A 72089-nucleotide genomic window follows, 5' to 3' on the forward strand; every position below is an offset into this window, starting at 1 on the left:
AAGAGATAGTTTGAATCTGTCCTATTAGAAACTTCCCTGAAAACTTTTGATCGAGTTAACTACATGGATAACCACACATACACATATAATTCAATAATATTTTCAAACTGTAAATAAGGGCTTTGGGGAAATTGTTTATGCAAGTGTGTGGCTATCTTATGCTCCATCGATAGCACCTAATCCCTAACTTTAGGATTTTATTTAATAAAGCATAAAATTTTGTCTTCATTTCTGGATTTCTTTTAGAAACATTTGTCTTTAATGATCCTAGAAATGCCAAAATGGAAACTATTGCTATAATTGCACTGGAATAGAAACAGAAATAAATGGCAGAACAACAAAAGAGTGATGGGGTAATATTAAGTATTTTCCTTTTTTTCTTATTGAAGGAAATGTGTTTTGTATTTTTCCAGATCTTCTCCTTGGATAACATCTGAGAGCCGGGCATTGGTGGCACACGCCTTTAATCCCAGAACTCGGGAAGCAGAGGCAGGTGGCGGATCTCTGTGAGTTTGAGGCCGGCCTGGTCTACAGAGCAAGTTCCAGGACAGCCTCCAAAGCAACACAGAGAAACCCTGTCTCGAAAAAGCAAAAAAACAAAACAAAACAAAACAAAATCTGAGAATTCATAGATTCCTGTTTGTGTACATGTTATATCAAATAAAATGTAACAATCATACTAATTCTTTGGACTCATAAAATACAACAGATCCTAAATGTTTTTTGTTGTTGTTGTTGTTTTTGTTTCTTTTTCCAACTAGGATATTCTCAGTGAGAGAATTTTTCATTTAGTCACTAAGGTTGCCAGGCATGGTGGTTCACACCCTCAATCCCAGCCTTGGGGAAGCAGGGGAGACAGCTTGTTAATGGCTTAGTTTATAGGTTTATAGGTGTTACAGGAGCATGGGTGGTAAGTTAGCTGCATCCATGACAATCCCACCCTAATCTGGCTGACCACCTAGAGTCCCATCACTGGAATTCCCAGTGCACAGCATGAGATGTACTTTTGGAACTGTGAGACTGGGCCAAATTGTATGAAGTCATAAACGATACAACCATTGCAACACGACTTGTGCAAATGAAATCTGACACTCCTGAGAGAAATGAGCTGAACTGGGGAGAAAGCTGCATTACACAATCCAACCTGACACTTAAAAAAGGTTCAAAATGTGACAAGGGAAAAATTAGTAATCCTTAAGTTCTCTTTACTAATGCTCACTTTTTCAATATATAAGAAAATTTCTAGGTGCTTCAGAGCAAAACATGTGATTTCATTTAGCATTCATAGTCACAACAATGCAGCTCCCAACACGTGTGCATGTGTGTGTGTGTGTGTGTGTGCATGTGTGTGTGTGTGCATGTGTGTGTGTGTGCATGTGTGTGTGTGTGCATGTGTGTGTTTGTGTGTGTGTGTGTGTGTGTGTGTGTGTGGTATGGTGGGTTTTTTTTGCAACAGGGTCTTGCTATATAACCCCAGCTGCCAGAAATCTCCCTATGTAGACCATTGTGGCCTTGAACATAAAGTGATCCACCTGCTTCTGCCGCCTGACTTCTGGGATTATAGGTATACATCACCATGCCCAGCTATTACTTCAAACTAAGTATGAACATTTTAATGAATTTTTGAAGTTTGTTCAGCCTAACTAGCTGATAAGCAAAGAAGTCAGCAGTGTATATGAACTGCATAGCTCACTCTTAAGACATCCATCCAGTTTTTCTCTGTCCATCCATCTTCCTGATACAGCTCCTATCTTGCCATCCTTGTAAGTAGTCTCTAATCAAACTGGCTTTTTTGCTGGCCTAGAGCTGGCATTTTCCCCACTCAACTCTTGATGCTCTGCCGCCTGTGATTCTCTCTCCTGGGAGGTGGAACTGGCCTCCTTCTCCCGTGTTTTCAATGGGGACTTGTTCATTCATATTTTCAAGGAGGTGTTATGTTAGCTTTCCCAGTCTCTGACCAACATGATGCTGATTGTTTTCGAGAATTATTGTGCATTGATTGATGACTTGCTGCCTGGCTCTGTGGCATCCTTTTGATGATAAGGCCCTTGAGGGCTGCCAGAGAGTGTCTATATTTTAATCCAGTATCTGTTTGAATGCCAGACAAAAGGTAGACATTTAAGAAATACTTGAGGACGTGATGGTGAGGGACATAGAGAGCACTTTGCTGGAAGCTTGACTTAAGGGCATATCCCTAAGCTGACAAGCCATGCCCCCTTCTGCTGTCCACAATTATCATCAATCATATCTTCATACTCTTTCCATCTAACACAGCTCACTGCCGTGTTGTGCAAACTAGTGAAACGTGTAAGGCATGTGTCCCAAACACAGAGGGCATCAAAGTGGACTGTGAGCCCTTTACCTCCCCCTTCTTGCATAGGCTCTTCAGTTTGTTCCCTTTCCTGTCTTCTAACTCCAATTAATTTGATAAAGTAGTTGTTTGGTTTTCTAGGCGTGGGGCCATTCATTTCTTGACCTTTCTTTCCCCTTTCTTTTGGGCATTTTCTTCATATCACTTACTTGACATTTCCGTTCCATTCCTTTGATCCTTAACTGCTGTGTACATTTCTAACTTTTTTCTAGGTAGATATTTCCATGATGCAAGCTTAACAATTCTATGTACCACTGATAGCAGGAAGTATATGATGAGTAGATGAATTAATTCAAATATGGAGGGTGAAAAGTTATGACAGGAGTTGGGAGAGTAGATAAAACATCAGTGCGTGCTGATCAAGTAGGCAACAAGACTTATGTAACACACGACATCCCTCTGCACCAGAAAAGGTGTGCTGTGTGTAGCATGTGTGGCAAGATGATCATGGAAAAGGGAGTACATATAACATTTCCCTACATTTGAGTTTGATAGTTCTCTGTTAACTTAATTGGCTTTTACTGACAATTCTTTAATCCCCCCTCAAATCTCAAATACAAAAGCATCACATAGAAGTTTACATGAATCACCTATTAATTAATCAGGTAACGCTCTTTTGTGTGTCTATGAAGCACATATCCATGCTTGCTTTTCGACTTCATCCGTAGCACTGAAGGGTCAGAACCACATTTATAATACCTCACTGTCTTTGGCAAGCTCTGGATTCATCTCTCTCCACACATGTTCTGTGGGAAGGAGTGAGTGTAGGTATTGACTGGCTCAGAGAAGGACACAGAAAGCAGGTAATACACTTGACCGGTAAGAAAAAATATCATAGTGCAGTCCACCGATATATCAAGAGCAAAGAGTTGAGGACATTCGTGCCAATGCTCAGGAAATGTAACTTTTCATAGAAATGATACCCTGCCTCTGAAAAGTTATGATATTCTTGCAATATTGCTCACTGTTTTTAAATCTTAAAAACAGTGCCTGTGATAAACTGCATGAGTACAAACCTTTCATGCAAGGCCGGGAAGGCAGAACCCACAGTGAGCAACCATGCTGGTAGCTTACTGCGCCGATGGCGTGCCAGACACAACCGGCCGTGACCAGAACCGGCTCTTACAGTTGAAACCAGTGTTTCTCACACTTTGAAATTTACATTCTGGCTCTTATTAATTTATTTTTACTGTCTCCTGATGGTTTTGGTGAGTTGTTGCAGATTCTGGCCACTCTGGGTTATTATCTATTTTATTTGCTTCTTGAGAGCTCTTGCCCCGTTGCTGACATCTGTTTGCTCTTAGTGCTATTGTTTCTTTCTGAGCCTGCCAAATTTGTCAGTTTAAACATGACATTTGAAGTAGTCTTTTAATGAGACAGCCCAAGTACATTTAGTGATAAAAAGCAATACCCCAAGCTACGTTAAGTTAAAATAATACTTGAGAATAAGAAAGCAAGTCAAAATACAATTTGTCTTTGAGTTCTTGTATTTTCTCCCAATGTATTGCTCACTTTTTTCTCACTGAACAAGAACTGACAAAAAGCAGCTTGTGTGTGTGGGGGTTATTTTGACTCACAGTTTAGAGGATTACAGTGTGTCATGTGGCTCGGCTCCACTCATTACAGAAAGGGAGGGACATGGTGGTAGTCACCTGTCTTTCTCCTAGTGTAGCACCATAGGTGATGGCTGCTGATGCTCACACTTGGGGCTGGTCTTCCCTCCTCAGATGAACCTCTCCAGAACAAAGCACCACCGACACAGTGTGTTCTATGGAATCTCTTCTTTTCTTTTTTCAATTAATTAATTTTTTTTTCATTTTACATGCCAACCAATTTCACCTCCTACCTTTCCTCCTGTTGCTCCTCCCTGCAGATCTCTGCATCTGCTTCCATCAGGTATGGCATGAAGGCTCTTTGACGACAGTTAGGGTATTCACCCATATGCTTACAGGAGATGGCCAGATCAGGAACCCTCTCCACTTTTGCTAGGGGCCTTAGCACCAGGTTTCTCCCCTCCAACAAGATATCTCTTTCATTACTCTTTCCTTCTGTCTTGCCTCCAGCCCGCCCAACCTTATCCCTCATGTTCCCATCCCCTTACCCCTCCCCTGCCCACCCTCTTCTATTTCCCCTTCACAGAAACACCTATGCATCCCTCTTTGGGTCCTCCTTGTTACTTAGCCTGTCTGGGGCTGTTTATTGGAGTCTGGTTATTCTTTGCTTTACATCTAATATCTACTTATGAGTGAGTACATACCATGTTTTTCTTTCTGGGTCTGAGATGCCTCACTCAGGAAGATTTTTTTTCTAGCTTCATCCATTTGCCTGCCAATTTCACAATGTCATTGCTATTTTACTGCTGAGTAATACTCCATTTTGTAGATATACTTTATTTTCTTTATCCATTCCTCAGTTGAGGGCCATCTAGGCTGTTTTCAAGATTCTGCCTATTAAGAATAATGCTTCTATGAATATAGATGAGCAAGTGTCCTTGTGGTATGACTGAGCTCCTTTGGGTATAAGCCCAAGAGTGGTATTATCAGGTCCTGAGACAGACTGATTCCGAATTTTCTGAGAAATTGCCGTACTGATTTCCAAAGTGGATGTACAAGTTTGCACTCCCAGCAGCAGTGGAGAAGTGTTCCCCTTATTCCACATCCTCTCCAAAATAGGCTGTTATTAGTGTTTTTTTTATCTTAGCCATTCTAGCAGGTGTAAGGTGGTATCTCATACTTGTTTTGATTTGCATTTTCCTTATAACTAAGGATGTTGAACAACTCTTTAAGTGTATCTTGGCTATTTGAGATTCTTCTGTTGAGAATTCTGTTTAAGTCTGTACCTCATTTTTAATTGAATTATTTGGCGTTTCTTGAGTTCTTTATATATTTTGGAAATCAGTCCTCTGGGTTGGTGAAGATCTTTTCCCATTCTGTAGGCTGCCATTTTGTTCTCTTGATAGTGTTATTTGCATTATAGAAGCTTTCAGGTTCAGAAGGTCCAATTTATTGATTATTGGTCTCAATGTCTGTGCTACTGTTGTTATATTGAGGAAGTAGCCTCCTGTACCAAAGCATTCAAGGCTACTGCCCATTTCTCTTCTATCAGGGTCAGTGTAACTGGATTACTGGATTTATGTTGAGATCTTTGGCATACTTGGACTTGACTTTGTGAAGGGCAATATATATGGAACAATTTACATTCTTCTATATATTCACATCCAGTTATATGCCAGCACCATTTGTTGATGATACATTCTTTCTTCCATTGTATTGTTTTGACTTCATTGTCAAAAATTAGGAGTTCATAGGTGTGTGGATTAATACCAGGGTCCTTGATTTGAGTCCATTGATCTGCCTGACTGTTTTTATGCCAATAACAAGCTGTGCTTATTACTATAGCTCTATAATAGAGCTCAAAGTCAGGGATGGGGATATATCCAGAAGTCCCTTTATTGTACACGGTTGTTTTAGCTATCCCGGGTTTTTTGTTTTTCCTTATAATGTTGAGTATTGATCTATGGAAATCTGTAAAGAATTGTGGTGGGCATTTTGATGGGGATTGCATTGAATCTGTAGATTGCTTTTGGTGTGATGGACATTTTACTATAATGCTAATATAGAAATGTGAGCATGGCCAGCTACCACAGCTTCAGGTAAGCCTGGGTCTCCGTGGGACCACTCCCCAACCCCCCCGCCCAACACCCATCCCCTCAATCTTCTAGGGGCCCTGCTCCTGGCATCCAGAAAAACCACCCACACAGGAAAGGCATCACCCCTTCCAGGCCCAAACCTCCAGCGACCCCAGCTTCAGGTGAGCCTGGGCCTCCCTGGGGTCTCTCCCTATACCTTGCCCAACACCCATCCCATCAATCTTCTACCCCCCTCCCCCCCCCCCGCTCCTGGCATCCAGAAAACCCGCCCACACAGGAAAGGCATCAGCCCTTCCAGGTCCCAACATCCAGCAACCCCAGCTTCATCTTCATCTTCAGTGTCAACGTCCCCAGCTAGAGCTTCAGGAAAGAAGTAGACCAGTGGAGATGGAAAGAACCCACATGCACCCACTGGAAGAAGAGATGGGAAGAAGACAGAATAAGAGCACATTCAGCAATAGAAAGACCAACATGACTCCACCAGAATCTAGAGAACCAATGCCAGCAAGACCTGAAAAGCACTACATAGATGAAGCAGAGGAGACAGACCTTAAAAATTATTTTATGAAGATGATAGAGACAAAAGAATCCATGAAATGGGGGGGAAATTTTCAAGAAATAAACTAATCTCTCAAGGAATCTAAAGAGTACCAAGAAAAAACAACCAAAGAAATGAAGGAAACAACTCAAACAATTGAAGGATTGAAAGGTGAAATAGAAACAATAAAGAAAACTCAGAATGAGGGGATACTGGAAATAGAAAAGCCGGGTAAACGATCAGGAACTACAGATGCAAGTATCACCAATAGAATACAAGAGATAGAAGACAGAATCTCAGGTGTTGAAGACTCATTAGAGGATATACTGTTGTCAAGCAAGGAAAATCTCAAAACCAACAAATTCCTAACACAAAATATACAGGAAATATGGGACACCATGAAGAAACCAAACCTGAGAATAATAGGTATAGAATCAGGTGAAGAAATACAGCTCAAAGGTACAGAAAACATATTCAACAACCCTAACCTAAAGAAGGATATGCCTATGAAAATACAAGAATGTTAAAAGAAGCTTTTCCTTTGCTAGCTTCTTTGGTTTATCCCCGCCAGTTGCCTGGGCTCTGCTGCTTTGTAGTCCCCAAATAAACACACAGGAGGCTATATTAGTTATGAAGCTGTTGGCCTTGCTTGTTTCTTACTGGCTAGTTCTGACTTAAGTAATTACCCCATAATTGTTAATCTAAATATGTCTCTTACCGGAGAATAGTTCCGGGCTCCTACCCCATGATGTTACATGTTGACTCTCTTGTGTTTCTCCTTCCCAGAATCCTCCTGGACTCCTAGTCCCACCCATCTAGATTCCTATTGGCTCAACAGTACTTTATTGACAAATAACAGGCAAATAATAGGACTTCCCCAACACAAGAATCTTACAGAACACCAAATACGCTGGACCATAAAAAGAAGTCCCCGTGCCATGTAATAATCAAAACATCAAACCTACAGAATAAAGAGAAAATATTAAGAGCAGCAAAGAAAAAAGCCAAGTAACATATAAAGGCAGACCTATCCGAATTACACCTGACTTCTCAATGGAAACGATGAAAGCCAGAAGATCCTGGACAGATGTTCTACAAACGCTAAGGGAACAAGGATGCCAGCCCAGACTACTATATCCAGCAAAGCTCTCAATTACCATAGATGGAGAAAACAAAATATTCCATGACAAAGCCAGATGTAAACAATACATATCCATGAATCCGGCTCTACAGAAAGTGATAGAAGGAAAACCTAGACCCAATGAAGGTAACTATACTCAGAAAGACATAGGCAATAGATAATCCCACTTTACCAAACACCAAAAGAAAAAGGGAGGAGAAACTACACACAATAACACCACTACCAATAAATCAAAAACAAACAAGAATCATCAATCAATGGTCATTAATATCCCTCAATGTCAGTGGTCTCAACTTGCCTATCAAAAGATACAGACTAGCAGAATAGATAAGAAGACAGAACCCATCCTTCTGCTGCATACAAGAAACACATCTCAACGTCAAAGACAGACGTTACGTCAGAGTAAAGGGTTGGGAAAAGATTTTCCAATCAAACGGACCCAAGAAACAAGCTGGTGTAGCAATCCTAATATCTAACAAACTAGACTTCAAATTAAAATCAATCAAAAGAGATGAAGAAGGACATTTCATATTCATCAAAGGAAAAGTCCATCAAGATGAAGACTCAATTTTGAACATCTATGCTCCAAATACAAAGGCACCCACATTCGTGAAAGTAACATTACTAAAGCTCAAATCAAACATAAAAGCTCACACACTATTGGGAGGAGACGTCAACACTCCACTCTCACCACTACACAGGACCTCCAGACAGAAACTTAACAAAGAAACAAAAGAACTAGTAGAAGTTATGACCCAACTGGGTTTAACAGACATCTATAGAACATTCCACCCAAACACAAAGGGATATACCTTCTTCTTGGCGCCACATAGAACCTTCTCTAAAATTGACAACATATTCGGAAACATAGCAAACCTCCTCAGATACAAAAAATTGGAATAACCCCCTGTATCTTATCAGACCACCATGCATTAAAATTAGAAATCAGCAATAACACAAATCGCAGAAACCCCACAAACTCATGGAAATTGCACAATTCACAATTGCACCATCCCTGAGTAAAGGAAGAAATTAAAGACTTCCTGGAATTCAATGAGAATGAAGACACAACATACCCAAACTTATGGGACACTCTGAAAGCAGTGCTGAGAGGAAAGTTCATAGCACTAAGTGCCCACATGAAGAAACTGGAGAACAGTCACACAAGAGAATTAATAGCACAACTGAATGCTCTAGAACAAAAAGAAGCAAACTCACCCAGGAGTAGCAGATGCCAGGAACTAATCAAATTGAGTGCTGAAATCAATCAAGTGGAAATCAGGAAAGCATTGTAAAGAATCGATGAAACAAAGAGTTGGTTCTTTGAGAAAATCAACAAGATAGACAAGGCTTTGTCCAAATTAACCAAAAAGCTGAGAGAGCATAATAATGAACAAGATCAGAAATGAAAAGGGGGACATAACAACAAACTCTGAGGAAATCCAGAGAATCATCAGGGCATACTTTGAAAATCTATACTCCACAAAATTTGAAAATTTAAAGGAAATGGACAATTTCCTGGATAGATATCACTTGCCAAAACTAAATCAAGAACAGATAAACAATCTAAACAGACCTAATACCCTTAATAAAATAGAAGCAGTCATCAAAAGTCTCCCAACCAAAAAAAGCCCAGGCCCAGATGGCTTCAGTGCAGAATTCTACCAGACTTTCAAAGACGAGCTAATTACAATACTCCTCAAAGTATTCCACACAATAGAAGCAGGAGGCTCACTACCAAACTCTTTTTACGAGGCTACAATTATATTGATATCCAAGCCACATAAAGACACAACTAAGAAAGAGAATTATCAACCAATTTCCCTCATGAACATCAATCAACGCAAAAATACTCAATAAAATACTAGCAAACCGGATTCAAGAACACATCAGAAAAATCATCCACCATGATCAAGAAGGCTTCATCCCAGGAATGCAGGGATGGTTCAACATTAGAAAATCTATCAATGTAATCCATCATATAAACAAACTGCGAAAGAAAAACCACATGATTATCTCACTAGACACTGAAAAAGCCTTTGACAAAATCCAGCACCCCTTCATGATAAAGGTCCTAGAGAGATCAGTGATAACAGGAACATACCTGAACATAATAAAAGCAATATACAGTAAACCAACAGCCAACATCAAACTAAATGGAGAGAAACTCAATGCAATTCCTCTAAAATCAGGAACAAGACAAGGCTGTCCACTCTCTCCATATCTCCTCAATATTGTACTTGAAGTTCTAGCTAGAGCAATAGGACAACAAAAGGAGATCAAGGGGATCCAAATAGGAAAAGAAGGAGTCAAGCTTTGACTATTTGTAGATGATATGATAGTTTACATAAGTGACCCAAAAAAAACTCCACAAGGGAACTCCTAGAGCTGATAAACACCTTAAGCAAAGTGGCAGGGTACAAGGTTAACTCAAAAAAATCAGTGGCCCTATTATATACAGATGATGAAGTGGCTGAGAAAGAAATCAGAGAAACATCAGCCTTTACAATAGCCATAAACAGCATCAAATATCTGGGGATAATGTTAACCAAGGAAGTGAAAGACCTGTATATCAAGAACTTTGAGTCTTTAAAGAAAGAAATCAAAGAGGATACCAGAAAATGGAAAGATCTCCCATGCTCTTGAATAATAAAAATAAACATAATAAAAATGGCAATCTTGCCAAAAGCAGTCTACAGATTCAATGCAATCCCTATCAAAATTCTGGCACAATTCTTTAGACTTTGAAAGAACAATAATCAACTTTATATGGAAAAACGAAAGGCCCAGGATAGCCAAAACAACCCTACACAACAAAGGAACTTCAGGAGGCATCACCATCCCTGACTTCAAGCTCTATTATAGAGCTATAGTCCTGAAAACAGCTTGGTATTGGCACAAAAATAGACAGGTAGACCAATGGAACCAAATTGAAAACCCTGATTTTAACCCACACACCTATGAACACTTGATTTTTGACAAAGAACCTAAAACTATACAATGGAAAAAATAAAGCATCTTCAACAAATGGTGCTGGCAAAACTGGGTACTAGTATGCAGAAGACTGCAGATAGATATGTCTATTGCCTTGTACAAAACTTAAGTCCAAATGGATCAAAGATCTCAACATAAATCCAACCACACTGAACCTGTTAGAAGAGAAATTGGGTGGTACTCTTGAACAAATTGGTACAGGAGACAGCTTCCTGAACATAACACCAGTGGCACAGACACTGAGATAGACAAATAACAAATGGGACCTCCTGAAGCTAAGTAGCTTCTGTAAGGCAAAGGACACAGTCAACAAGACAAAAAGGCAGTCCACAGAATGGGAAAAGATATTCACTAACCCCACATCTGACAGAGGGCTTATCTCCAAAATTTACAAAGAACTCAAAAAGCAAGTCTCCAAAACACCAAAGGATCCAATTAAAAGGTGGGGGTACAGAATTAAATAGAGAATTCTCAATAGAGGAGGCTAAAATGGCCAAGAGACACTTAGGAAAGTGCTCAACATCCTTAGACATCAGGGAAATGCAAATCAAAACAACTCTGAGATAACATCTTTCTCCTGTCAGAATGGCTAAAATCAAAACACCGAAGACAATTTGTGCTGGAGAGGATGAGGAGAGAGGTGAACACTCCTCCACCGCTGGTGGAAGTGCCAACTCGTATAGCCACTTTGGAAATCAGTATGGAGATTTCTCAGGAAAATGGGAATCAATCTACCACAAGACCCAGCAATATATCCAAAAGATGTAAATTCACACAACAAGGCATATATCCACAAGATGCAAATTCATACAGCAAGGACATCTAGTCCACTATGTTCATAGGAGCATTATTTGTAATAGCCAGAACCTGGAAGCAACCTAGATGCCCCTCAACTGAAGAGTGTTGCAGGAACTGACTTTTTTACCCAGAGAAAAGAGTGAGTCACTAGTGACAGAAGGTCAGCAGTGCTCTCCAGGCAATATCATGTTTGATTTTTTTCTCCTGTCAATGTTGATGTTCACAGTTCCTTAATGTAGGTACATGATCCAATGGTCATTACGATATGTTTTTGAACTTACTTAGTAATTTTATTTATAAACCATTTTAAAACCAAAAAAATCCATTCCAAATTACAAGAAATTTATAAAAATGGATGTTAGGTTTCTTCCTGCCTTTGAATTTTCTAGACAAATACACCTCGAGTTTGACTTTGTCTCCTGGCCCCTGGGAGCTGTCTTTGCTTAACTCAGATGGCTCTGCCCACTTCCCCTTCTTAGGGCAAATTTCAGATCTTTAAGAAATGGGAAGAAAATAACCGACTGACTTAAAGTGAAACTCATAGCTCCAGTAACAGGTTAAGACTGACTTACTTTCCTTAGATGGCAGTCAGTTTTTCATTCACAAAACAAGTAGGATTTAACTCTCCCTGCCTCACCTTAGGGGCAAATGCAGCTATAAGGAAATATCCACCAATTGTAGCAGATGAGAAAAATCCCATACTAACCAGAGGCTGAGACAGTCAAGTCGCTCCCTAGGCTGGGGGCTCTCCCTCTAAAGTGGCTTTGGCAGCTTGTACCTAGAGAAGCAAATGCAGGACATTTCTTTCTCAAAGTTGCAATGTTTTTAAATTTTCCTTTCATTTATTCTTTAAATCTTCCACGTCATGCATCTCGATCCCATTTTGTAGCAACCCCCCCAATAAAATAAAATTTAAGAGAAAAAAGGAAGAATAAAGAAAAAGGGAAAATTTGATCATGGAAGATGTAGTTTGACACAGTAAATCATGCAGCAAGGTCTGATTTGAGGCCTCTGATTTTTCTGCTGCACTCTGTATGCTGGGCCCTCACCGGTCCTCCTCTTGGATATCCCATTGTTGCCCTGTGTCATGGAGATCCTGCAGCTTTGGGTCTACGCAAGACCAACCTCTTCACATGATCCAGCAGAGCATAGATGGGGTAGACACTGGGGTTAGGCCAACTGGTAGCCCTGGCTCAGACAGGATCAGTCAGTCCTGGGTGGTCTCAGGGTTGGTCAGCAACCCTCTCCTGCATGTACCCCACCAGGGTGAGCTCTCCAGCATTGCCTTGGCTAGTTCACCCCTTGCAGTAACGAGCAAGGGGCCAGTCACACCCACATCTTCAGGGAAAGCTCTACTGTCTTCCCCGGGAGATGCAGGGGCCGTTCTCCTGAGAGCTGAGCTGGTGAGGGGCAGGGACGGCTCTCCTGCTCTTACCACCTCAGGTCCAGTTCTCCCACCGGCTACGAATGGCACGGGTCTGGGGGGGGCATTTCTAGCCAGCACACACCTCCTTATGGCAGATGAGGGCAGGGTCAGCTCTTCCATGCTCAAGTTCTGGGGACTGGCTCACTCCCCCTCCCCGCCCCACACCCCATCAATCCGTCCAGCTCTTGTGCTGCCAAGACATTTTTACAGGGTCCATGTTCATGAGTCCTGCAGCTGGGAGGGGAGAGGGCCAGCTCCCTCACCCAGCACAGGTGTCAGGGTCAAGAATGGAGGAGCGTTTTTCCCTTGTCCTCACCTCCACGTGGCAGACAAAGAGGTGGGGCCAGCTCTCCTGCGCTCACACTGTCAGGGCCAGCTCACCTGTACCTCTGCCAACAGGGCCAGCTCTACTGTGCTGCCCAGTGAGGAACTAGACCCACGTTCCCGAGTACTCCAGTTCCCTCATCTGTCACAGGCAGTGAGGGGTGAATGGTAAGGAGGGGCGTGTCTCTTCCACCCACTCATGACAGACGAGTAGTGGGGACAGCCTCCCAGTCTCACGGTTTTGGGGGGGCTCACCCACACCTCCATCTACAGGGCCGGTTATAGTGTGCCGCCCAGGTGAGGTGCAGGGCCTGTTCTCCAAAGCGCTGCATCTGGTGAGGGGTTGGTTCAGGCCCAGAACCTGCTGCAGGAGATGAGGGGCTAGGGGAGGAGGACATCTTTCCCTTACCAAAGCCGCCGTGCAGACGAGAGGGGCAACACTACCTGGTCGCCCTTTGTCACACCCTCAAGGCCAGGTCTACCATGCCCGTGCAAGCAGTGTCAGCCCTACCGGGCTGCCCGGTGAGATGTGAGACCCTCTCTCCTGAGTGCTTCCGCGGGAAAGAGGTGGGACCAGTTCTCTCTAGTGTGACAGCCACTGGGGGCCGCGGCCTACTCTCGGCCTTCAGTGGGTCAGCAGCCAGAGACATCAGCACATACTATGGCTTCATCAGGTCCACGGATGCAGACATGAGTCCCAGCAGCAGCTCATGCCCAGACATCAGCATGGTCCTGGGTGGCAACCAAGCCACCCATCTCAGCCTGCTCCTCCCTGCTTTCTCCTCTTCAGATAGCCTCTCTCCACAGGAAACAAACCTCTCTCTCTCTCTCTCTCTCTCTCTCTCTCTCTCTCTCTCTCTCTCTCTCTCTCTCTCTCCCTCTCTCTCTCTCTCTCTGTCTCTCTGTCTCTGTCTCTGTCTCTGTCTCTCTGTCTCTCTCTGTCTCTCTCTGTCTCTCTGTCTCTCTGTCTCTCTGTCTCTCTGTCTCTCTCTCTCTCTCTCTCTCTCTCTCTCTCTCCACACCATACATTTGTTCACCATAACAGTGCCCCTCTACTTGGCACCAGAAGGCGCCATGTGGGTCCTTGCTTGTTTTCTCCTCAGAACTCAGGGTGACCTGCCCCAGAATTGCTCTTTGATCCCCTCAGTCCATCATGGCCTCAAATTTACAAATGGTGACAAAATTTATAGTTTTGTGTTTTCAGAATTCGGGGCAGGCCCCATTCCCAGAAGTAGATGAACAACACAAAGTGGACTCCATAGTGTGTGTGTGTGCGTGTGTGTGTGTGCGCGCCTGTGTGCGTGCGTGTGTGTGTGCACGTGTGCGTGCGTGTGTGCATGTGTATGTGTGTGTGCGTGTGTGTGTGCGTGCGTGCGTGCGTGTGTGTGTGTATGTGTGTGTGCGTGTGTGTATGTGTGTGTGCGTGTGTGTATGTGTGTGCGTGTGTATGTGTGTGTGCGTGTGTGCGTGCGTGTGTGTGTGTGTTATTTTTGCTTTCTTGTTTTCTTGTTTTCTCTTGTTTTCATCTTTTTCTTTTGCAAGAGAGAGGGGGTGGAGAGAATGAGAACATGAATATGGGTGAGTAGGGAGGATCTGGAAGGAAATAGGAGAAGGTTAAGAATATGGTCAAAATATATCATGAAAAAAATTGATAAAATAATGGTGAAAAATAGACATTTAAAGAAAACTAGAAAACTAGGGCCTATATTGAAAACAAATCCTCATATCCTTGGCTAACCAGCATCTTGCCTTATTAATTTTAAGCTCTGAAGTTACTCCTACACCCTTACATAGCCTTTTGGTCCTGACATAAATGTCTCATCGTAGAGTAACACTGGGGTTTGGAGAGCAGTGGGAGAACAGTCATCACCTCTCTCACACAGCCTTCTGTAGTTTCCTCTGTGGATGCAACCCTGAATCTGCTCAGCGTCTCCATCCCTGCCCTGCTGCTTTCCAGTCTCCGCTTCAGACTCGGTTGCCCTCTCCCCTGCCTGGACCTTCACATGCGGCTCTGAGGCAGGAGCTGGGAGAGGCTTGATCCCAGGCACCTGCTGTTCCATCTTGAGGGACTTGATGTCATAAAGCGTGGGCATTCTCACAACGCTCTGCTTTTGCTTGACTGGAAGCCATGGGTCCCTCTGATCAGCTCTCTCTTTGCTCATCCATCTTTCAACTTCTGTCAGATTCATGAATCTCTCCAGACTTTGCCTCTCTTATTCCATCACCTTGATCTGCCATGACCAGAACCACACTGCCATCGCCTGAGGATATTTGATAATTTATTTTATCCAAAAAGGCATAAGCCAATTGCCCCATAATTATCATCATCATCTTCATTTGGATTTTTGGGACAGGGTTTCTTTGTGTGACAGCCCTGACTGTCTTAGAACTAGCTCTGTATAACAGGCTGGCCTCGGGCTCATAAGTGCTGGGACTGAAGACATGCACCACGACCACCTGGCAATGGGCTTATTTCCAGTTGAGGATGAAAATTCTGCTATTTTATTCACATGCTAAGATTGGCTTTAAGTCATAAGACCTTACCAAAGATGATTGAAAAGTCAAGACAGAACGACAAACACTAGTGTATCACCTGGTAGTTTGGGATCACTGGGTTCTTATGTGTTTAATGTTTTCAATTTAGCTCTAGGCTGTCAGTTCCAGCCATACATTCCCCTGTGAGAGAAGAAATCTCTGAATTACAGTTTGTTGATCTCTGTTATTCATTTGTTACAGGGCTCATGGAGTCATCAATACAAACAGTCTGATTGGCTGTTAGTAGATACGCAACAAAGCCTTCCTCTCTTCTTTCCTACTGTGTAGCCCAGCTTGGCTCTCAGCTTGTCATCCATCCTTACAAGTCCTTGAGAGCTGGGGGTCAGGCTTGCTCCCCCCATACCTGGCCATCATATGATGTTCGTCTTTGATTCCATTACACTTTGTGTTTTTTTATTTTTTACTTATTTTTTATAATTTTTATCATATGTTTAAATTAGAAACAAGATTGTTTCCTATGTCAGTCCCAGCTCCCTCTCCCTCTCCTCCATGCACACTCCCTTTCCCCAGTCCCCCACCCAATCCTCACTCCATTCCCCAGGGAGGGTAAGGCCCTCCATGGGGGATATCTAAAGTCTGTCATTTCATTCCAGGGAGGGCCCAGGACCTCCCTCAAAGTGTACAGATTGAGAGAGCATCCCTCATTGTGGGATGGGCACCCAAAGTCCATTTGTGTGCAAGGGATAAATACTGATCTACTACCCAAAGCCCCATAGATTGCCTAAGTCTCCTCAATGACACCCACAATCGGGGGGGGTCTGGATCAGTTCCATGCTTGCCTCTCAGACATCAGTCTGGGGTCCAAGATCTCCCCTTTGTTCAGGTCAGCTGTTGGCACTCCCGACAGCAGTGGAGGAGTGTTCCCCCTTTCTCCACATCCTCTCCAGCATAAACTGTCATTGGTGTTTTTGATTTTAGCCATTCTGACTGGAGTAAGATGGTATCTCAGAGTTGTTTTGATTTACATTTCCCTGATGGCTAGGGATGTTGAGCACTTTATTAAGTGTCTCACAGCCATTTTAGTCTCCTTTATTGAGAATTCTCTATTTAGTTCTGTAGCCCACTTTTTAATTGGATCCTTTCGTGCTTTGGAGACTTGCTTCTTGAGCTCTTTGTAGATTTTGGAGATCAGTCCTCTGACAGATGAGGGATTAGTGAATATCTTTTCCCATTCTGTGGGCTGCCTTTTTGTCTTGTAGACTGTGTCCTTTGCCTTGCAGAAGATTCTCAGCTTCAGCAGGTCCCATTTGTTATTTGTCTATCTCAGTGTCTGTGCTACTGGTGTTATGCTCATGAAGTGACCTCCTGTACCAATTTGTTCAAGGGTACCTCCCACTTTCTCTTCTAACAGGTTCAGTGTGACTGGTTTATGTTGATGTCTTTAATCTATTTGAACTTAAGTTTTTTGCATGACAATAGCAGTCTTCTACATGCCAGCATCCAGTTATGCCAGCACCATTTGTTGAAGATGCTTTCTTTTTTCCATTGTATAATTTTAACTTCTTTGTCAAAAACCAAATGTTCATATGTGTGTGGGTTAATATCAGGGTTTTCTATTTGATTCCATTGGTATACCTGTCAATTTTTGTGCCAATACCAAGCTGTTTTCATGACTATAGCTCTATAATAGGGCTTGAAGTCAGGGATAGTGATGTCTTAGGACGTTGCCTTGTTGAACAAGGTGGTTTGGGCTATCATGGGTCTTTTGTTTTTTCATATCAAGTTGAGAATTATTCTTTCAAGGTCTGTAAAGAATTGTTCTGGGATTTCAAATAGGGATAGCCTTGAATCTGTAGATTGCTTTTGGCAAGATTGTCACGTTTACTATGTTGATCCTACCTATCCAAGAGCATGGGAGATCTCTCCATTTTCTGATGTCTTCTTTAATTTCTTTCTTTAAAGACTCAAAATTCTTGATATACAGGTCTTTCACTTGTTTTGTTAGGGTTACCACAAGGTATTTTATGTTGTTTGTGGCAATTTTAAAGGGTGATGTTTCTCAGATTTCTTGCTCAGCCTTTTATCATCTGTATATAGTAGGACTTCTGATTTTCTTGAGTTGATCTTGTATCCTGCCACTTTACTGAAGGTATTTATCAGCTGTAGGAGTTCCCTGGTAGAGTTTTTCAGGCCACTTATGTAAACTATCATATCATCTGCAAATAGTGAAAGTTTTACCTCTTCCTTTTCAATTTGTATTCCCTTGATCTCCTTTTGTTGTCTTATTGCTCTGGCTAGAACTTCAAGTACACTATTGAAGAGACATGGAGAGCGTAGGCAATCTTGTCTTGTTCCTGATTTTAGAGGAATTGCTTTGAGTTTCTATCCATTTAATTTGATGTTGGCTGTTGGTTTGCTGTATATATCTGTTATTATGTTTAATTATGTTCCTGTTATTCCAGATTTCTCCAAGACCTTTATCATGAAGGGGTGTTAGATTTTGTCAAAGGCTTCTTTACCATCTAGTGAGATGATCATGTGATTTTTGTTTCTCAACTTGTTTATATGGTGGATTACACTGATGGATTTTCATATGTTGAACCATCCCTGCATTCCTGGGATGAAACCTACTTGATCATGATGGATGATTTTTCTGGTGTGTTCTTGGAACCCCATTTGCCAGTATTTTATTGAGTATTTTGGCATCAAATCATAAGGGATATTGGTCTGAAGTTCTCTTTCTTAGTTGTGTCTTTGTGTGGCTTGGGTATCAATGTTATTGAAGCCTCATAAAAAGAGTTTGGTAAAGATTCTTCTGCTTCTATTACATGAAATACTTTGAGGAGAATTGGTATAAGCTGATCATTTAATTTCTGGTAGAATTCTACACCAAGGCCATCTGGCCCTGGGCTTATTTTGGTTGGGAGACTTTTGATGACTGCTTCTATTTCCATAGGGATTATAGGTCTCTTTAAATTGCTTACCTGTTCTTGATTGAATTAATGTTGTCCATTTCCTTTAAATTTTCAAATTTAGTGGAGTACATGTTTTCAAAGTATGCCCTGATGATTCTCTGGATTTCCTCAGTTTCCGTTGTTATGTCCCCCTTTTCATTTCTGATTTTGTTAAATTGCATGTTCACATTCTGCTGTTTCGTGAGTTTGTATAAAGGTTTGTCTATCTTGTTGATTTTCTCAAAGAACCAACTCTTAGTTACATTGATTCTTTGTATCATTTTCCTAGTTTCTACTTTATTGAATTCTGCCCTCAATTTGATTATTCCCTGGGGTCTACTCCTCCTGGGTGACTTTGCTTCTATTTGTTCTAGAGCTTTCAGTTGTGCTGTTAATTCTCTAGTGTGACTATTCTCCAGTTTCTTCATGTGGGCACTTAGTGCTATAAACTTTCCTCTTAACACTGCTTTCAAAGTGTCCCATACGTTTGGTTATGTTGTGTCTTCATTCTCATTGAATTCTAGGAAGTCTTTAGTTTCTTTTTTAATTCTTCTTTGACCCAGGCATGGTGCAATAGCACAGTATTCAATTTCCATGAGTTTGTAGGGTTTCTGCAATTTGTGTTTTTGTTGAACTTTAACTTTAAAGCATGGTGGTCTGATAAGATACATGTAGTTATTCCAACTCTTTTGTGCCTGTTGAGGTTTGCTATGTTGCCAAGTATGTGGTCAATTTTTGAGAAGCTTCCATGTGGTGCTGAAAAGAAGGTATATTCTTTTGTGTTTGGATGGAATGTTCTATAGATGTCAGTTAAACCCAATTGGGTGATAACTTCTATTAGTTCCTTTGTTTATTTGTTAAGTTTCTGTCTGGTAGTCCTGTGTAGTGGTGACAGTGGGATATTGAAGTCTTCCACTATAAGTGTTTGAGGTTTTATGTGTGGTTTGAGTTTTAGTAATGTCTCGTTTACGAATGTGGATGCATTTGTATTTGGGGCATAGATGTTCAGAATTGATACTTCATCGTGGTGGACTTCTCCTGTGATGAATATGAAATGATCTTCATCTCTTTTGATTGATTTCAGTTTAAAGTCTAGTTTTTTAGATATTAGGATTGCTATCCCTGCTTGTTTCTTGGGTCCATTTGATTGGAAAATCTTTTCCCAATACTTAACTCTAAGATAACACCTGTCTTTGAAGCTGAGGTGTGTTTCTTGTATGCAGCAAAACAATGGATTCTGTCTTCAAATCCATTCTGATAGCCTGTGACTTTTTATGGGGGAGTTAAGACCATTAATATTGAGGGATATTAATGACCTTTGATTGCTCACTCTTGTTTGTTTTGGAATGGTTGATGGTGGTGGAATTGTGTGTGGATTTCCACCTCTTTTCTCTTTTGGCTGTTGGGAAAGTGGAATTATCTATTATCTATATTTGTCTAATTGTAGCTAACTTCCTTGGATTGGAGTTTTCCTTCTAGAACTTTCTGTAGGGCTGCGTTAGTGGATATGTATTGTTTAAATGTTGTTTTGTCATGGAATATCTTGTTTTCTTCATCTATATTGATTGATAGCTTTGCTGGGTATAGTAGTCTGGGCTGGCATCCATGGTCTCTTAGTGTTGAAAGAATATCTATCCAGGACATTCTGGCTTTCAGAGTTTCCTTGGAGAAGTCAGGTGTAATTCTGACTGGTTTGCCTTATATGTTATTTGACTTTTTCCATTGCTTCTCTAAGTATTCTTTCTTTATTATGTATGCTTGTGGTCTTGATTATTATGTGACTAGGAGACTTTTTGTGGTCCACTCTATTTGGTGTTCTGTAAGCTTCTTGTACCTTCATTGGCATGTCTTTCTTTAGGTTGGGAAAGTTTTCTTCTATGATTTTGTTGAATATGCTTTCTGCCCCTTTGAGTTGGGTTTCTTCACCTTCTTTTATACCTGTTATTCTTAGCTTTGGTCTTTTCACATTGTCCCATATTTCCTGGATGTTTTGTGTTAGGGATTTATTGGACTTAAGATTTTCTTTGATCGATGAATCTATTTCTCCTAATGTGTCTTTGACACCTGAGATTCTCTCTTCCATCTCTTGTATTCTGTTTTTTATGCTTGCATTTGTGGTACCTGACTGTTTCTCCAGTTTTTCTATTTCCAGCATTCCTTCAGACTGTGTTTTTTTTATTGTCTCCATGTCAGCTCTCAACCCTTGCACTGTTTGAATTCTTTCTTGTAATTTTTGCTTCGTGTTTTCCTCCCTTTCTTATATTTGTTGGATTTCTTGATTTGTTTCTTCTTCCATATCTTTAAGGGATTTGCTCGTATCCTCTTTGAGTGCCTCTATCATTTTCATGAAGGAGTTTTAAGGTCATTCCCTTCTGCTTCATCTGCACTGGGGTGTTCAGGTCTTTCTGGTGTAGAATCTCTAGACTCTGGTGGTGTCATATTTGTTTTTCAGTTGCTGAGTGTGTTCTTATGTTGCCTCTTTCCCACCAATTCTTCTAGTGGGTGTAGTAAGAGCCTCTTCCTCTCCTGGTGGGGAGGCAATCAGGGTTCCCTTTTGGTGGGTGCAAGCAAATCTAATACTCTCTGTCCTCTGTCCTCTGTCCTGAGTGGGGGCAGGAGTGGACCAACTCTCTCTGCAGGCTCCTGGGTGCTTGGTCAGGGGGCAAGTCAACCTGACTGCAGTCCCCAGGACAGGGGATTCTAAAGAAGGCAAGGGGGAGGAATTCAGGTCTACAATGGAGACACAGAGCTTGCCTCTGTCCTCTGCCCTGAGTGTAGGCGGAAGTGGCATGTCATGTTTTATACACACTGGCTTTGTGTAAATCTCAAGGGAAGAAACAAACATTTATTAATCATCCTTTTCCATGGCACCCTGAGTTCCTGAAACCTGACAGAAGGCAGAAGTTACAGTCAAAGAAGACAATAGAGGTGAGGATTAGGAAGGAAGCATTGTCATGTGCAATGGAAGGATCTGGAGATACATTCATATCTGGTACACATAGAGAGACACATTGCATAGAAAAACAGTAATGTTAACCCTTGATATTAAGGATTAATAGAGAAGTCATTTCACAAGCTAACAAGAGTCATTTTGTTTAGTGTGAAACAGAATGAACATGGTATTTGGTCTGTACTAACAAATGCACATCTGGACGCTGTCTTATATCTAGGCTTTCTGTGCTGGCTACTTTTGTGTCAGTTTGACCCAAGCTAAACGCAGATCTTTGAAGAGGAAGTCTTACCTGTGAAAACACCTCCATAAGATTGTTATGTAGGCAAGTCTGTGGTGCATTTTTTTTTGGATTGGTGATTGAGGCAGGTGGGCTAAGCCCATCATGGGTGGAGTCACCCCCAGACAGGTATTCCTAGGTGCTATGAGAAAATAGGCCGAGCACACCTCAAGAAGCAAACCAGTAAACAGCAACTCCCATGGACACTCACACTGCCTGCTTTCAGGTTCCTGCCCTGTTTGAGTTCCTGCCCTGACTTCTCCCGGGGATGGACTGTGGTGTGGAACTGTCAGCTGAGATAAATCCTTTCCTCGTGGAGTTGCCTTTGGCCTTGGTGTTTTATCACAGCAATAGAAACTTGATCCAAGAAGCTCCCGTTGAGAGGAAATGGTATGGGCTAAGGAGCCCCAAGGTCAAGTTCCCAGTACAAAGGAGATGTATTTGCCCCAGATAGACAAAGTGCAGGGATAAGAGACAGAGACAGCAGATACAGAGGAGAAGGGGGAAGGGGCATTTGTCCCAGAGGTGGGGAGGGTAAAGGACAAGAAGACAGACATGGCTCATAGGAAAAGGTGTTTAATTTTAATCGGGCATGTTAATTTGATGAGTCAAGGGGGCTTTTGACGGCTAGATGTCAATACATTGGTAGCTGAACCTTGGTATAGTCAGCCTCAGGAGGAAGAAGGAGCCAAATAAGGGAACAGACCTTGATGTTTAGCATTTCATCTAATGGGTTTTAGCAAGGCAGAGGGAATGGGGGTAAGTCCTGCCAGAGCCATGTGTGCCTTGCTAGAGCGGCTAGAGTCCTCCACAGATTGCTATTCCAAGACTCCCATTGACATTGTTTTAAAAATCAGCATCTGACAATACGAACCTCAACTTTAACTGTTTGGAATATATGATCATAATTTATAGCTACTAGAGAAAAGAACATATCATGCTGAGGTTGCTAACATTCTATGTCTAGCTCATGAGAATCATCTTGGGCAGGCAGTTTAAAGTGTCATTTGCTACCTGTAATTTTTAAAAATAAATATGGAGTTTTAGAAAAGTACAAGTGGAGGTAAATATGAAACATGTGAGCTCATGCATCCCCCTCACATGGCTAATACATGTTTGGCAAATGTGCTAGATACCAAATCTTGAACCCAAACACAATGCAATACTATATGTGTATAATTTATTACAAAATGGTTACACATGTACTTGTCAATCTCTATAATTGATTCTATCATATAAGCAGAAGTCACAGAGGAGCAGCATGGTATGTAAAGATGTAGTTAAGAGCATGGTCCACACTGTAAAACCTTTTGATGTCAACATTCCTTCTGGCCCTTATTTCTTTAAAATGTGGGAAACTTACTTACTTACTTACTTATCTCAATTTTCTCACATGTAGATATTAAGATCACTATAATGACTAATTCAAAAAGGAATTGCAAAGTTTAAGTAACTACGTTGGGACAATACTGAACACATTATGAATGGTTCAGAAAATGTTTGTCCTGATGATGATTAATTCTACAAATAGGAATGCTAGTTACCACACGATCGAGTGAGATTGAATACCAAGTCATTTTCTTAAGATTATTCTCATTGTTAAAGATTCTTGTGCCAGACACTGGGCAAGTGGCTCAAGTTCATAATGATGCTGTACATGGCTACATTTAATGCTACTGTATGAAAAGGAGATTAAGATTCAGAGAAGTTGCAAAGTTTCCTCAATATCACAAGAGATAGCCAATTTCCACCTGAGTATTGCAATGTTGCTCATGCTGGCCTCACATTTGCAGTATGGCACCATACATGTTCCTTCAGACGTGTAGTTTTCCTGCTTTACTTCTGGGTATTGGAATTACAAGTGTGTGCCACTGTGTCCACTAAACTGGCACCTTTTACATATCATTCTACACCAAAGTTCACGTTCTGATGGAAGAAAATACTGAGGAAATGAACCTTTACATGTCTGTAAACTTCAGGCTTGTTTAATTTTTATTAGTTTGTGTATATTCTCAAATTTTAATCAAGAAGATTTCATAATATACAAATACATTTATAAAAAAGTAGACTACCAGATTCAATGATGTTGTTTGATTGCAAAATATCCCCGATAAGTTAAAATGTTTGAATACTTGATCCCTAGATGGTGGTGCTATTAGGAAAGGCTATGGAACATTTAGGAAGAGTTGTAGCCTTGATAGAGTGGGTTCCTGAAGGTGGACCTAAAAGTTTCATGGTCTGGCCTCACTTCCTGCTCACTCTCACATTATGGATGCAATGGGATCAGTTGCATTTAGGGATCAAGTTTTTAAACATTTCATCTTATAGGGCATATATAGCATTCACACCACATCATTGAATCTGGTAGTCTACGTTTTTATACATGCATTTCTGTATTGTGAAATATTCTTGATTAAAATTTTAGAATATACACATGGTAATAGAAGTTAAACAAAGACTCCCGTTTTCATGATAGAGTGAATTTCTTCAGATTCTAAGCCAGCAAAAACTCTTTGTTCCATAAATGGCTTCTAGTCTGGCATTTTGTCACAGCAGTGAGAAAAATAACTAATACAGAAAATGGTACCAGAAGTGGGGTTGTTGCATGATTAACACGATCATGAAGTTCATAGACCTATGAACTAGTTTGAAAGAGGAAAATGGATGGGTTTAGAATTTTGCACTAGAAAAAACACAACTCTAGAATACCTTTTAATGGCCTAAATGTGTAATTCTAATGGATATTTGGGAAACTAGAGTTCTAACATAAATACAGGCTATAGTGCAAGAGGTTCAGAGGAGAACAGGATTCTGTTAGGAGCTAGATTAGAGGACAATCAGCTTATTCCCTAATTTAAAAAATGTATTCAGATACATTCTCAACAAGGCTGACTTTCAAAAAATTACAGACTATGTGTCTAATAGAGGAATTTCAATGGTTACTGTTTACCATTAATATTCAAGCATCTATTAAAAAGAGTAGCAACTGGATAAGAGAGATTTTGAAAAGTCTTCAGGTTGTCAAGGAAAAATCTTGAAGCTGGAATAATTGTGGGTGTATGCCAGAAAAGGAAGTTATAACTATGATAGAGGGATCTCAGCTCTGCTCTTGGCAGTAGGAAAGATACCCAGAGGCAACAACCCAACCATGAAAAGTTCCAACTCATGACAAGTCAACATTTATTTGAAAGGGAAGAAACTAAACAAAAAATGCTAAATGGGTGTCCCTGTTCCTAAGAAGAAATTCTTGAGGAGTATTTTCCTGGAGACATAGTTGCTGCTGCGAATGTGGTTCAAATGATTTGGTATCCTTCTCATGAAGCTATAAAGGTAAAGCCTAAGTTATTGTGAGACCACAAGATTTTGGAAACACTGGATCCATGGGACCACACTGAAGAAAACTTCAGATTTGGAGTAGTTCTGACTCAACACAGAGACTTTGTATGCTGGAGGGACAGGGCTATCTATGTCCTTTTGGGGCCAAGATAATTCTGTCATTATCCCTCAATACACTATGTTAGGATTTAGTGTTTGATCTGCTAGGTTTTTTCTTGTTTGTTCTTATCATCGTTTGTTATTTCACCTTCCTCTTTTTTAGAATGGGAATGTTTATTCTGTGTCATAGCATGCCAAAAGTATATAGCATATTATTACTATTATTATCATTATTCAGGAGCTGATAATTAAGAAACTACATTCAGTTTCAGAAGAGACTTTGGACTTTTGAAATTGTTGGAACTATTTTTGACTATGGAAGTTAGAAAGAATGCAGCTTGCATCATGCGATGACCATGAGGCATATGTGGTTTGAATGCAAAATATCCCCCCATAAGTCAATGTTTGGCAAGTTTGTGGAATTTTCGAGACTTTGCTGGAGAAAGTGAGTCACTGGGGGGCAGGCCTTATGCTTTATGGGCCAGCATCACTTCCTGTTGACTCTAGGCTTCTGCAGTCGGGGTGCAAGGTGATGAGCTGGTGTCCTGCCCTTGGCCCTTGCCTTTCCTGCCGTGATAGAATATGTTCCCTCAAACTGTGGCCCAAACTCTCCCTTCTGTAGCTCCTTTTGGTCAGGTATGTGTCACAGCAACAAGAAATGTAACTAATAGATGTAGCTTTTCTAGAATAGCCTTGAGGTCCCAAGATGAACAATTGACCCCTGTGCAAAGGTTTTAATAATGCTCTAGCTCAGTTTTAGGCCATTGTATGAAACTCGGGCTTTAGGAGATGTTAGTTATATAGTAAAATGTTTCTAAGCCAGAAAGCATATCCAACATTCCTTGGACCCATGAATGGGTACCACAGGGAAGAGAAAGGATAAATGTGAACTAGAATTAGACAAGCAACTGTCTGGAAAATGATAGAGATTTACAAAATTCTAGCTATCTAGAGGTGGGCGCACAGTCTCTCAGAAACCAGTTGACAGGCGTCCTTTAAGAAGGCGCCAGCGTCAACCCTCAGAGGAAGCGAGTGCTTTGCAATGCTCTGCTCCTCAGCGACGCTAACCCAGGAGGTCCTGCCGTGTCCCTCCCACTTCATAGTAGAAACCTCTCCCATTGTACCCTGTGCATCTTTGTCCTGCGACTGAATTTGTTTTGACAGTTACCAGTGTTTCTTGGATATGAACCCTCTGTCTGTTCCTGTTTACCTTCTTCCTTTTGTCACTAGTTACACAATTCTGCCCTTCCCAGTTAGATTCAAAGCCCACGATGCTATTTAAGGAAACATGCTTTCATCCCGTAGAAAGAGATGGGGTTTGCTTCATGCTCAAGCAGGCAGAGGACAGACCATGTGAAACAGGAAGGAGGGCAAGTAACACTCAAAACTGAACTGTAAGAACACAGTGTAAAAATGCAACCGTGCAAAGTACTCTATGGTAGGTAATTTTCCTCCATCCTTACATTCTTTGAAAACGGCTTTCCTATTTTCCTTATTTTTCATGTGAAGCTCTTAAGGGTTTTAAAGGGCAAACACGGGGTCAGAAATCTATGGAATTTGTTAATGTTCCCTGATTCCCTACCAGAGAAGGGACTTAAGTGTCAGGAGGAGACAGGCTGTGGCCTCCTCCTTGATGACATAGAGAAATCCCTCTGGAATGTTGTCAAGTTTTATGTCTTCAGTGTATAGTATCCATTGGTATATATTGACATTTCCAAAATATATAAAGATCTCAATAAGTTAGTTGCCAAAACACCAAATAATCCAACTAAAAGGTGGGGTACAGAACTAAATAGGGAATTCTCAATAGAGGAATCTAAAATGGCTGAAAGACACATAAGAAAGGGCTCTCAACATCCTTAGCCATCAGGGAAATGCAAATCAAAACAACTCTGAGATACCATCTCACTCCTGTCAGAATGGCTAAAATCAAAAACACCAATGACAGTTTATCCTGGAGAGGATGTGGAGAGAGGGAATACTCCTCCACTGCTGGTGGGAGTGCAAGCTTGTACAGCCACTTTGGAAATCAGTATGGGTATTCCTCAGGAAATTGGAATCAGTCTACCACAAGATCCAGCAATTCCACTCTTAGGCATATACCTAAAAGATGCACATTTATACAACAAGGACATCTGTTCAACCATGTTCATAGCAGCATTATTTGTAATAGCCAGAACCTGGAAGCAAACTCGGTGCCCCTCAACTGAAGAATGGATGGAGAAAATGAGGTGCATTTACACAATGGAATATTACTCAGCAGAAAAAACAATGAAATCTTGAAATTCTCAGGCAAATGGATGGCACTAGAAGAAACCATCCTGAGTGAGGTAACCCAGTCACAAAAAAACAAAAATGGTATGTACTCACTCATATATAGATTTTAGACATAGAGCAAGGGAGTACCAGCCTTTAATCCACACCACTAGAGAAAACTAGGAAAAAAGGAGTACCCTAAGAGAGACAAACATACATGATCCCCTGGAGAAGTTAAAGGGATGAGATCTCCTGAACTAATTGGGAGCGTGGGGGTGGAGAAGGAGCTAGAAGAAAGACAAGGAGAGAAGAGGAGGGGAGAGGACAGGAGACAGCAGGAAGATTGAGTCATGGGAAGAATAGAGGAGAACAAGAAAAGAGATACCATAATAGAGGGAGCCATTATAAGTTTAAAGAGAAATCTGGCACTAGTAAAATATCCAGAAATCTACAAGGTTGACCCCAACTAATAATCTAAGCAATAGTGGAGAAGCTACCTTAAATGCCCCTCTCCAATAATGAGTTTGATGACTACCTTATACGCCATCCTAGAGCCTTCATCTAGTAGCTAATGGAAGCAGAAACAGACACCCACAGCTAAACACTGAGCTGAACTCTGGAATCCAATTGCAGAGAAGGAGGAGTGATGAGCAAAGGGGCCAATACCAGGCTGGAGAAACCCACAGAAACAGCTGACCTGAACAAGGGATTGCTTATGGACCCCAGACTGATAGCTGGGAAACCAGCATAGGACTGTTCCAGATCCCCCTGAAGGAGGATGTCAGTTTGGAGGTCTGGTTAACCTATGGGGCCCCTGGTAGTTGATCAGTATTTATCCCTAGTACAGGGATGGACTTTGGGAGCCCACTCCACATAGAGGGATAATCTCTCAGCCTAGACTCATGGGGGAGGGCCTAGGTCCTGCTCCAAATTATATGACAGACTTTGAAGATCCTCCATGGAAGGCCTCACCCTCCCTGGGGAGCAGAAAGGGGATGGGATAGGAGGGTCAGTGGGGGGCGGGGAGGAGGCGAGGAAGAAGAAAACAAGCTTGTTTCTAATTTAAATTTTAAAAAATAAAAAAGCAAAAAATCTTCTAATAATAATTTAAAAAATAAGTTATTTGAGGTCTCAGTGGAAGGCTTAAATGGAGTGCAGATTGTCTATCATAAGAACCCAAATGTTTAAACAGAGCTCACAGCCTTCATTTCATACTACAGCTCCTGGGCATTCCAGCTAATGTGAAGAATGTGGGCTGAATCCCCTAGACTCTCAGTTATGGCATGTCCTCAGCGAATCAGACTAAATCTGGATACATTGTGGGGGTGGAACAATGTATTTAAGAAAGAAGGTGCTAGCCTGAGGTCCCACTAGCATATATGCAGACTGAGCCAGGACTTGATTTCCAGAGTCCTCAGCTGTTGTCAGACAATGGTCTGGCACCCAACATTAAGTCTTTTATCTTTGGGCCCAGCGTGCTTAACTGGACTAGAATTGGAAAAAAGAGTAGAAAGGAGGCCAGTATTTGGTTCTGAATTAATTTTTCTTTGACTCATCTAAAAAAAAAAAGAGTTGAAAACAAACAAATGAAAAAACGCCCATCAGAAAGGTAGACTACACTAAGAAGTCTGAATCATAAGGGCTGTCCAGGGAGGAAGAGCTTAACCCTGGGAGACAGCTTAAGAAGGTGCTCTGGTTTTCCTTCGCTTTTCTCTTCCTAGAAGCAAATTTGCACTATTTTTGAGGTTCTGTGCTTTTGTGTAGGGCACCATCTGGTTGGGGATGTTCCACAGGGCATCTCCAGTGAAGTGCTCATCCCTAAGCATTAGGGCTATGCAAGTGATACCTTCTTGCACAGAGGAATGTGGGTCACAAAAATTGTATTTGCATGTCTCAAAGGCTCAGCAAAATGTCTATAGAAGTTCTCTTGTGTGCTATCACAATGTGTCCAATGAAGCCATTCATAGAGTATTTGACACATTTCCAGCTCTGTTTTGACTCCAGACAAATATAGAAAAGTATGGAAATTCCACTTTCCCCTTTTCCATTGATATTGTCCAAGTTTCATAGACAAATAGCCTCCCTGCTTTGCCTGTTGAAATATTTATTTGATGTTGGTTGGGCTTTGGGAGGTTTTGTCTCCACCAGGTTTTCCTTCCCTTTTGCAAAAGTTGCATAAAGCTTCATTCAGGTCAGAGAAGTCCGCTGTCCCAGTGGTGCTCAGAGTCCCTTCCTTACACATCCATCCGAGGCCGTAGACTCTCTGTAGCTGCATGGAGTCCCTTCCTTACTCATCCATCCGAGGCCTTAGACTCTCTCTGTAGCTGCATGGAGTCCCTTCCTTGCTCATCCATCCGAGGCCTTAGACTCTCTCTGTAGCTGCATGGAGTCTCTTCCTTACTCATCCGAGGCCTTAGACTCTCTGTAGCTGCATGGAGTCCCTTTCTTACACATCCACCCGAGGCCTAGACTCTCTCTGTAGCTGCATGGAGTCTCTTCCTTACTCATCCGAGGCCTTAGACTATCTCTGAAGCTGCATGGAGTCCCTTCCTTACTCATCTGAGGCCTTAGACTCTCTCTGAAGCTGCATGGAGTCCCTTCCTTACTCATCCGAGGCCTTAGACTATCTCTGAAGCTGCATGGAGTCCCTTCCTTACTCATCTGAGGCCTTAGACTCTCTCTGAAGCTGCATGGAGTCCCTTCCTTACTCATCTGAGGCCTTAGACTCTCTCTGTAGCTGCATGGAGTCCCTTCCTTACTCATCTGAGGCCTTAGACTCTCTCTGAAGCTGCATGGAGTCCCTTCCTTACTCATCTGAGGCCTTGACTCTCTCTGAAGCTGCATGGAGTCCCTTCCTTACTCATCCGAGGCCTTAGACTATCTCTGAAGCTGCATGGAGTCCCTTCCTTACTCATCTGAGGCCTTAGACTCTCTGTAGCTGCATGGAGCTTTGCCCTCATCCCATAGCTTTAGCCACACACCGTGTCTTCGAGTAATTGCCTTTCTCTGCCTTAAAAGAGATACCTCATCCCTCAGCAGGTAACGGTCCAAGTACGCATGTTAGTCACACTTCGGTAAGTTCAGCCTTCAAATTCATGTTGACAAATATAAGTACAGATCAAAGTGGAAATTATCATTGCTTATCACTTGCCATCAGAATGGAGAAAGTGAACATCAACCTGAAACTTGTTTTCTTTTCTCTCTGACTATGGGAAAGGAGTCTTAAAAGATTATGAATGTGGTAATGAGATAGTAACATGCCCCTTACAGGGTGTCATGAGAAGCACTCAGTGAACACTGTATGTCCAAGACAAGGCTCTGACTTGCATTATGCTCTTGTATTGCCATTTATTCATTATGACTGCCCAGAAGGTAGACATTTATCCCTGTTTCACAGATGTGTAAACTCGCTGTAGAGAAGTTCAAAGTTCTTTCCTGCAGGGAGAAGCAGCTGAGTATAGGTCTAGCTTTGAACCCAGGAATTCTACGTTTTTCCTGCTACTGCTTGGAACTGACCAGAGTGCAGATTTCTGAGCTGTCGTTACCGGTAGCATGTGATCATGTGAGGGATGTTCCTGCCTTCAGCCACAAGGATTCTTTCACTGTAGCACAGCACGCTTTCCTATTTGCTAAAAACTCAATACAGATCAAGTTCAAACTTTGGAATTGTAACAGAGGCGTGGATTGTGCTTCTTGCCCTCAGCCTGGTTTTTGTTTCTCACTCACGCTTCTTTGTTTTCTTGCTGTTCTTTGATTGCTGTTTCAGCGTTTTGTTTCTTTAATGCTTTATATTTGACTTCGCAATGTTTTCACTGCTTGGATATAAGTTTAATGTTTGTTCATCTGTGAAAGTCTGTAAGGTGAGGACAGGATCCACATTTGTGTTTCCTTTCCATTTTATTCCCCAACACCAGTAATATTCAAATACTAATTGACCCACTAATCCTGGACAGGAATCCTGACTCTAATCTGTCAGATAGACACCTGAAGTACACGGCCAATGAGAGGGTCATGCCATAGTCACCCATAGTCATCCACATTGCTGTCAGACCACTGGTGGGTACACATTTTATGAATGAATATAGACTAGTTGAAAACTTTGTTCTTTGTTCAGTCTTTATTTTGAGTTCATTTGTACCCTTTCCTCCCCTCACTTCTGAGCAACATATTTTAAGCCATGGCTTATGCATCTTTGAAATCTTTAGACTGCTCCGATAAGGGTGTGGATGACTACCTGGGAGAGCCCCAGAATCAGAGCTGGCTGAAGGAATTATGGGGGCTGAGATTCGTTTTATATATAAATTGCTGCTATGGTGCCTAAAATATCAATAGAGGAATTTATTTATTAAAATTAATAGGTGGCTTTTAACAAATTAAACACTGTATTGCAAATTATGCTGCATTTGGTAATATTGAAGAATTTAATATTAACCTTAGTTAGCATTAATAAGTTTCTCTCCAGATGATACTTTGAAAATTTAAATAAAACATATACTCAAACATCAATTTAGAAATCAATCTAATCATTCCATATTTTTTGGAGTACAGAGGGATTCAATACTCATCTCTGTTCTGGATTCACTAATTGTAACTGACTGCACACAAAGCAACACTTGAGTGTTTTCATAAGACATCCCCACTCCCAGGGTTTGGTTTGTAATTAAGTCTGCAATGTAGATTCCTGACGATTCAGGGAGTATTGAGGGGGGCCTGGCTCTATGGAAGCTACATCTCAGTAGAACGAGAGGGAAATCCATGCACTGAGTGTTCAGACAAAAAAGTAGATTCAAACTGAAGTATCGTTTCTGTTGCTGTGCTGTGCTACCCCCACCACAGTGCTGCTTTGAGGAGAAAAGGTGTATTTACCTTACAGTTCCAGGCTATTTAATCCATCAACACAGGGTCATCAAGGCAGGAACTCCAGGAAGCCACATGCATTACAGTCATGAGCAGAGAGCCAGGAATCGGCACATAATTCCTTGCCCAGCATACTTTATAAAACCCTCACATAGTTCATGGCTCAGGCCATGAATAGGTAATGCCCACATGCAGGAGGCTGCTTCTTCTCATCTCAATTAACCCAATTATGAAAATCCCCCACAGGCATGCCTGAAGGCCACGGTGCACTAGACCATCCCTCATCGAGACTGTTTCCTGGTGACTCCAGATGTGTCAAGTTGACAAGACTGACAGTCGCAGGAGAAAAGTTATTAAAAGTGAATGGCCGGACACAAACACGAAAAATTCAGCTTCGGGATTGAGGAAATGATTTTCTTGGATGCAATGTTTTTTTTGAAAAATGAAAGGTTCCTTAGGCTATGGAAAAAATATTTTCAGCGCGAAAGGTTGAAGCCAAGGGTATCTTTAGTCAACATTTTAACAAAAAACAACAGCATTAACTAGCACTGTAATCACAGAGAATTCCAATGGAGATTCTGTTTTACAAAGAAAAGAAGATATTCTCAGCCTATATCACCCAGTTTTTAAAGAATTATTTATCTTTCTCTTCCTAAGGTCTTACAAATAATGGCATTTTGAATGCTAAACCACAAATGCTGTCCTTAGCAACTCCAATCTTTTACCAATAATCAGCTAATTTGTGTTCTAGTTCCCACTTTATACATCCTTGCACACAATTGTATGGATATTGTGGATTTTGTAGGATTGAATTATTTTAACTAATTCTATAGTGTGTGTATGTGTGTGTGAGAGAGAGAGACAGACAGAGACAGAGAGAGACACACACACAGAGAGAGAGAGAGAGAGAGAGAGAGAGAGAGAGAGAGAGAGAGAGAGAGAGAGAGAGAGAGAGAGAAGCAGCTGTGGAGTTTTACTTTGTGCTTCCCCTATGTGACATACACACACATTAACTAAAATAGAAAAATAAAAGAGACAATGGACAATGTAAGTTTTGCTCAAGACATGTCCCAGTTTACGATATGAGGCCTGAAAATGAGGACCATGGCAGGAAAGTGGGCTGAGGGTGCAAGAGCTGATGATACTCCAAACTCCAGAGAGGATGAAGCATGGTTAAGTTGGTCCTTGGAGGGTGCGGCACTAAAGTAGATGCCCCTTGCTTGGCTCTGAGAACTATGACCGCCCTCTGCCACGCCCCCATTCCAAGGCACACAGAGCGCCTACCTTCCCTCTTGCTCTTTAGTAAACATTAAGCTCCATTGCACACAAAGGGCAGCCAACATGTTTGACAATCTATTAGCAGTGGCAAAGCTGCTCATCTCCATCAGTGCAAATTGATTGGGCTTCGAAGTGGCTCTTGTCAAAAACTCAAACTAGTTGAATTTTGTTGTCCCATCTGTAGGGCGAGGGTGGAGTGTGGGTACCTCCCCCCCACAGACATCAGTCTCCCCCAGACCACGGGCTGGGAGGGCTTTTCCTCCTGTGCCGTGCTGTGGCGCTGCCTGTGCTGTCGGTGAGGTGAACGTGTGTCCATGTGCGTGTCTGGGTTTGAGCGCTCAGTGTCTGTCAGCTTCACGGTCTTCACTCGCGCCGCTTTATAGGAAGCCTTGCTATTGGTGATACGAGCTGTACAGTGTTGCTCCTCCTTGACTGGGCCCCTTACATGTCTCCTGACATTTACAAACCAGTTTGGCAGCAATCGTGACATTTTAATGTCCTTGCATTATTAATGTCTCCTTATTATCTACTGCAATAAAATACAAGCATTTCAGTGTAAGTATGAGATGCCTTTACAACCTGGCTCTGGCTTCTTGCCTGGTCACATTTCTGACCATTCTCCTCCTCTCCCGCTTACATTCAATAGTAATCCCAAATAAATTGCTGCCCCTGTGTGCTTATTTGTTCAAAGGGCAGCTCATGTATTTATGGTTTTCTATTCTTATTCTCTTCTTTAGAAAACAATTGTCTTCCATGGCTGTCTGCCTGGAACACAAACACTCACGCTTCTGATCTTTGCCCTCTATGTTCTGACCACTGTCCTTATTCAACAAGCCTATTACCCGCTGCACATAACCCCATTAAAATAGCATGTCATATTGTAGTACCACAAACGACTAATTTTAAATTTTTTTCTTTATTTTGGGGGACAGAGCCTCTGCCTCAATCTGGCATCAAACTCCTGATGCCCCTGCCTCCACTTTCTGAGCACTGGGGTGACAAGTGTGAACTACTGTGCTCGATTTATATGGTGATGGGGATAGCTCCCTGGGGCTCATGTATGTGCCTCATGCATGTAGGTATGGGTGCACTCTACCAACTGGGCTGTTCCCTAGTGAAACTACTAAATTCTGGCAGATTTAGGGACAGGCTTTTAGAATACTGAGACACAGGGTCAGTAGGATAATTGAGACAAACCGTTTGTAAACGTGTGTCAAACATAAGACATTAGCATAAATTACTAAATGATAAACAATGAGCCAATTACTATGATAAACATGACACCATTGAATAAAATTATTTTATGGTTACCAGATACTTTCTTTTTATCTTAATCAACATACCAAAATCTTTTTTTTCTTTTATTTTATTTTCCAGTTTAAATTTAGATAAGAAACGAGGTTGCTTCACAAGTCAGTTCCAGGTCCCTCTCCCATTCCCTCCCCTCCTCCCATGCCGTCCCCCCTACCCCCCCCCGTTATCCCCTCATTCCCCCAGGGAGGGTGAGGCCCTCCATGGGGGTGTCCATAGTCTGTCATTTCATATAGGGCAGGGCCTAGACCCTTCCCCAAGAGTTCAGGGTGAGAGTGCACCTCACATTGTTCTATGGGAGTCCAAAGTCCGTGTGTATACTTGGGATGGGTACTGATCTGCTGTCCAAGGCTCAATAGATTACCTAGGCCTCCTCACTGACACCCAGATTCAGGGGGTCTTGATCAGTCCCATGCTGGATTCCCAGGCTGATGCCTGGGGTTAGGGCACATCTAATGCTACTTCCCCTTCAAAAATGAGAGTTCTAGTGTCAGCGCTACATTGTTAAGTAACAAGGAAACACTGACCACTGGAAGACAAGCTGCCTTCATGAGTAACGAACCATAAAAAGTGAACTATTTGTTGTGTGTTTATGGGAAGTAAGGCCTTAAAATATTACGTAAGAGCACATCAAGGGCGCTCACTGGAGGAGCTAATCTGAGTCTAGCTACAGACGCCAGCATGATCCCATCACTTCCACTGCCACTCTGGGTATCTCAGATACTCACCTTTTGAATGATCTGCCCAGGACATTTTATTTATATGTTGCTCAGGGAGAAAATGCGTCTACAGAATACCTTCAGCCATAATTGTAAAATATGTTTTTCTGTCTACTGGGAAAATACTATGGTAGGACAGAATAGTGAAACCTAAGCAGGCTTCGAGACGTGTAAGTCAGAACTGGAATCTCAGCTCTGTGACGTTTAGGCACACATGATTTTGTCCCTTTACATGCCTGTCTTCCTTATGCCTTCCCTTCTGTAGGATGTTGTTGGAACTACAGAGGACATCTAGATGGTGCCCGTGGGTGTAGTAATGTGGCAGTGGGCAATGAGAACCATCCAGTTCTCCTCGTTTTGTGGGAGTGGGTGTGGCTACTGAGGAAACTGAGCACTGCAGAACAAAGGGATTGTTGTGCTGGGTGAGGTGACAGTTCAGCAAGAAGTACCAGGCTTAGAAACAGGAAGTGTTCATTGTGGATAGAGAATAAAGAGCTAATGGAGAACTACTTATGAGGCAGCTGCTTGAAGGATTCTGGGACTACCTTCTACCTGAAGTGTAAGACAAAGGGTTGGGTAAAGAGAGGTCCTCTTATGGTAAAGGTGGGTATGGAGAAGAAACATGTAGCCCCGAAATCAACGGGTGTCAGGAGTTGAGCCATGGGAAGTAAAGAACAAAGTTAAGAAAGGATGGTTGGGTTAGCATGGCCAAGCCATTTTGTGATGTTGGAAAATGAAACTGTGTCGTGGAAGCCTGACTTCATGGCTTTTCACAAAAATCTGAAAATACAGTCCTTCCAGACCCTACCCTCTGGTGTGTGCAGCTTCAGGTGAGCTTGGTTCCTCCTGGGACTCCTCCCTCACCCATCACCCACTCCCACAATCTCCCAGGGCCACTCCTGGCATCCAGAGGACCTGTCCACACAGGAAAGACATCAGTCCTTCTAGACCCTCCCCCAGGGCACCCAACTTCAAGTGAGCTTGGGCCCTGTTAGGGAACTCTTCCCTGCCCATTACCCACTCCCACAATCTTCCAGAGGCTGCTCCGGGCATTGAGAGGATCTGCTCACACAGGAAAGACTTCAGTCCTCATAGACCCAAGCTGCCGCTCTCCCCACACCTATGCGCCCAATCCTAGGTGCCCTTGGGTCCTCCTGGGACCTCTCCCCTGTCCACCACCCACTCCCTCAATCTTCCGTGGCCAACCCCTGGCATCAAGAGGACCTGCCTACACAGGAACGACATAAGCTCTTCCAGACCCCACCGTCCGGTGTGCCCAGTTTCAGCTTCAGGTAAGAAGGAGACCAGTGAAGACAGAAAGACCCCACCTGTACCCACTGGAAAAAGAGACCGATAGAAGACAGAATAAAAACTCACTCAGAAATAGAAAGACCAACATGACTCCACCAGAATATAGAGACCCCATGCCAGCAAGACCTGAAAAGCACAACATAGATTAAGCAGAAGAGACAGACCTTAAAAATTATTTTATGAAGATGGTAGAAACCCTCAAAGAGGAAACAAGGAAATCCCTTAAAGAAATAGAAGACAAAAACAAACAAAAGAATACATGAAATGGAGGAAAAGACAAACCAAAAAAATTCAAGAAATAAACAAATCTCTTAAAGAATCTAAAGAGTACCAAAAAAAAAAAAACAAACAAACAAAAATGAAGGAAACAACTCAAATCTTACAGAACACCAGATAGGCTGGACCAGAAAAAGAAGTTCCCATGCCACATAATAATCAAAACATCAAACCTACAGAATAAGGAGAAAATATTAAGAACAGCTAAATAAAAAAGCAGACCTAACTGAATGACACCCAACTTCTCAATGGAAACTATGAAAGCCAGAAGATCCTGGAAAGATGTCCTACAAACGTTAAGGAAGCAAGGATGCCAGGCCAGCAAAGCTTTCAATTACCATAGATGGAGAAAACAAAATATTCCATGACAAAGCCAGATTTAAACAATACATATCCATGAATCCAGCTCTACAGAAAGTGCTGGAAGGAAAACCTAGATACAATGAAGATAACTACACTCACAAAGACATAGGCAATAGATAAGCCCACTTTATCAAACACCAAAAGAAAAAGGGAGGAGAAACTACACACAATAACACCACTACCAATAAATCAAAAACAAACAAGAATCATCAATCAATGGTCATTAATATCCCTCAATGTCAGTGGTCTCAACTTGCCTATAAAAGACACAGACTAGCAGAATAGATAAGAAGACAGAACCCATCCTTCTGCTGTATACAAGAAAAACATCTCAAGGTCAAAGACAGATGTTACCTCAGAGTAAAGGGTTGGAAAATGATTTTCCAATCAAACAGACCCAAGAAACAAGCTGGTGTAGCAATTCTAATACCTAACAAATTAGACTTCAAATTAAAATCAATCAAAAGAGATGAAAAAGGACACTTCATATAAATCAAAGGAAAAGTTCACCAAGATGAAGGCTCAATTCTGAACATCTATGTCCCAAATACAAAGGTACCCACATTTGTGAAAGAAGCATTACTAAAGCTCAAATCACACATAAAAGCTCACACATTAATATTAGGAGATTTCAACACTCTGCTCTCACCACTAGACAGGACCTCCAGACAGAAACTTAAAGAAACAAAACAAATAATAGAATTTATGATCCAACTGGGTTTAACAGACATCTAAAGAAAATTCCATCTAAACACAAAGGGATATACCTTCTTCTTGGCGCCACATGGAACCTTCTCTAAAATCGACAACATAATCAGAAACATAGCAAACTTCTGCAGATACAAAATAAAATGGAATAACTCCCTGTATCTTATCAGACCACCATGCATTAAAATTAGAAATCAACAATAACACAAATCGCAGAAACCCTACAAACTCGTGGAAATTGCACAATTCACAATTGCACCGTCCCTGAGTAAAGGGAAGAAATTAAAGACTTCCTGGAATTCAATGAAAACGAAGACACAACATACCCAAACTTTTGGGACACCCTGAAAGCAGTGCTGAGAGGAAAGTTCATAGCACTAAGTGCCCACATGAAGAAACTGGAGAACAGTCACACAAGAGAATTAATAGCACAACTGAAAGCTCTAGAACAAAAAGAAGCAAACTCACCCAGGAGGAGCAGATGCCAGGAACTAATCAAATTGAGTGCTGAAATCAATCAAGTGGAAATCAGGAAAGCATTGCAAAGAATCAATGAAACAAAGAGTTGGTTCTTTGAGAAAATCAACACGATAGACAAAGCTTTGTCCAAACTAACCAAGAGGTAGAGAGAGAGCATGCTAATTAACAAAATCAGAAATGAAAAGGGCGACATAACAACGGAAACTGAGGAAATCCAGAGAATCATCAGGGCATACTTTGAAAACCTGTACTCCACAAAATTTGAAAATTTAAGGGAAATGGACAATTTCCTGGATAGATATCACTTGCCAAAACTAAATCAAAAACAGATAAACAATCTAAACAGACCTATAACCCTTAATGAAATAGAAGCAGTCATCAAAAGTCTCTCAACCAAAAACAGCCCAGGCCCAGATTGCTTCAGTGCAGAATTCTACCAGAAATTCAAAGATCAGCTTGTACCAATTCTCATCAAAGTATTCCATGCAATAGAAGCAGAAGGGTCTTTGCCAAACTCTTTTTATGAGGCTTCAATAACATTGATACCCAAGCCACACAAAGACACAACTAAGAAAGAGAACTCATAAACATTGATGCAAAAATACTCAATAAACTACTGGCAAATCGTATCCAAGAACACATCAGAAATCTCATCCACCATGATCAAGTAGGCTTCATTCCAGGAATGCAGGGATGGTTCAACATATGAAAATCCATCAATGTAATCCACCATATAAACAAACTGAGAAAAAAATAACATGATCATCTCACTAGATGCTGTAAAAGCCTTTGACAAAAATCCAACACCCCTTCATGATAAAGGTCTTAGAAAGTTCAGGGATAACAGGAACATACCTGAACATAATAAAAAACAATATGCAGTAAACCAACAGCTAACATCATACTAAATGGAGAGAAACTCAATGCAATTCCTCTGAAATCAGGAACAAGACAAGGCTGTCCACTCTCTCCAAATCTCTTCAATATTGTACTTGAAGTTCTAGCCAGAGCAGTAAGACAACAAAAGGAGATCAAGGGGATACAAATAGGAAAAGAAGAAGTCAAACTTTCACTATTTGCAGATGACATGACATTTTACATAAGTGACCTGAAAAACTCTGAAAAGGAAATCCTAGAGCTGATAAAAAAAACCTTCAGCAAAGTGGCAGGATACAAGGTTAACTCAAAAGAAGACTGCAGATAGATCCATGTCCATCACCTTGCACAAAACTTAAGTCCAAATGGATCAAAGACCTCAACATAAATCCAACCACACTGAAAATCTTAGAAGTGAAAGTAGGAGATACTCTTCAACGAATTGGTACAGGAGACTGCTTCCTGAACATAATACCAGTAGCACAGACACTAAGATCAAAAATTAACAAATGGGACTTCATGAAACTGAGAAGCTTCTGTAAGGCAAAGGACACAGTCAACAAGACAAAAAGTCAGTCCACAGGAATGGAAAAAGATATTCACTAACCCCGTATCTGACAGAGGGCTAATCTCCAAAATTTACAAAGAACTAAAGAAGCAAGTCTCCAAACCACCAAAGGATGCAAGTGGGGTACAGAAATAATAGAGAATTCTCATTAGTGGTGTCTAAAATGGCTGAGAGACACATGAGAAAATGCTCAACATCCTTAGCCATCATGGGAAATGCAAATTAAAACAACTCTGAGATACCATCTTACTCCTGTAAGAATGCTAAAATCAAAAACACCAATGACAGTTTATACTGGAGAAGATATGGAGAGAGGGGAACACTCCTACACTGCTGGTGGGAGTGCCAACTCATACAGCCACGTTGGAAAGCAGTATGGAGATTCCTCAGGAAAATGGGAATCAATCTACCACAAGTCCCAGCAATTCCACTCTTAGGCATATATCCAAAAGATGCAAATTCATACAACAAGGACATCTGTTTCACTATGTTCATAGCAGTATTATTTGTAATAGCCAGAACCTGGAAGCAATCTAGATGCCCCTCAACTTTATACTGGATAGAAAAAATGTGGTACATTTACAAAATGGAGTACTACTCAGCGGAAAAAAAAACAATGGAATCTTGAAATTTGCAGGCAAATGGATGGCACTAGAAGAAACCATCCTGAGCGAGGTAACCAAGTCACAAAAAGAGAAATATGGTATGTACTTACTCATATATGGATTTTAGACATGGATCAGGATAGTGCCAGTCTGCAATTCAACTGACAGAGTGTCTGGGAAACAGGAAAGGGCTTAAGAGAGATATGCATGGTACTCCAGAGAAGAGGAATGAGGCAAGATCTCCTGAACAGATTGGGAACATGGCAGGGGGGTTGAGGGGAATGGGAGCTGGGAGGAAGAGAGGGGGAGAAGAGGAAGAGAGAGTAGATCATGGGGGAACAGGAAGGTTGAGTTGGGAGTAGAGTAGGGGGAGAACAGGATGAGAAATACCATAATAGATGGATTCATAGGTTTGAAGACAGATCTGGCCCAGTGAGACCGCTATTGATCTAAAGGGATGAAACCAACTGGCAAGCTAAGCAATAGTGGAGAGACCACCTTAAATGCCCATTCCTGTCTACCTTATATGCCATCCTAGAACCTTCTTCCAGTGACTGATAGAAACAGAGGCAAACACCCACAGTTAAACACTAAACTGAACCCATGGAACCCAGCGAAAGAGAGAGAAGAGCGATGAGCAAATTGGCAAAGAATGGGCCGGGGAAGCCAGCAGAGACAGCTGATCTGAACAGGGGAGAGCTCTTGGACCCCAGACCGACAGCTGGGAGGCCAGCATGGAACTGATCTGGACCCCTGAGTGTGAGAGTCAGTGAGGAGGCCTGGGCAACCTGTGGGGCCCTGGGCAGTGGATCAGTGTTTATCCCTGGAATACAAACAGTCATTGTGTGCCCATAACACAAAGAGGAATGCTCTCTCAGCCTGAACTCTTGGGGGAGGGCCTGGACCCTGACCTGAGTGAGGTGTCAGACTCTGGATATCTCCTTTGTGGAGGGAGGTGGGAATGAGGTGGGAGGCTAGGGGGGATGGCAGGGAGTGCAGGAGGAGGGGGGAGAGGGAGCTGGAATTGACATGTGAAGCAAACTCTTTTCTAATGAAATATAATGAAAATTTTTCTTGAAAAAAAGATAATTTAATCTCTGACTGCACTACTGAGATATGCTAAAAGGTATTTCAAAACTGTGTAAGGAGTTCTGTAATTATTTAACACACATATTACTTCAGACATCTGTAGATGTGATCTGCAGTATAACACACTTATTTACAGGTGTTAATATAGCCACTCTCAACACATAAAACAGCATTAATACCAGGTGAAGCCAGTTAGGCACAAATTTCAAAGTGTTTGCTGTGACATCTCTCTGTGTATAATTGATCCTCTTATAAATATAATTATTAAGTTTTACAAATAAAGTGACTTTGCATACACCTGAAAAATCTGAAAATAACACATTCTAATGAATTCAGAGCAGAAATAATACATCAATGATATAATCAAGTCACATCCACTCTCCAGCCTGTCAGAAAGTTACTAAATTTATGTCTACATCATCTAAGGAGTAACTAATCTAAAAGCTCTTAGCTTCAAATTGGATGCTGTGATTCTTTTGTCATGCACAGGCCTTTCCTTTCCTGCATTACACTTCTATGTATGCCCATATCCAAATGATAGCCTCTAACACTTACTAAAGCCTGCATCAGTTGGAGAGAGAGCACCACTTCTTAAAATTCAAGGGGAGTTGAAAAACATTGCTCTCAAAGTCCCATGACCCGGAAAGCAACTCTTACTGAAAATATGGAACAAAACAAACATCCCTAGGTGTCTTTCTTTATAGTCATGAAAGGACCGGAATGTGTACAAAAAGTAATTTCCAGGTGCCCCTTCCAATCAGCTTCGATGTCAGCTTGGCATACCCTAGAATTATCTGAGAAGAGAATCTCTGTTGAGCAAATGCCTAGATCAAAATTGTCTGTGGGGATTGTCTTCATTGTTCACCTATGTAGGAGGAGGACCCACTCCATTGTAGTATGCTATCCCTAGACAGGTGGTGCTGAACTGTTTAAGACATCGTCTGAGTCTAAGCCCATCTGCAAGCCAGTTAGTGAGGAACATGGTTCCTGCTGTACTACTTGTGAACTGAGTTCCTTAATTAGAGGTAATGCAGTGTAGAATAGCAAGCAAGTCTCCCTTCGAGTTTCTGCTTTGAGTTCCTACCTTGATTTCTCTCACTGATGAACTATGACCTGTGATAATCAGTCAACAAATCCTTTCCTTCCCTAAGTTAATTATAGTTGGGATAGTTTATCATAGCAAGAGAAGTGAAAAACAATGCTGTCATGAATCTCTGTATAAATTCTTCCAAATTCCAAGAAGCTGCAAATGTTTCCCAGTTGTGGTAGCATGGAAGGGATGATAAATAAGAATATTTTAAAAATCTTTAATCTTTGTATGTGTTTATGTGTGTGTAGCTGTGCACACATGAAGGCAAGTTCCTGCAGAGGCCAGAGGTGTTGGGTCTCCCTGCAGCTGGAGTTATAGGTAGCTGCCAGCCACGTGGCATGGGTGCTGAGAACTGAGTACCTGTCCTCTCCAAGAGCAGTGTAGAATATACTTAACCACTGGACCATCTTTATGGCCACAGAAGAAGTGCTTCTCAGCATTATGCACATATAAACGGTGAGTTTAATTATTCACTGCATTCTTTTCCCTTTAAGTATGCACTTAACACTATTTTCTGTAGTATAAGAAACATGTGTAATTGTTTTTTTGAGAACTTGATCAGTAATTTTTTCTCTCTGTGTGTAATATGTTAATGTGTTTGTGTGAACATGTGTCCATATACAGGCGAAGACCAGAAGCTATCTGAGGGTTTTCCTTTGTCACTCTCCATCATAATTTGAGACTGAACCTCTTATTGAATCCAGAGCACATTGGTGAAACTGACTGGCTACTGAGTTCTGTCTGAGTCCATCTTTGTTCCCCCTTGTCCCACCGCCTCCTGCAAGAGGATGGTTGACCCAGCTGCTACACCTGGCTTTCCCGGGGTTGCCTGAGCTCAGCTCTTCTTGGTTGCACTGCAGGCACTTTACTGACGGAGACACTTCTCTAGCACTGCTCATGTAACTTTTTTATAAGACTATGAGATCCTACTGGTATCAGTCTTATCATGCAGAAGAATGACTTTTCAGGAGTTAATCACATTACTGAGGATTTACTGTTTTCGTAACAAGATACAGAATTTGTTCATTCTACTAATATCTGCCTAGAAAACTCACTTTTCTCCTTTTGGAAATCTTCAGGAGCATGTGTTCTAGAGGTCATCTGGAAGCAAAACAAGAAACAAAGTCTTCTCTGCCATTGGTAACGTGTCTCTCTAGACATCTTTACCTCCTGAGAAGCTAGCTAAGAAGTCACAGGTACTTCAGCATTCTCATTTTTCAGCTAGATAAACTATTTGCTACCCCACATCTCTGAAATGAACATTTCCTCCTAGGGAATTTCCTTAAATGTTATTTCCATTTTTGTCTGGAAGACACAGAACCCTACAAAGTCAGTATTGTGTCGGACAATCTTAGATTTATCACACATTATTTTCACTATGCCATGTGCTTAAATATTTCATCAGTTCTTCCTCTTTTCATGACCTCTAATTGTAAGCATTCATGATTTACGAGTCTCTGAAATCCTTCCAGGGAGTGAGTACAGAGGAGGAATACTTCAAAGGTAAATTCACGCATGAATAAATAGTGATTCCTTATTGTAATAATGGTTTAGTAGAAGAGGAGAGGAGCCCTAGAATAAGTGTCCTAGACTGGCGATGATGGTGGGGTATGTTGTGTGTATGCATGTGCTCATGTGTTTTAGCTCTGCTCACTCAGCCTGCAGAACAGCCAGACCAAGAGTTCCCCATTCTTTAGGTCACAGCCTGACCTCTGAATTCTGCTCCACCATTTATCAGATTTATAACCTTGTGCGAGTCATTTCCTAAACATCAGTCCCCTCTGTCACAGGCAGTCTACAGTCTAGTGGTTACTGTATCAGGTTGACATTTCATGTGTTTATTCAGTGCAGTGTCTCTGGCGTGCTAATCAGTCAGGACCATCATAATTTCAATCATTATTACTATCGATATGCTTTGACTACTTTTGAGAGAATTTCACAAAGAAAAATTAGCCTGTGTATGATGAGCGTGTCCTCTGATGAGGCCTGGCTAGGGTTAGTTAAGAGAACAGAGCCTCTGTTAGCATGCACCTCTTGCCTCCTCTAAGCTGCTCTGAGCTTCCTAGGCTGCTCGCTGTGCAAGCATATACTACGGGCCTAGCAAACTGAGCACCACTGTTGGCACAAGCAAGCATCTCAACTAAACATAATGAAACGCTGCCACCAGGAACTTCCACAGGATTTAGAGAAGTAAAATTTTGAACATTTTAGAGAATATCTAAAATGACGATCATCATCACTAGATACTGTTTTTTGAGCATTGGTGCCTTGAAACTGTTTTCTTCAGCAAATCCTCTTCTAACACAGGAATGACAGAGGCAAGATAAGAATGATGATCAGTACCCGTTTAAAAGGAAATGGGCAGCATTACCGTGATGGGGATGGCTGTACATTCAGATAGACGTGACCTGATCAACTTAGTATTTCTCTCTGTTCTGCCTTCACATTCCCCGGTTCTCATCCGTGTTTGCTCGTGGCTTTTGTGCGGACACACTGATGAGCCAAGCTTATCTACAGGAAGGAAGCCAGGGTTGCAAAGGCTGTGAAAGAACTTATGTTAGCACAGCAGGAGTCAGTGACACTGATAAGCTCACTCTATGCAGGGTGAACCATGTAACATGTGGACAGGAAGTTGGGAGCCCCTTCTTGGGACGTGGTTAGCAAGTCCAGTGTGGGTAGAGCTAGCCATTCCACATCATGCTCTTTAGGTAGGAAGGCCTGCTCAGCTGTGCAGGTTAGATGCTCATAAGACCAGCTTTGCAGCCTCTCCTCTCTTCTTCTGCCAGGATTACTCTTCCCTGTTGTTTATAAAACCATGCTTGCTTGCCTGGACTTGGGTGAAGAAGGTTGCCTTAATCCAAAACCAATTTTTAAAGTTTATTGTTATTCTTTGAGAATTTCATATACAATGCTGTGTTTATATCACCCCTACCCTTTCCCAAAGCTAATGCTTCCTGCATATCAACCCTACTCCCTCCTATCTGTGTATTCCTCTTCTTTAAGTATTGTTTTACACACACACACACACACACACACACACACACACACACACAGGTTTGTACAGGTACAGCCTGCTGAGTCAATTTAGTGTTGCTCACATGTATAAGTGTTAGTGATCACCACTTAGAAAGAACTGTGTAACCTATTAAAGGACTCATAACTGGTGAAGAATGGTTCTCCTTCTCTCAGCGGTCATTAATTGTCCATAGTGCTTCATCTAGGAGTGGGTGGGGTCTTATCAGATTTCTTCTATCCATGTTGGGGTATCACAGCTATTGTCATCACACAGATCTTGCTTAGATCCGCATGGTGTTAAAAACCGTGGGTGCTCAAAAACAGCTGACCAGATAAGGGGAGCTCTTGAATCCCAGACTGATGCCTGAGAGGCCAACAGGGGACTGATCCAGACTCCATGAATGTAGTGTCAGTGAGGAGGCCTCAGAAATCACTGGGGCCTTGGGTAGATCAGTGTTTACCATGGTTTATGAATGAACTTTGGGAGCCCATTCCACATGGAGGGATGCTGTCTCAGCCTGGACACATGGGGAAGGGCTTAGGTCCTGCCCTGGATAAAATGACAGACTTTGGAGATCTCCCCAAGGAGGGCCTCACCCTCCCTGGGGAATGATGTAGGGATTGGGTGGGGGGTGGGGGACTGGTGGAGGGACAACCGAGGAGGGGTGGGAGAGGGAGCTGAGACTGACATGTGAAGCATTCATGTTTGTAATTTAAACAAAAACATTACAAAAAAATCCATGGGTGGTGTTCCCTGTCATAGACAGAAGACAGTATCGTATCCTGCAGCAGACACCTTCTTCCTCCATGTGTTCTGAGCCTTAGACGCAGGGATTGTGTTGAAGATGAATCAAACGGAGACGAACACTTTACAGTCAGAAGTTCACAAAGATCCTTTAGTCATGTGTTGTTACATGTTACATGAAAATTTCCTTTGTGCAACTATTTGCTGTATTAGCTAATGGTTGTGTGGAGGTCAGAGTGTAGCTTGCAGGAGTTGAGTCTGTCCTTTCACTATGTAGATCTTAGCGACTGAACTCTAGTCATCAGGCTTGGTAGCAGGCATTTCACCCACTGAGCCCATAGGAGTTAATCTCCAGGAAGTACAAACCAGCAAAGAAGAAACCATCAGCTTCTCACTGCATTTTAATTTGGAAAATTTAAGCGTTGCTCTTTTTTACAGGGTACAGTTCAGTAAACTACTCAAATGAACTTGTGAAACTCGCACATTCCTGGAATGTTTGAGTAACATGTCCTTCTGAAAGCCATCCAAGAGGAAACTCACTGGGGATAAACACATTTTTTGGGTGCGGACACACACACACACACACACACACACACACACACACACACAGGTGCGTGTCCATTCAAGAACTTCAGGTTAAATCCTTGCTTTGAAATAAGAATTCTGATACACGACGTAATAAAATCACTTATTCTGAACACTTCAAGGAGAGATATTTTGTAAATATTTTGTAAAATGAAGCGACAGAAATTTTACTACATTTATTATTGTACCATGTTAATACATACAAAAGCTAAATTCACATTACAAATGATCACATTAACTATTTCTTTTAATGCTCTCATGAAGAATTTCAAGGACTGCAGGCAACACTTCTTACATGTAATTGTTTCTATATTTTTTAGAAGAAATTATATATTTTCCTAGATTGCCAAAGTAAACATTTTACTCTTGGAAGAGTTCATTTCTTGGTTTCATTGTATATCCTGTCCCCTTCTCCTAAATCAGTTTCCATTTGCTTTGTTCAAAATCAGCGTCTACTCCAGGGCCAATGCATTGCCTCCAGCTGTTAAGCTCCTGGGGCTGTGGCAGTCTGAAGCATATCTATGTCATTATGGAAGTGACTGAGATCTCTGGATTGATCTTTTCTTCTTATATATTGAACCAAACTCTCAATTTTCTTACGAGCTAGGATTTGAAAGTTTGATAATGAAATCAGCCACCCTGCAATGCATCCTTCTGGATGTGGGGTCCGTACTGTGGTGACACCATGATGAATATCCAGAAAGGCCCTGGAGTTATACAATCAGGTTCTTAGCCTTCCATGATATGGCCCTGCTCTTCTTGCTGTGATCAAATGGTATTTTATAAGACTCCAGTCTCCACTTGTTTACCATATGCTAACACAAAAATGACACTGTTCCCTGAATCAACTACTGCAAAAGGATGGCATTTCAAATTTCACACCACTTCATGCTAACCGCTGCTGCTCTCTTGTTAACTAGAAACATGAGGATATACAGTAAGACAAATTTAGTTTTCAAAAGACAAGTACTCCATTTTTAAACTACTTTTATTTTTGAGATTAAAATTATCTAATTTTTCTCTTCCCTTTCCTCCCTTCAAAACTTCTCTATACTGTTCCTTGCTCTCTTTCAAATTCATAGCCTCTTTTTTATCAGCTGTAGTTACATGCACATGTAAACACACACACACACACACACACCTCTAAATATAACTTACTTAGGCTGTATACTGACACTTGCATGTGTATGTTTTCAGGACCGACCATTTGGCATTGGATAACCAATTGGTGGGCTTTTCCCTGAGCAAGACTATTCCTCCACTATCAGCATTTCTTAATTGCCTGAAGTTCTTTGTATCAGGTTGAGGTCTCTTGGACTTTTGCTAAGGTGAGATTTTGTTTAGTATCTGGCAGACAGTAGTATACTTTTTCACTTTTTAACAATTTCATTTCTTTTGAGGGGGGTTAATGGTTCATTGAAAGATTTTTATAAAGCAAACACAAGAATTATTCAGTGTGTTGCAGGATTGCACAGCAGGAGGCCTTTGGGGTTGATGTCAGTTTTTAGGATGATTCTATTAAATTCTGAAAACTAACAAGCTCAGATTGTACCTTCCTCAGTTTGTACTTTGTCCTGATTAGTTTTAACTGTCAACTTGACTTGGAATCACTTGGGAAGACAGTTCTAGTAAGGTGTTATCTAGATCAAGTTGACTCGTGGGCATGTCTGAAGAGGATGTGTCACTATGACTAATCATGGAAGAAGACTGAGCCCACTGTGGGTGGTCGCATTCTCTAGACAGCGGGTCCTGAATAGTATCAGAGAGAAGAGAGCAAGCTGAGTGCAAGCAGGGAAAGACCGACCCCTGACCTATGCGTTTCTTCTCTCTGTGTGCTTGGCTATGTTCTGCTATATTCCTGCCTCGATTTCCTGCAATGATGGACTATACTTGGAACTGTAAGTATTTCCTAAGTCACTTTCCATCAGGGTATTTGTCACAGGAAAAGAAATGAAAATAGATCATTCCTTTTCTTCTTCTAATAAATAATCAACCATTCCGCAAATGGTCTGGCTCATGTTACTACAAAAGAATATTAGAAATATTTTTATTGATAATGGAGTAAAATAATCTGTGCTCTTTAGCAGATGAAACAAGAAAACAGATGCATACATTTTAAATTGAAATTTTGTTTTCCTATTTTTAATTCGATATTAATACACGCAGTTTTACAAAGCTGCTTAACTTCCTATTGCTGCCTCTTTGTTCCCTGATTCCAAAAATCTTGGTTGCCTACACAGTGCCTAATGTTTTTCAGCATTTCTGCTTTTCCCTACTGGTCACTCTCAGATCCAAAAGGTATCTTTCAATTCTCTGTCACTTTGGCTTTGTCCTACAGTGGCAATGGTGGGATTGGAGGCAAGAATAAGAAAGGAACCGGAATGTTCCTCCTCTTCCTTCCCGTCTGGAGAGAAGCTTTGGTTATGGCTGTTTCCCTTGAGTCTCAAAATTTTCAGCATATACCCACCTGTAGTTGGTGTAGTCCTTTGCAATGTATAATCCCATACTTACTTTCCTGTCCTTCCAACCAAAGTGTGGAAAGATGTTTTGCTGTCTCTAAAACACTTGGTTATCCTCACTGGCCTCTTAGTTCTTCTGAAGACATTCTGGCTTATTATTTAAATCACATCACCTTTGGAAATGTATCAATTGTCCTAACTGGACCTTGATATTAAAACTATGACACTGTATGGAGGACGTACAAAAATGCACCCAATGATAACACGGCTTTTTACAATCCTATTGGCTTGCATTCTTTTTACTTCTATGGAATGAACTTCTAAAGATGTGAAAAGTCTGTGTCCTAAAGTTACTCTAATAACACGTTTCTTTGTGGTTGTGTTGCCAATTTGTATATAGTTGTGCACATTTGTTTAATATGGCTCCAGCTTTCAGAGATTCTCTTTTCTTTATGACTTCACTTTTAAATAGGCAGGGTGGTGTATTTCCATGGGATTAAAGTGAGACAGGTATGTAAAATACGTACACATAGATAGTTCTCCTGACTCGAACCCTAATGTCTCCTCCTTGTTTTCTCTAGTTCTTGTCAGCTTTTTGTTCACCCTTCTAGTAATGTTACTTTTGTGATATATTCCAATTTTTACATGAAATATACTATATCATTTATATGTTGCTTCATCACATTTCACTGTACAATGTCTCCCCAAGGTCTCTACATACTGCTACAAAGAGACTTTCTTCTGATTCACTGCTGTTAATTACGTTTTCACATGGAAGAAACGATACATGATTCAAGCCATTGTATATTGTTCAGCATGTGGGCTTCTTCCAGCTCTTGTTACAAAAGAATAGCAAAGGGAATGCTGTTTATGCGTCATTTTGAACTTGTGAGTGTATATTTATAAAACAGATTCCTGGAGCAGAATTGTTGGTTCAATGTGTTTGTGCTTTTGCTATATTTGATAAATTCTCTAAAGGACTTGTATCATATTACAGCCTGACAGCAACCAGAGGCTGGCAGTCCCACCTACAGAATATGCTGATGGACTTTTCTTGTGTCAACTAGAGTGGGTGATAAATGACACCCCAGTGTCATCTGTATGGTATCAAGTATCTCGTCACATGAATAATGGGTATTTTTTGTATTCTTTCCTCTGGTCTATCCACACATTTTAGCATATTTTTAGAAAAATAAGAAAAAACTCTGGCTTAGAAGATGGAGGATTTGTATTCCATCCTAGGTTCTTAATTCTAGTCTCGATTCTCCAGGAAAACACCACTGAGTGTTGGCTTATCCCTATCACTCTGGTTTCTTAATGACATTAATACAACATCATAGTATGACTTTGGAGCCTACACCATGTTATGTGCTTACCTCATAGAGCATATTCCATAATTCTCTAAAACTGAAGGCTTTATAGAAATGCTTGATGAGAAATCCTAACAACAATAAAAAACACCAAATATACAAAGAAAAAAGAAAAAAAAACAGAAATCGTAGCAACTTGGCTTCCTGAAGTTTCCATGAGTCTGGATAGTGGCTGCAATACTTTGCCGTCGCTAGACTCGTCCTTAGAGCACATAATTCCAATAGCTTGTTTTCTCAGGACTCTTCCTTTTAGTGAATAAATAAGGAAGTGGGAAAAGCTCAGTCCTTTGAGGAGATTAGCCTTTTTGACACTGGCAAATGCAAACTTCTTTCTGGAGGAGATATGACAGCTGTTTATATAAGCAGACTCCATTCATCTTAATTATTGCTTTTGGCAGGGCACAAAGAGTTTAATCTTTCCTAAATCCCACTGTAACTCCTGCTATCTAGAAGGTTCAGATACCCTGGTAAAGATCTTCATCAGCTGCTTGCTGGGGCCTGATGTCAATGCTAGATGATATAATTGGGGTGATTGTAAAGCTACCTAAATGACTGATCTCAGAATTGTGAGAAAAATTGCATATCTAAGTCCTTAAACAGAATATAACACATCCTTAAACAGAATATAACACATATACATTATTTTGTGTGTGTGTGTGTGTGTGTGTGTGTCTGTGCCTGTGCCTGTGCCTGTGCCTGTGTGAGGGTGTGTGCTGACTAGTATACCAGTTAAAACTTTGGGTCTTAAACAAGAATTTGAGCATGGCATTGCTTTACCTATGGAATCTTGCAGCTGCACTTATAAAAGTTTTTAATTTCTCAAATATATTAGTCAAAGCTTCAGTTGACATGAAGGATGGTAAAAGGCAGTTTTATTTTCTCAAATGTCTTCCATTTTTCTGCATAAAAATAATGTTATACCCTCTGCAGAGAATTGTTTCCCTCAATCAGGGACATCTCCACTGAAATCCGCTGTTTTGAAAGACATACATGACATTTCCTGCAAGATTAATAAGATGAAGGAAAAGGACAGGAAAAACCCAAATGGTCAATTATATAATTTGCATTTTTAGAGACTTATTTGCAAACCTTAACTAAAAAATAGGTCTAAGATTAGATTACCTTAATATTCATTTAATGGCAGAAAACCAGAACTACTTTATCTTTAAAGGTTTCATATTTTGAGTAGAGGCTTCTTCTTCTTCTTCTTCTTCTTCTTCTTCTTCTTCTTCTTCTTCTTCTTCTTCTCCTTCTCCTTCTCCTTCTTCTCCTCCTCCTCCTCCTCCTCCTCCTTCTCCTTCTTCTTTTCTCCTTCTCCTTCTTCTTTTTCTGTTTTCAATTCTTCAGATTGTCCAGCAAACAGGAGTATTGTATCTAGAAAAGGGAAGTGTTTGCAGTGAGTTCAGAGACACAGTGTCTTACAACTAGGTATTTTACTTGAATTGATGTCTGTATGTAGTTTATTTGGCTTAATTTAATCATTAGTGAAAATTTTCCATTGACTATTAAATCAGTAGACACAAAGGAGGACATAACGAGGGGAAATGTAACAAATGGTATGCAGTGTAAGCAACATCAAAGAAATCAACTCTGGATGGTAACAGAATTTGAGAGTTGAAAGGAATTCCCAGAAGAGTGCATTTCTAACATAGTAATCCATGTGAATATAGTCATTTAGAAATGATATATAATAGAACACTAATTTGAGCAGCTTGGTAAATAACAGTTATCAACATTTTCCTAGCTACCACATGAAACCCAACAGCACACAATGGCAGCCACATCCTTCATCTCTGAGAACTCCCTGCTTTTGTTCTCAAACACCTTCAACTCTACCAACTAACTGATCCAATAAATATTTGTAAAGTACACACCACACATTCAATACTGTGGCAAACGTTAGAATTGTGGCATGCATGGTGCTAATGTTTGGTTGCTGAGTTCAATAATTTTGCAATTATAAATGCTCCTAGAAACATAAAAAAGGCCTGGGTGTGAAAATCTACAAATCACAAACCAGGATGCAGAGAAGCCAATGGAGGAAGAAGGAGTCATTAAAAGAAACGATGTCAAAACAAAGCACACTTATAAAAGAAAGAGCTGTGTTTCACTCTACACATGTAGAAAACTAAGCAAAATAAACAAACACAGCGCAACTTCGAAGGGCTGAAACTACAAAACCTTCAAACAGAAGGGTGAACCTTTGTGACCTGAGATGTGGCCATCAATACACTAAGAACATGGGTGCCACAAGAGAAATAGATCAGTGATGGTCAAGATGTGCAAAGTTATGTTTTAAAGGGTCCACAGAACTAGAAGAAACTGTGCCTGTCCAGCTGTAACAGAGGCCCAGACTTTCAAATAGACAAGGATCTGGACACGCATTTCTCCAGCAAAGATACAGGAAGGGTGGAACACATGAACAGATGCTGAGTATCCCTGGACACCAGAACTGAATGGAAGGTCTGACTTGTAGCCACCAGGAGAAGCAGCTAACAAGGGCTACCAAGGATGTAGAGAAATCACAGCCCTTACCCGGTGAGGGTGTGGATTGTCACAACTGCTTTGGAAAACAGTTTGGCAGTTTTGAAATGGTAAAACACAGTGTATGACCGGCACATCAGTCCTAGACATGTGCCCCAGTGAAATGAAATAAGAGGACACACAACCGCGTGCATGCAAATGCTCTACGGAAACTGGCAGTGAAATATTATACAGCCATAAAGGAGGGAGTGCCAGTGTGTGCTAGTGACATGAGTGACCCTCGAAAACACTGTGTAATTAAGAAGGAAGTTGTAAAAATGCATCACTAGACATTTTTGGTCCATTAAAATTGCCCCTTAGTTGCAGGTAATTTCCCTTAATCTAAAAAGAAAATGGATATGCTTACAAAGGGGCCTACTAGAGATAGGGAGAAACCTAGCACAAACCACACATCCACATGCCACCTGGGGCGCTGTACAGCTTACAGAAGGCCAGGACACAAAGGCCAGAACTGTGGGAGGGTCTGCAAGCTGGCCAGTTCACACTTTCCCCTGAGGAAGCAGACGACTTGGATCTCATCCTGCCTCGAGAATTTGGTGTTTGCTTAATGTTTGTTTAAGCTTGGGGCTGAGGAAAATTGTGTTTGAAGGATACCCTGTTTTGTTGGATTTCTGCCCATCCTGAGCCTGGCAGAGTTTTTCCCCAGTAACCTGTTCCTTTAATGAGAATTCAAATGTTTTACATCTTTTCTTTGGAGGTCAGCTTCAAGAACCAGACTTGTTAAGGACAAGAATTTTGAAACTGGGAAAAAAAGTAAAGGTGACAGTATGCTTGCAAGGGGGGGCAGGGCAGAGGGCGTGGCTGCAGACTCAACATTACTCCTCTGTAGCAGCCACTTCTGAGTAACTGTTTCAAAGGGATAAAAATTCTATGGTATAATTTGCATAGCACTTCTAAGATAAGCAGGACCCAAACCCACAAAGGTAGATAGTGATGAGTGATGGCCAAAGATGGGAGTTTGTGTTTGAGCTTGGGGGTGGTGGCAGTGGGGGACATGCAGCTCTGGATAAAAGGCTTGTCCTGGAGGTGCTGAAAATGCTCCAGGATTGGGAATACAGATGCAGTGAACTACACTCCCTGCATGAACTGAATCTTACAACTGAGACATTTACATGGCATCTGTGGCCCTGATTCTGTAAATTTAAGAATGATACCTTTTTATTAAAACAGAAACAACAAAAAACAACAAATGATGGGAAGTTATAGGCAAAAGAATTTTAACTGGAAGAGGAATTTTTAAAGTCTCCAGTTCGCACATGTCCCTAGGAGTCACAAAAACCTGAAATATTACAAAAATTACAGTAGCAATTAAGTCTATGGTTTTTAGAGGGGATAGACATTGGGGTCTCCATCATTTGACGGTCATGGTAGACAGACAGACAAACTCACCCTCAAAATTTCCACGTACAGAAGGACAGCAAGGTGCAGGATATACAATAGAGCTTAATTATTATAGGATTTCTGTGAGAATGCACACAGCCATAAGAAGAGTTAGCAATGAAAGCTGTTAAAAATTACTTCCTCCAAGTCACTGACTGTATGTAATTGAATAAAGACATGGTATACTAGGTTTTCTGGTTTTTTCCCTTAGGTTCTTCCTTTCATACTGAAGGACAAAAAATGATGGCTTATGACTCAGGAAGAATCTGAACAATGTTAAAGCCTAACGATGTTTAGAGTAGTTGGTTTCTACGTGTTGCAAGTCTGCAGGCAGAAGGAACCCACTCTGTGGTACTTACTAGGAATGTCTGTTCGCACTTCTATAGGCTCCGCTCCACCACAGCAGTACTTACCCTTTGGCCCTGAGAATCCTTTCTCATTCCCATGTATTTTCTTGTTTGATATTAAGTTTATTGCTTGTGTTAATGTGATATGAGTCACAGCATCTGTATGACTCAGGAAATGACATCTAGTTTACCTTTAGAAAAGCAAAGGCTTTGTATTTATCCAAAGTATCCCTTTAAGGGAAACAAATGGCAGTAACTGCAGATCTTAGAATTTTGACAGTCTTTTACATGGTTCAAATGAATTGGCTCCTTTTATATATGCTTCTTTATAGATGCTTTTATCGTTGACTCTTACACATATCATCTTTGTGCTGACCAACTCTATACCAACTTGACACATACTAGAGAAACTTGGGAAAAAGGAACTACAGTTGAGAAAATGTCCCTGCCAGATTGGCTGGGGTTTGGGGGAAACCCACAGTACATTTTTTTTTATTAATGATTGATGTGAGAGGTTCTATCTCATATGGGAGATGCGACTGTGGGTTAGTAGTCATGGGTGAAAGAAAGGAGCCCGAGAAACCATGAGGAACAAGCCAGTAAGCAGCATTCCTCCATGGCCTGTGTTTCAGTTTCTGTCCTCAAGCTCCTGTTTTGAATGTCTGCCTGGACTTCCCTTAATCCCTTTCCTCTCTATGTTGCTTTTGGTCATGGTGCTTTATCTTAGCACTAAGGATAGTGCTAAGGTAAACCCTAACATAATCATAGAAGCATTTTAATTAATAGGCAGAGAAATACTATCAATTTGCATAAGATATAGAAATAAAAGTACAAAGTCTATAGATATTTATAACAGTTTATAAGTACTGATTCTTGTATTACTAATGAAATTATTTGTAGAGAATACTATTCTGAAAGGAATTTTAGAAAAATGTTTCAAAACCCTTCAACCTTTGACCCAGCATTTCAATTACTAGTAATTTGACCAATGAATTCATGAGAGCTATGCCTGAATAAATAAGAAATATCAAGCTAAATATCATATACAATAATGACATCTGAAAGATAACTTAAACGTTCAATAGTAACTGCTTGCATGAATAAAATTAAGCACACCTATGTTTTTATTTATAAAAGATTCCTCATATGAAAGCTGTGAGTTTTAAACGGCACACATTATAGGGATATAATATCATAGTATACATTCTATAAAAGCATATCTATGACTATCTATACATACATATACATGTTTTTAATTTTGTCATTTAGTTTTAATTTGCAAACCATTTTACACACTTGATAAATTCCCAGACTCCTTAGCTTTGTAAATCTATGGATTTCTGCACTAAGTGACTTTCTTCATAATTTCCTGCTATCAGAATACAAGCTGCAAGAATGAGTGTTATGCTTTAATATAGTTATTTCATGGCCTACTACACTGAACAGTAAAAGATTACCTTCATTTTCATGTTTTGAAAATGTGCACGTCCTGATGGCATTTGAAAGGAGCATTTTAAGAGCATTTTATGAGTCCTTGTTGTGTTTTTCATTAACTATATGAGGCCATGTAGCATACAAAGTAGGCAATAGAGACACTTTGGTCTACCTGACTTATTCTCAATATACTGGAAGAGACTTGGATGTCATGAATGTTGTTTTTCTGGCAAAGCTCCTGACTGGTCATCTTATAGGATTTGTAGCTTTCAATCTTCCTAAATCGTAGAGAGTTGTGTGTCCCAAACACATTTCTGGTTCTAACAGAATGATCGTTCCCTGAGTATGGTATCTGTTCTGCTCTCCTCTTCATGACTCTGCTTCTGCTCCTGGCACTGCCAATTTCCTGTTGCTAAAGAGAAAGAGACTTACCCTCCTTACATCTAATTATACCCCTTACTTTACTGAAATGTGATCAACACAAACATGTAAAATAGGCAAAAAGCTTTCCATTTAAGGCATATATGTTGGCATATTTGGAGACAAATAAACACCAATAAGTCACAAGCATAACCGCACCATTAATGCATCCACCTACTTCAAATGTTCCTGCTCACCCTTCTTATGCATTTTTTTCTGACAAGAGCTCAGCAAGGTATAGCATTTTAGCAGACTTTGAAGTACACAATCCAACATTGCTAACTATGAGTGCTATGCTAGAGAGCAGTAGCTCTATGAGAGGACTTACACATCCTGAATGACAATAAATTGGGTACCTTTTCTCTTCCCATAGTCTCTGACAACTACCATTTGTGTCCCCTTTTCTGCAAACTTAGCTGCCATATGTGACTCATACATGTGGTATCATAACCTGCCCTTCTGCATCTGGTTGGCTACTATTTCCCACCTTTCATCATCAAAAGAGAGACAACAGTCAGTCACTTACATATAGTGAGCCAATGAAGTGCAATGCACCATCAAACAGCTACTCTTTTGGGTGTTACCCCACATGTGCACCCACCAAGACAATGTGGTCTTTAGAAGGTTGTTTCATAGAACATTTTCCCATGTGTTTGATAAAATGTTTCACAGATTATATGCCAACAAATTGCTAAACTGTATTTTGATTAGATAACAACTTCCCTTTTCTAGGAGTAAAATGTGTGAACAATAGAATAACTATTTTCTAAGAATTTTAAATGGAAGCATCATCAAGCTGGACAGTAAATATCCTAAGAGACTTATTTTAACAGAAAAATTAACATTCCATCCAATGCCAGGCATTCTGAATAACTTAAAACTCTGCATACTATCTCTATATTGGGTTGGAAAATAACTCCCACAAACACTAGCTCATGTCCTTGGGGTAAATTTCCCTGAAAAATTGAATTTCTGTTCTCTACAAGGTAGATAAACTACAGATAATGCTGGCTTCCTCTCCACACGTAAGACTACATCTGTTGCCTGAGAGAAAGATGAGAAAGTGTTTTTAATTTGTGGAAACTGAGATATGCTACTTGAAGAAGGAAGGGTTTGTTACTTGGTGTGTAAGTACACTAACAGGAATACTCAACTAGCTGGTGACTGACAGCTTGTAGTTAAATGGGATTCACACCAGTGTGCCAGGCAGGTCAGAAGAGCTTGTGACCTCTGCCATGTCTCATTAGGTGAGTTATGTAGAGCAACCTGTTGGCCAAGCATCACATCCCAACAGACTATGTCAGGATGAAGGAACTAAAGTAAACCAAGGGAGTAGCCAGAGGAACATTCAACAACTCATGCTGGCAACAGCTCTAGAAGGAGTCTGCTATCACCACTTCTCAACACTATTATTTAAAAATTTGACAATAAATTCAATGCAGTTCCCAGGGGACATTATTTTCCTTGTAGTGCATATAGTGTTCATGAGACAGTCAGAAAAATTATATAATAAACCCAAGAGAAAACTTTACTACATTCTAAGAAATATATTTTATATCTATAATACATTGGACTAGAAATACTGCAATATAGTCAGTAAAGGAACAACACTGATAATTTAGGACTAACAGTTTCCTCTGTCTGCCTTACTTTTTGTTACTAATTTGTTTCCATCTATCCATGAATTTTTAATATCTCTCTGTTGCCTGGATAACGTTTTATGTGACTACATAAACATATATGAGAATAAAGCAATTAAAATTTCTCTATTAGCTTCAATATCTACATTTGAAAAGGAGGGCAAAATTATACTGCTGGATGTCTTTGTAAGTTTTATATTTAATTTTTAAAAGAACACAACAAAACCCCTTAAGATCAGGACTAAGTTTCCAGCATAAGCAGAGCCAGCGTTTGGAATCAGTCCTATATATTCACAAAGCCATCCTCCTGTCTACATAGTCCTAATAATTCTAGCTGAGGATGTAATTTAGAGGTAGATTCAGGACTAGGGCTGTAACGTAGTGGTATAGTATGTGCCAAGCATGTGTTAGACTCTGGATTAAATGCCCAGTAATTCAATTTATACAAAATCATGGATGATTTAAAGTCCCTTTAAACACTGTTAGTATATCTCTGTGTGAAGGGCTACATAGCTCTTTCATTAAGCCATTTTGCTGAGTGTCCATTACAGGGAAGTCATCACTGAGAAACCATTGAACAAATATCTGCATCTGTAATACTTTACACTACAAATTTCACAAGTAGCTGTCTATAGGCATCAAAATTGAGTCTCCTGGGGATTGTTTTGAAGTTGCACTAAAATGTAAGTTTCCCTTGAGCATGGAAAAATCTAGGTGAAGCAAATTTGGTGTTCCTTCACTACCAATAGCCTGCATAGCGGGAAAATGAAGATAAGAGGAAAAACCAACTCAGAAATCAAGCTGTCAAGGAAAGTGGCTGCTTTACCTTTCACCGAGTCATCTCTAGATGGAAGCCAAGAATTTTTATCTGGCCTTTGTAGGACAAATAAACAAGGCAGGATTAGAGGCAGTGAGGTGTATCAGAGAGCAAGAGCAATCCCTCTGTGGAGAAAGTACAATACAGAGCGTCCTCACATAGAACTTAAACAAACAAGACAGCTGAAATTAATGATTAATGTTTAAAAGTAAAATGTTGGGCTGACTGCACCTAGAAAGTGGGAATTCTTAAAAGTGCATGTGTAAAATAAAAGCAACTGTTTCCTTCTTTGTTTCAACTACTGGAATTTGGATGTGGTGACCTGTGTCTTAACACTTTAGTCCTGGCTTCTCTTGCTGTTATTTGGGGTGGGGTGGGGTGGGGCAACTTGTTTCTGGATTCCACAATAGAGTTTTCTTGTTCTTTCCATCACCATATCCATTGGTCATCCAAGCATACTACCCTCCCAGCAACCTCCCTGCTTTCACCAAGCAGCCCCTTAGCCTTGACCAGTCACAATCACTTTCTTGTGGAATTATCCCCCAGCGCCTTCTGGGACAGATGACATTGCTAATACTTGGAGATCTTGTCACATTCTTGGGTACCTTCCTACCAATTTTAACTGCTCACTAATTCCTACCATTTTAACTTGTTACTACCTAAGGGATGTGAATTCAAGGTATCTTATGAGTAAATCCACTGATCGTAAACTAGTTAGAGACTTAGAGTTAGTCCATGCAGGGTGGTTTTGCCTAACTCTAAAGACAGTATTGATCATGAGCCACTGTTTCTACTTCTGCTTCCACAAGTGGCCTCAGGGAAGGCTTGGGGAAGTTTGAAAGTTACAAATCATGGATCTTTTACAAAAGGATGTCCACCTTTCTATCCCAGTGCTGTGAGTGCTGAGGTGCACAATAATGCCTCAGGTTGGCCAGGCTAATCGCAGCACTGAGAAGGGACAAATGTTAAATCTGATTATTAAAGAATCACAGTTAGGGGTTGGTGAACCATCGACCTTTCTTGAAGTGTTGAGCTACTGAGACAAATGGGGAAAAGAGGGAAGAGGATGGAAATATTGACTATAGCTACCAACCCTTAAGAACAGTTGGATTTCATACTCCAGCCCCAAACTGCCAGGGTCAAAATTCTGATCAGTTAAGACATTGGCAGTGTCATGGCAGCTGTCCTGGACCTGGGTCAAACAAGACAGCTCAGTTTGCTATCTTTGCATTTGCTTCAAGCCTTTTTCATATTTTTCCTTACGTTTTTATGCTTGTGTTTATTTAAAGATTTCAACATTTGTACAGGATACCCTTTATTTTGACATGTACTTAATGACAGTACGGCAGAGTTGGGCAGAGGGACAGATATAGTCTGCTTCTCAGAATGTGGAAGGCACAGACAGTATTGTGCAGACATTAGACAGATTTGTGGGTTCAAATCTCTCAGTACATTTCCCGCCACCCCATTTCTCACCAGCAACTGGTGTTCATGTGAGACATCAGCTTTGGGGAACCCCAGTTCCACGAGGGAGTGAAGGATCCTGCAGCAGGGAGAGTCGCAATGACTCCATGTGATAACATGACTGAGTGTTTGGGAGCCTGGGCACGAATAAGCACTTTACCCTTCATGCTTTCAGGAGAATATCTTCGTTTCCCCAGAAGAAGGCCATCAGTGTCGAATACTTGCCAGCAAAGCAACCTGGCCTCAGACCACTCAAGAGCACATTGTGATTCAGCCGTTTGTTCAGTGATCATCTGAACCTCTGACTACCCTGGCATTCAGCTCACAATACCATTGCTCTCTTGGTTTCCTCAGTATATTCTGGCATCTCTCATGTTAAAGGACATGACTTCCACTCTGGCACCAACAAGATCAAACACTGTTGGGATGGCCTTTGCCAGCTTTGGTCCAGCCTGCCGATGAAGTCACAGCTCTCTGCTACCCCTGGTTTCCTTACAGCAGGCCACAAGCTTCTAATACCCCAGCTCTTACCGGAGAATTGTGCTCTAATGAGAGTCCCTTCAAAATATGACTTCTGAGTCCTCTCTATGTCTCTTCCCACCAGTTCTCCCTGGCCTTCCACTCCTGCCCAAGGGAACTTCTCAAAATCCTAGACCCCCGATCCTGTGAGGAAGCAGCGGTAGACAGACTGAGATCTTCTCCTGCTTTCTTCATTTCCAGGCCTGTGACAGGACTTTCACACTAATTGCTTAAGGGCCAGATGCTTATGCTGGCCCAAATGAGAGTTATGGGGCTGTCAGAAGAACGCCATGGTAGCTTTATCAATGTGTAGTTAAGCTGATTACCTTCTCTATCAGCAATCTAATCACAGAGACTGGGAAGACTTTGTTGTTCTTTGTTGAAACAAACTATGTTCTCTTCATCAGATTTGTCACATTTTGACTTACTTGCTTATTAACGTAGGAACTGAGGACATAATTCTCTTCTATAGGGCATGATAAGGCTCAGTGACCTGTTTACCACACCACCAGAACTCATTAGCAGTGTGTTTACTTTAGAGCAGTTTTCTTCCACCAATTACCACAAAGTTTGCAAAATGGAAAAGACTTCAGCAAAAAATTGGGTGAGTGTCCTGGGCACCAAAAACTAAGCGTTACATAGAAAACAGAGACTGAAAAAAGCCAACAAGAATCTTTCTTCCAAAATCATTCTGAAGAAAAAATTACATGTATAGATGGGAAAATAAGGCATGCTGTGGCTAAGTGCAGCAGTGCAAATGTGAGTAAGACCAGATGTCTTAAGAATGGCCTTTGGGGACACTGAAATCCAGGAAGACTTCGTGGAGAGGGTGACATTTGAGTTTTGGTGAGGGGGTGGGGGTAGGCAGAAGTCAATCACATAAGAGAAAAACTGCCCCAGGTTTAGCATGCTCCACGTGCCAAGACACAGAAGCAGAGTTGGGAAGTACAACCAGCTCTGCATTGCTTATATACAAAGGAGGCTGTGAGACGACACCATGCTCCTGTGCCCATCATGAGGACCTTGGATTTTACCCTCTAAGAAATCGGAAACTTAAATTTCAAAGTGTGAAGAAATTATGTGGTTATAATAAATTGGGGGTGGGGGTGGGAGTCACAGTTGTATATATAACACCTTTAATTATGAAATGATATGTTTAAGTCTGACTGTACTGCCCTTCTAAGGCTCTACTAATATGCAAATTTAGGCATACACCATGGGGGTATATCTTGTCTTAGATGAAGCTTTAGATAAGAATGCCTGGGAAGAGATGTGTCAACTCTCAGGAAACTTCTATATTCTTTCTAGTAAGAATCCCAGGCACATGAAAAGATGCTTCCTTGTTTGTTTCTGCCAGGCCTCTTTGCTGAGTGGAAGTTCCTACAGTATGAGGTCATGTCCTTTGCAGACCTTCCAAACAAAATGTACTGTACCCACGTCCTCCATTCTTCATTTCCAGGTGAGAACTGAACACACAACACTCGGTGGAAGAAAATGGTGTGCATTTAGTCACTGGAAATCACCCACCGCGACCCCATCCATCTGAAGGACACTTGGTGAGCATAAAGATGATTGCTAAAAAAAAAAAAAAAAAAAACTCTACCAACAGAGGCTACAAGAAGGAAGGCACACTGGGGAGCAGTCAGCCTGTCTCCACTTTTGTGTCTCATACTTGCCCTGCTACAACCACCCAGAGAGAACAACACTTTGGTGGCATGGCTGGGCTTCCTAACCTTCCTGGAAATTAACACCCATTTCACCAGCCACTACTGCCACTGTAAAAACATACTATATGAAGAAAAAAATAGAATCTCTGTTGGCATATCAGGTACTTTACATAAAACACTCTGTATGAGAAAATGGGCAAGTTGAAAGATAAACAGAAAACATGCGGTTTCTCAATGTGTCATATCGGGGTAGATATGATTTTCAGGTCAAACTAAATTCCCTTTGTGTAACTGACATTTAGTCCCTCAGACATTTTTAATTCTAAAAAAGCAGAGAAGCTACTGTACTGTGGCTTTTGCTGGTACTTTTTGTAGCCGCGGTGTGGTAGGAAGTAGGGCCTGAGTTTCCTTGGCAACAACAGAGTAGAGGTTAAACACAGAAACACAACTTGTCAGTGAATCATCTGAGGACTTCTGTTTCTGATCCTTGGAAATAATTGACCAACTGTTTTTACTTGCTTAATGTTTGCTGAGTTCCCATGAACCCTCAGTGAACACGAGACCTTTGGCTAATTTGGCCAATCAATTAAAACAAATGAACAAACAAAAAATTGACTGCCCCGCCAAACTTTAAGAGTGTCATTCATGTGACCCTCCCCTTTGCTTTCTTTATTAGGAATAAATTGGTGCGTTAAGGTGTCTTCAGTGAGGAAGTCCCGTTCTACAAAGACATCTGGTACAACCAGTTAGCTGTGTCAAGGCTTTCTACCAAGATGTCTGCTACACCCAGCAGGCTGTGTCAAGGCTTTTCCACAGTTCAACTTTCTCAGCATCAAGGGAGGATGATCCCTGTAGATCTTAACTCCAGTCACAACAAATATGCAAATAGCAGACAAGAGGGGTAGTATGCTTTGATATATGAAGCACAGCCTGAACCTTACAATACTTTGGACAACATTTAGCTTTTCTCCTTTTTTTTTTCACGAGTATCCCACTTAATTCCTTTTTCTCCATATCTGTTGAGTGTGCTTACTCAAGGTTTACTATTATCTTTGTCTTCCCAGCACAGCTACCCCTTCTTCTCATTCTGCATGAAAAAGGAAAACAAAGATTGTTCTCGTGCTGACAATCAAATCAAGTTCCTTCCTTTATCATTCTTTATGGCTATAGCAGCTGACATAGAACATGTGTAATTAATGGGAGGAGGAGTTGTACATATATGGTGTGTGTGTGGTGTGTGTGTGTGTGTGTGTGTGTGTGTGTGTGTGTGTGTGTGTGCATATGTGTGCCTGAACACCTGGGGAGGCCAAAAGTGAATGCCAGGTCAGGTGCCTTCCCTGATCTCTGTCTACTTTTATTCTCTGAGACAGGAACTTCCAGTAAACCTGAAGGTCATTGATTGGTCTAGTCTAGCTGGCCACTGACCTTAGTGGATCTGCCTGTTTCCTCTTTCCCACAACTCACACATTACAAAGGGTTAAAGGCAAATGGCGCCATGCTGGGCTTTATTTTATTATGGGGATCCAGACTCTGTTCCTCATGTTTATTCAGCAGGTACTTTAGTGACTGAGCTGCCTCTCATGTCCCTCACTAAATGTTTACTGAATGAATTACAATAGCTGAGAGTTTCTCCTATGTCATTCCTTTCCCTGTTCCTATTAGACCTACAGTAGCCTTGCCTCAGACGTCTTTGCATCTCCAGCTCATCGATGGCTTCTGATGCATTGTACACATCTAGTCAACATTAATTGAAGTAACAAGAGGCATTTCCTTCAACTACTTGAGGCCAGTTCCCATCACTATCTTCCTACTATAACATGAGTCTTTGCACCATTTCGGTCCCAATGTCATTTCCTTCATCAGAATGACCCTCTAACATCCACCCTAATCTGGTCAGGACGTATGGACTACCTTCATCCCCACAGATCGTGATTCACTCCATCCCTGTGGACTTTCTTTAGATTTGTGCCTTCAAATCCTCACACAATGTGATATATTTTCCTATTTTTCATGTCACTTGCCTCCTGAAGCCACCAAGTACCCTTCTTCTATAGTCCAGACCTCTTCCTGTGTATCAAAATAGTATTTCACTCTGATGCTAAACATGTTCAAAAGTGTTTAAATTCTTGAGTTGTGAAGATATATTTACTGTGTTTGTGGTGAGTTGTTTTAAGTTTATGCATATAAATCAAAATACAGAGGAAAAGATATGATGTGTCCAGTGTATTTCCATGTGTTTGGGGAGATGCTAAAAAGCAGAGAATATTCTATTGTACCTACTGCTGTATATGTTGGGACTTCTGATTACACAGTCTCTACAGTATGCCATAAATTCCTGTGCTGTCACTCGTCATCATTTCAAATCCGTCCCTCCTTTGCTTATATACATCTGTCAGCGCTCCCCTGGTTCCAATGCTTTTGGTGGGGGTGTGCACAGGTAGAGACTAACTCCTGAGGCTGAGGCAGAGAAGCTGCTTGTGAGGCAAGTGACGAAATAGAAGTTGCTGGTGCCAAATCAAGTAATTAAAACACAAGTAAAAGCACAAGGACATGTCATCTATATCTCTAAAGAAAACAATCCTTCAAGTCTCCCAAAGCCATGGGTCTCTTGAAACAAGCTGGGAAAGCCACTTAAGGTCCCGGCAGCATTTCTCTTCCTTAGACTCCCTTAGTTCTTCCTCCCATCTCTGCAGAAACGACCCTGTGTCACTGGTGATGACACAGCCATTTCGCTCTTAGTTGGCCTCATGTGGGTCTTGCTCTGTCCCCCACAAGCAGAATCAGCTTATTTTCAGAACAGTTGCACAGCCCTTTGTGATTGGACCCTTTTTTGTGTTACCATGGAGCACAGCTGTGAGTTGATGTCTTGGCATGGTACTACTGTGGAAATTTAGATCATCTCCCCCAGACCCTGAACTCTGAGTGCAAGGACCATTTTGTCCTCCCTGATTTCCAAATTATCACACCATGTTGAGAATGATAGATACTCAATGACAGTCTGAAAATGAATCCGGTAATAGTTTCTTTATGGATGCTGTTTTTTTTTTTTAATTTCTAAACTAACAATTGCATGTTGAGAGTCTTCTCTCTGATTTCTTCTACACAAAGATGTCCCTTATTCTTTTGAATTAATTAATTTAACTCTTTGTAGCCTATATGCAATCTATTTTGACTTAAGCGATAGGTATCCTACCGCCCCCCCCCCCGGCTTCCCAAGACTTGTAAAAACATTGGTGTGTTTTTCTTCCTGCTACTCTCTTCCTGTCCTGAATATTCTTGGTTAACTTACTGAAATAAATAAACTTACTGAACTGAATGTTTTAACATCAAAGACATGAGAAGAATGCACTTTTAAACCTGAGATCAGCAATACTTAACGTTTGATAAGCCTGCTTAAATAATTCCCTAAGATCTGTCATCATCTGAGGGAGTTAAAAGGTCCATAAACAGGCTGCAGAACCTAACTACTCACACAGATCATCAGGATTCTCAGTTATACTTTAACCACTTATCCAGTAAACACAAACACAATAATTGAGGACTCATATCTGCATCTTAGCATTGGATATGCAAACTTAGCTAGTAGTTGTTTCAGAACCAGGTGAACGTTGAATTCCACACTTCCTGTATAGAACTCCCTATTGTCCTATATTGTCCCTATTGCCCAGATGACAGGTGTCTGTGAATGGCAGCAGGCTGAACTCACCTAACACTGTCCATTCATCACAGATACATTACAGGATTGTTGTCTAAATGACTTAGAGAAGCCAGATGATATTTAAAACTTGGCTATGCCTAGCCTCAAGACTCTGGATGCCTTATTCCATCTAGTAAACAATATTATCCACTAGAATACAAAAGATTAATAAAAATGAATATAAATTTACTTGGCTCACAAATCTTGAGGCTTGGAATGCAATGCTGGAGAACGGTCTTCTGGATATGTTTATCTTATTGGTTGATGAATAAAACACTGTGGCCAATAGGGTAGCAAGATAGGTAGGTCTAGGAGATGAAGAGAATTCTGAGAGGTGTAGGCAGAGACTAGTCACCATGTAGGAAGCCAGAGGAATAACAGGTCCCTGGGCCTTTCTCCGGTAAGATGGACCACGTAGAAATACTTAGATTAATAGAAATGGGTTAGTAATTAAGACAGAGCTAACCAGTAAGAAGCCCAAGTCATTGGCCAACAGCTTCATAATTAATATAAGTTTCTATTAATATAAGTGTCCATTTGGGGCTGACATGGTTGTGGGACCAGGCTGGTGGGAAAATTATAACAATGCAGGGCAGTGTCTGTGTCTGCTAAGGGACTTCCTCCTGTGTTAAGCATGCGAGGTGACCACTGACAAGAGAGAAGAGGGTACCAGCTTGTTTCTAGTAACAGCATTACTCCTTCAGTGTGGGCAGAACCCTCACGATCTAGTTACTAAAATGTGCCACCTCCCAACACTGTTGCATTGTGGGTTAAGTGTTCAACACATGAACTTGGAGGGGCCAGCGTCAAACCACTTCAGCAACCAATTACGACGAGGAGGGAGGAGTCACTGTGTGATTGAAAGTGGCAAGTGTGACCTCAGACGCATGGCGGCAGCTATGGCGTTGTGTTTGCTATCTAACATATTTATTCTGTGCCTCAGTTTCCTTGTCTGTAAAAAAAAAGATAGCAATGCCCTCTAAAGACTCGCATGAAGATTAGACAAATTTATATACACAACGCACATGGAACACTGTTTTGCCCTCAGCGAATGCTTCAGGTAACAGTTTGGTTCCCTTGGTACTTGGATTGCTTTCTTTAAAACAAGTTGCATGCAATGCATTTTAAATAGTAGATGAAGTGTACGCTTTGGTGTGTTTTAGGGATTAATTTCCAATACTGTTTCTAAGATATTTAGGGCCTGTGCATCTCAAATCTCATTCACAGTCTCCAAATCTCACTAGACATACTTAGTTTGCACAATCGCATTTAACATTGTGCGGAAATAGCTTTTCCTCTGATAGTTCAGTAATTTACTTTCAACTTTAGTTTGAAATATGGTTGCATGCTGAAACTGAAAATTATAAGGGAAAATACTATTTCTTATTAAATTTTTGAGAATATTTTGGTTATTGTGAAATACAAGCAAAAGTTAACATTAACTTGACATCGTTGGTACATGGAATAAACCACCTCAGACCAAGGCAATGTATTGAGAGTGTTGTTGATACCTGGTTGTGAGAAAAATCTAGCCAAGTATAAAACTGAGATACAATGTATTTAATCATCCAGTCTCTAAAATTTTATTGCGTATTCTCATGTCACAGGGGGGACTCATTGTCAATTTAAGGAGACAGGACATATACAATTAAATGGAAGCGTTCTTTATAACAGGCATCACACAAGGAATGTACCGGACCTTCTAGACAAGAGACAGCAGCTGACTGCAGTCTCTGCTTCTACCTTATGGCTATCTGGGATGATCTGAGCAGAAATCATGACCTAAGAAGTCCACCTGGCGCAGGACATTTCAAAATGAGCAGCAGGTACAAAAGCCAAGGTTAGCTGCCCTGCACCCAGGAGTGGGGGAGGGGTTCCTGTTCCGCACACAGGAGATAGCAGAGGCTTGGTGGAGGGTAATTTACAAGAAGAGGTCACTAGGGATTTCTCTTCAGAGGCTTGGAAGCTACTGAACAGGTGGTGACAGTATTATGAAAACGGAGTGAAGAAATACCCACCACAAAATAAGTCACCAATAGTATTTCTTTAAAAATTTGGAGATTGGGGTTAATAGATTTTCCTCTCTACTTATGTATGTTTCTGTTTTTCTCATTAAGATTCTTTATTCGATTCAATTGTAGCAAAATAACTTAAACAAAGGTCAAATATGGTAAAAGATTTATGTATTTTTTTGGTTTTGACCTCTCTCCTTCTTCCTTCCACTTTGTGTTTGGGGGGTTATTTCTGCTTAGAATGAAACTATTATACAACCCTTTGTTTAAAAAAATCAGAAAGTAACTGAAATATAAAATCAACTAGCTTTCCCTCACAGCCCCAAGCCCTAACTGTGAGTTACTAACAGCTCGCTATTAGTGTGGGAGGTTTCAGAGTTCTGCTTGTGGTTCTTGGACTTCAGTGACCTGAGGACAAAGAAGGAAAACAGCAGATTGTTTTGTAATGGTCTTCGGGGGCTAAGTGCAGATAAAACTAAACAGAGGGCCGCAGAGGTACAGCTGACTGGACAGAGGTCGTTTGCTTGTCAGGACTGCCTGCCAGAGGAGAGCTTTGATCTCAAATATTGCTAAAGTTTGTCTCCCGAGTACATCGATAAGAGATAAGGGCCTGTCTCACTGTGGAAATACGTTCTAGGGGAGCAACACCTGGGAAGTTGGGCTTGTTCTGGCTGAAGTGGGGGGTGTTAGTGGGTATGAATGGGGCCAGCCAGTGACAAAATCCTGGCAGGAGACCCCTTGCTCGTCCAGAGCAACTAAGACCCAGTGCTTCAAAAGCACAGCCTCGTACGTCCCCTTTTCCCCTTGTCCTCCTTCTCCATGACGGAGTTACTACTTCTCCATTAGCAGAGAAAGATTTTCAATTGCCTTCCACAGGGCAGCCAGGTCCCGAAGCGCCAGGGACTCAGAACCCGCTCCGTGCTAGGATGAGCCAAGACACTGAGAGAAAGGCTTAGTAGCTGTCGCTTTTGCTCTAGAGAGTTCTGCCTGTCTCCTGTCGAGTAAAACTATGCTCATTTGGGAAGCTGGGATGAAAAATTAGACCTGGGGTTGAGTCCGCTGTTCCTGGCTGCCCTGTGCTTCTTGACGAAGAGGTCTAGCAGTTTCGGTGTTTAGGGTTTCGCGTTTAGGTCTTGGATCCATTTGGAGCTATTGTTTTTGTGCAAGGTGAAAGACAGGTGTAATTTCATTCTTCTGCATGTGGAAATTTAGTTTACCCAGAACCACATACTGGTTATCTCTAATTTATCCTCTCTCTCTCTCTCTCTCTCTCTCTCTCTCTCTCTCTCTCTCTCTCTCTCTCTCTCTCTCTCTCTCCATTTGTCAAAAGTCAAGTGGTTATAGTTACATGTATCCATGTTTGGGTCTTTTATTTATCTACATGTATCATAGTGTTTTTATTACTATGACTCTGTAATAGATTTTGAAATCTGAAATAACAACCCCTCCAACATTCTATTTCCCCCTCAGGAATTATCTTGACCCTTTCATGATTACATAAGAATTTTAGAGTAGTTTTGGTGTGTGTGAAATGAATGAGGTAGGGATTGTTATTGGGACTGCCTTCAATCTATAAATGAGCTGAAGTAGAATGGTCATTTTCAAAGTGTTAATTTTACCAATCCATGAGCATTTTCTAGTGCCTTTCTCAATCTCTTTGTTTAGAGATGTAAAGTTCTCAAATTTACACTTAGATTATAATCATCTAAAATTTATTTTATGAATAATGTAATAACCACTTTTCAAGTAAATAGACAATTGTTCCCGAAATTCATACTTCATAATTTACTTAGCTAGCTGCCATGTTTATGTTATGTGAAAGATCATATGTTTCAGTTTAATTTCTGCAATTCACTTCTACTAATATAGTTCTCAATTTCTGACCTAGTGCATGTTTTTTTTACTTGTATAATTCTCAAGTATGTTTAATATGCAACAGACAAGGTCACTTTTCTTCTTTCATTCTACAAGTTTTTATTTTCATATGGTCACTGCTCTGTACTAAATTCAAGCTTTGAGTTTCCTTAGCACGTAAAAATTAATATTATATGAAATTCATAGACTGTTTAGAAAAGAACAGCCACTTTCATAGTGTTGAATCTTCCTATTCACGGACACTGTATTCCTCCCTCTCACCTCTCTCGGGTTGCTTCTAAATCTTTCATGTGACGGCAGCTACCATAAATAAAGCATCTTACTGATAGACTCTGGAAAAAATGCTGCCTCTGGCTGTGCTCAGGTCAAGGACGACCCATCGCGCTGTATTAATGGTTCCCTCCTGTAACCATTCTTGCGTGTGCATCACTGACTTGGTGAGGAAGCTAATCGGACAGATAGGAAATATTTTTCAGTGCCTGGGAAAGGAAGAGTTGGTCAGATGGTGTGAAGTTCAACTGTGGGACACATGTTTGGCAGGGTGTGCTCCTTCTGACAGAAGTATTTGTGCAAACTCATATCCTCTCTTCTACCTCTTCATCACAGAATTCTGCAGCACAACCTGCTAGCCTGTTTGACACAACACTCAATTTTGCAGATGTTTCGCTTTTTAAATGATGTGAGGGTCACCTTTCAGCTTAACGGATTCTGAGGAACTAGAAAGTTCATTTCACAGTTTACAGACTTCCTTTTTCTTTACTTCTCATACTTATTGCTACAGATACTTGGCATCTGATCTAACGTGTTGACACCAGGAACTTCTTGCCATTTAAAAAAAACTGTCAGAACACCCTCCCTCCCCGCCACCCATTCCACCAGTAAGTAGGATATAGAGAACAAATGAACTCAATGTTTGTTCCTTAGCAACATATATCTGACCAAACATCACACAGAAT

Source organism: Mesocricetus auratus, unplaced genomic scaffold (genome assembly GCF_017639785.1).
Source record: "Mesocricetus auratus isolate SY011 unplaced genomic scaffold, BCM_Maur_2.0 Super-Scaffold_15014, whole genome shotgun sequence".
NCBI lineage: Eukaryota > Metazoa > Chordata > Mammalia > Rodentia > Cricetidae > Mesocricetus > Mesocricetus auratus.